Source organism: Vulpes vulpes, chromosome 13, assembly GCF_048418805.1.
Source record: "Vulpes vulpes isolate BD-2025 chromosome 13, VulVul3, whole genome shotgun sequence".
NCBI classification, from domain to species: domain Eukaryota; kingdom Metazoa; phylum Chordata; class Mammalia; order Carnivora; family Canidae; genus Vulpes; species Vulpes vulpes.
In genome coordinates this window covers 119728983-119800816 of record NC_132792.1, presented here as the reverse complement: position 1 = coordinate 119800816, position 71834 = coordinate 119728983, and the positions used below count along the sequence as shown (strand labels likewise).

At 44.5% G+C, this 71834-nt stretch overlaps 2 protein-coding genes across 9 annotated transcripts in view; both read left to right on the top strand.

Annotated features, from left to right (window-relative positions):
- Positions 1–19173, top strand: part of FCRL4 (Fc receptor like 4) — a 25958-nt gene extending 6785 nt beyond the window's left edge. For all 3 annotated transcript variants that reach the window (XM_072732637.1, XM_072732636.1, XM_072732638.1), the window contains 9 exons: positions 262–519; positions 807–1091; positions 1929–2216; positions 10106–10219; positions 11245–11272; positions 12267–12349; positions 12575–12643; positions 17120–17151; positions 17251–19173. In XM_072732637.1, the coding sequence (XP_072588738.1) occupies positions 262–519; positions 807–1091; positions 1929–2216; positions 10106–10219; positions 11245–11272; positions 12267–12349; positions 12575–12643; positions 17120–17151; positions 17251–17367 (1274 nt within the window). In that variant the 3' untranslated portion in view covers positions 17368–19173. The remainder of the gene's footprint in view (positions 1–261; positions 520–806; positions 1092–1928; positions 2217–10105; positions 10220–11244; positions 11273–12266; positions 12350–12574; positions 12644–17119; positions 17152–17250) is intronic.
- Positions 19174–33723: 14550 nt separating this feature from the next.
- LOC112923445 (Fc receptor-like protein 5) lies at positions 33724–67275 on the top strand. 6 transcript variants are annotated; one of them, XM_072732629.1, is made up of 15 exons: positions 33724–33908; positions 43735–43755; positions 44955–45209; positions 47126–47377; positions 47656–47943; positions 49465–49743; positions 54791–55069; positions 56890–57168; positions 58352–58630; positions 61455–61733; positions 62154–62270; positions 62863–62887; positions 63847–63929; positions 64135–64203; positions 66059–67275. In XM_072732629.1, the coding sequence occupies exons 1-15, from the start codon at positions 33878–33880 to the stop codon at positions 66253–66255; spliced, it is 2733 nt and encodes a 910-aa protein (XP_072588730.1). In that variant the 5' UTR covers positions 33724–33877; the 3' UTR covers positions 66256–67275. The 6 variants fall into 6 exon arrangements, with proteins under 6 accessions (XP_072588730.1, XP_072588736.1, XP_072588733.1 ...); XM_072732635.1 differs by lacking the exon at positions 62154–62270 and having other exon boundaries at positions 56890–57113; positions 58576–58630; XM_072732632.1 differs by lacking the exon at positions 58352–58630.
- Positions 67276–71834: the final 4559 nt, after the last annotated feature.

Genomic DNA, 71834 nt, shown 5'->3' with positions numbered 1-71834 from the left:
ATGCGCTCTTCGTCTCTGCGTTAGAATCCTTATACGGTGTACCTCTCCTGAGTGTCACATAGGTGTCGAGTTGGTGTGTTTGGGACTTATGATTTACGAATTGACTCTGAAGCAGGTCATAAGGAGTTGGAAGGAAAGAGTGAGCCTGGGGCAGGAGACTAAATCCTGTGGAAGACAAAAGAAAACCAGTCAAGCGTTGAGGCAAGCCGAGGGAGGAGGAGGGTGCCGTCAGTGACAGGCTCTGTTGTCTGTGTTTTCCAGACTGGCTCATCCTTCAGGCTCCACACACCGTGTTTGAAGGTGACACGCTGGTGCTGAGATGCCAGGTTAAGGGGAGACAGAAACTGATCACTGTGAAATACAGCTGGAATGGGAAAGTTATCTCTGTCTCTAATGAAGGCCAGGATCTTCTGATACCACAAGCAAGTTTGAACAACAGTGGCCACTACCAGTGCATTGGATTTCTGGAGAGAGAACATTACGTATATAAGTCAAGTACCAGAATTATTAAAATTCAAGGTAAACCCTTTCATATAGATTTGCTTAGTGATGTCAGGGTGGGAAACTGGGTGTGACAGAGGATCCATACGTTCATGTCCCAACTCTGGACAACGGGAAGCGTGGGTAGTCCAGCAGAGATGGCAGGGTTGTCCCACTTGGACCCAGGGGAGGGTAATGGGATGGCAGAGCCAATGGGGCTCTGTCTTACTGGGGGTCTGTCCGAAGCTCTCTAGGACGGAGAAGCCAAGCCTGCCTGTCCCAGGGCCCTACATGTTCTGAGAACTCGGTTTACCATTTCTCTCCAGAACTATTTCCATATCCAAAGCTGCGAGTCACACCCTCCCAGCCTACAGAAGGCAGCTCTGTAAACCTGAGCTGTCAAACACAGCTGCCTCTCGAGCGGTCAGACACTCTGCTGTACTTCACCTTCTTCAGAGACCGTGGGGTCATGCTGTCAGACTGGAGCAGGTCCCCAGAACTGCAGATCACAACCATCTGGAGAGAAGACTCGGGATCGTATTGGTGCACGGCTGCTACAGCAATCCCCAGCATCCAAAAACACAGCCTCCCACTGCAGGTTCACGTGCAGGGTGAGTGGGTCCCCAGCATCCACAAATGCAGCCTCCCCGGCAGGTCCACGTGCAAGGTGAGTAGTGGGGAGCCGGCGGAGAGCCGAGGCCGTGACACCCTCCCTGATGGCTCCCTGTGGCTCTGTGCAGGGTTTTGTCATCCTGATGGAGGCAGGCTGGCCCTGAGAAGTCAGGTACTATAATAAAAGAAATGCAGGGCTTGTTTCCACCACTATTTTTCTAAAAACTCAAAATTCCTTTGGAACTCTAGTACCTTGAAATGAGAGAGATCATTCGTGAAGTTAGATATGAGAGTTAGGGGAAACAAATAAAAATAAGAAAACAAGGTGCCCTGAGCTGACACATTCTAGATGGCCAGATCGTGGGATAAACCACTAAGGAAATAAGCACGACGTCTTCCTAATCAATAGCTACAAATAATGGGAGTGCCGGCCACGTGCAAAGCACCAGAGAAGGACACATACATAAAGATAAATGTGGTAAATATCATCTTGTCTCGTACCAAAGCAGGACTCCTGGAAATGGGTGTGGTCCAGCCCAGCATCCTGGTGGCCACTCTCGCTGCCACCTATCCCTGTGGATAATTCAGACTGCCGCTTAGGACATCAGACAAAACTCAAAGGCTTCTTCAGGGATAGGCAATTTTTCTCTCCCAGGGCCTCATGTGTCAGGATGGAGCTATTATTACATCTGGTGATGTTCCAGTCCATGGGCTACAATGTTAGCACCTGCTGGAGTGTACCTTAGTCACATAGAAAGTGAGCCCGTCCAACATGCCAGCCCTGCCCTCCCCACACATGCCCTCACCTGCCCTCACATGCCCTACTGTCCATGCAGGGGTCCCAGTATCCGGAGTGCTCCTGGAGACCCAGCCCCAGGGGGGCCAGGTGCTTGCAGGGGAGCCTCTGGTCCTCGTGTGTTCCGTGGCTGAAGGCACAGGGGACATCGCATTCTCCTGGCACAGAGAGGACACGGGGGAGCATCTGGGGAGGAAGCAGCAGCGTTCCCAGAGAGCAGAGCTGGAGATCCCTGCTGTCGGGGGGAGCCACATGGGGCGCTACTACTGCACGGCTGACAACGGCCACGGCCTCGCCCGCAGTGGAGCCCTGAACGTCACTGTCACAGGTGAGATTTAGTCTCCGTTGACCTTATTCATGCTCAGTTTTATCAGGTTAGGGGTGAGCATGGCCAGGACTCCTGGTGATTCTCTTGTCTCTGGCTCCATTTTGCTGCCTTCCCTTGCAACATGTAGTTTCTTCACACAAATATTAATACTCAGGCTACAGTGAGGTTCTCCAAAGAAGTGATGCTGGGCAGGAGGCTTTTCACACCCTGGAGATGATTGTACGCCTCTGTACTCCGATCCATTGTGTGTTGATGTCAAAGAGCAGTGTTAGCCCTTTAGCCATGGGCAGGGTCCTGGGACCAGGTGCACTTGCCTCTCTGGGAGCCGTCACAGCCCACCCCCCTCACACGGCGAGCCACAGGCCCTGTAGGTCTGAGAACCTCAGGGCCCAAACTGCCCACAGGCCAGGAAGCTTACGGGGGCACCGGGAGCCAACGCAGAGCCCAGTCACCTTCTGCTGGGTCCCATGGCTCTGGCCTATGTCTTTCCCTCCCTCTGTCCTCAGGAAGCCACACAGCCGGGCTCCCAATGCAGCCCTCCTGGCTCTGCCGAGCTTCAGTCCCATCTCTGGCAGGCGTGGCTGCACCCCTGTCATCCGATAATGCTAGCTCTTACGAGGGGGGCTGCTGGGAAGCAGGTTGCCGGCTCTCCATTGCAGTGGACTCCTCAGGAGAGTTAACCCTGCTCACTCCCTCCGCTTCTAGTCTCTCTCAACCCCATCAGTACCTGGCTTGCTTCCTGCCACCAATGTCACTCTGGTGAAGATCTACTGCCCTCCTTGTTGTTTAAGTCAGTGGTGATTCTTTCCCACACCACTTAACTCCTTGCAAGCTTTGGACACAACTGGCCCTCCCCTTCCTTCTTGGACCGCATTCCTCCCTGACTTCTCAGACACGGCTCACTCTTGGTCCTCTGCGCATTCACCAGACACTCCTTCTAGGCTTCCCTGACTGGGTTCCACCCGAATCTCCAGCTCTGAGTGTGGGGCACATGGCTGTGTGTCCTCAGACCCCCCCATCTGTGCCCACTGTCTGCATCGTGTCATCCTGTCTTGTGATTTTAGATGCACCTTTGACATCTATAAACTGACAACCCCCAACATCAACCTGCAGCCCAGGCCTCTTGTCCGAACTCAACACCCATATATCCAAGTGCTTAAATAAACTGCTCCACCGAAATAGCTGTCATCTCAAACTTAATTCATCCAAAACCAAAGTCTTGATTTTCACTCCAAATCCATTCCTGCTTGGCGCATCCCCTGGCTAAATGTAAAACCCCACTCTCCTAGTTGCTTAGGCCAAAACTTGGGACATCATTTGTGACTCTTCTTTTTATTTTGTCTTCCACATTGAATCCACCTGCCAGTCCTGCTGGCTCTACCTTCAGGATATAGCCAGGATGGGACCCATTCCCACCATTTCCACTGCCACCCCCTGACCCAAGCCACCTCTGTTCCTTCCCTGGATTACTGCAGTGACAACCTCACTGGCCCTCTGCTTCACCCACTGCTGTCCACAGTCTATTCTCAGCATATCATCAGAAGGAACCTCTAAATTGTGTTGCTCTCCTGCACAAAATCTTCCTTTGGCTTTTCATCAACTTCAGAGTAACAGCCATCATCCTCAGTGGCCTGCTCTGGCCTGATTGCCCTCCTCCTTCCCCTTACTCCTCCACTCTAACCACCATGGCCCCTGTCTCTTCCTCAAACTTCCAGTCATGCTCCTACCCACCTCAGGGCCTTTGCACTGCTCTTCCGTGATATTCTCATGCTCACCACTTACTTCCCCCAGGAGTTTACTCACCTTTTTAGGGAGACCTTTTCCTAAACCACCTGTTTAACCCAGTAGCCCTTCACCGTGGCACTTTCTGCAGACCCCCTGTATTCTCCCTCAAAGCACTTACCCCTGGCCGCCATGCAAGGTCCTTTTGTCCCTCTCACTTTTCCCATACTTGCCTCTTGAGGGCAGGTTGTTATTTGTGTCCCAGGTGCCTGGACGAGGACTTAGCCCATATTAGGCTTTCAATAAATATCTACTGAATAAGTGATTTTCACACACATAATTTTATTGACCATAGTAACAATCCCAAAAGATAAAGACATTGGTATCTCCATTCTACAGAAAAGGAGTATGAAGCTCAGAAAGGCTTAGTGATTTGCATAAAGTCAGAAATTGTAGACCTGCACACAATCATTCAGCTCAGAGGGACTGAGGGCATTGCCAAAGTCCTCCGAAGACATAGCACACAGTCAAGTTCCCGCTGCCCACCATGCTACACAGATGGAGAACCGTGCCATCTCTGTGAGCAGTGAGCCCTGACAGGACCGTGACCTGAACAGTCGGGACAGTAGCTGTGGGAAGGGGTGCAACAAGGCGGCCCAGCTGCTATGCTGTTTCCCCCTCAGCTCCCTGGAGGCAAGTCCTGTGACCAAGGGGCCCTCCCCGGGCGGGTCTTCCCACCAGCAGATGCCACAGGACTGTCTGCCTCTCAGTCTGGAAATGTCTCAGTGAACTGTAAGAGTGGGTGTGATCCCCAGCACTGAGGGCCAGAGACCTAGCCTGGTGTCGTGTTGATGGCACTTCAAGAGGGAGAAAAGTTTAGCAGAGCTATAAGCTGTCGTGGGGCACCCTCTGAAGACCAGCCAGCCTGGAAACCCAGAGGGGCTCTGGAGGCAGGAGAGCTGCTTCTCCAGGAAGGCTCTTGTCCTGAAAAGGTGTCCTTGGGGAGCCCAAAGGCTGCACTCCCTGAAGAGGGCAGTAAGGAATCTCTGGGAAATGACACCTCAGTGTGAAGGCGTTCATCTTCCCTTTGGAGTCAAGGTCAGTAGAATCAACGCACCTCTGTGGCCAGCTGGCTGCCTCATGCATGTCATCGGGCTGGCTTGCACGACTTCACAAGGCAGATGTCGTCCTCCGTTAAGGAAACAAATGCTCTCAGAGATTGAGCAGATGTCAAGGATTCAGATGACATATGGCAGAGCAGGAATTTCTTATTAAATCTTTTTTATTCATGGACCTTATGGAAAATCTCTGTGCTCAGAAATAGGAGAATTTCTATCAGCAGAGAAACTCTGGAGTAGCCTAGAGTACCAGGCTGTCGTAGCTCATGTGTTTTTTTTTTTTTTTTGTATATTTTTTTATTGGAGTTCTATTTGCCAACATATAGTATAACAAACACCCAGTGCTCATCCCATCAAGTGCCCCTCTCAGTGCCTGTCACCCAGTCACCCCATCTCCCCGCCCACCTCCCCCCCTTCCACCACCCCTTGTTTGTTTCCCAGAGTTAGGTGTCTCTCATATCTTGTCACCCTCACTGATATTTCCCACTCATTTCCTCTCCTTTCCCCTTTATTCCATTTCACTATTATTTATATTCCCCAAATGAATGAGACCATATAATGTTTGACCTTCTCCAATTGACTTCACTCAGCATAATACCCTCCAGTTCCATCCATGTTGAAGCAAATAGTGGGTATTTGTTCTTTCTAATGGCTGAGTGATATTCCATTGTATACATAGACCACATCTTCTTTATCCATTCATCTTTCGATGGACACCGAGGCTCCTTCCACAGTTTGGCTATTGTGGACATTGCTGCTATGAACATTGGGGTGCAGGTGTCCTGGTGTTTCACTGCATCTGTATCTTTGGGGTAAATCCCCAGCAGTGCAATTGCTGGGTCGTAGGGCAGGTCTATTTTTAACTCTTTGAGGAACCTCCACACAGTTTTCCAGAGTGGCTGCACCAGTTCACATTCCCATGAACAGGCAAAAGGGCTCCCCTTTCTCCACATTCTCTCCAACATTTGTTGTTTCCTGTCTTGTTAATTTTCCCCATCCTCAGTGGTGTGAGGCGGTATCTCATTGTGATTTTGATTTGTATTTCCCTGATGGCAAGTGATCCAGAAATGGGTCCTCAGCTCTATGGTCAACTAATATTTGACAAAGAAGGAAAGACTATCCACTGGGAAAAGCACAGTCTCTTCAATAAATGGTGCTGGGAAAATTGGACAGCCACGTGCAGAAGAATGGAACCAGGCCATTCTCTTACACCATACACAAAGATAAACTCAAAATGGATGAAAGATCTAAATGTGAGACAAGAATCCATCAAAATTCTAGAAAAGAACACAGGCAACACCCTTTTTGAACTTGGCCACAGCAACTTTATGCAAGATACATCCATGAAGGCAAGGAAAACAAAAGCAAAAATGAATTATTGGGACTTCATCAAGGTAAAAAGCCTCTGCACAGCATAGAAACAGTCAACAAAACTAAAAGACAACCTACAGAATGGGAGAAGATATTTGCAAATGACGTATCAGATAAAGGGCTAGTTTCCAAGATCTATAAAGAACTTATTAAACTCAACAGCAAAGAAACAAATGATAGAATCATGAAATGGGCAAAAGACATGAACAGAAATTTCACCAAAAAAAGACATATACATGGCCAGCAAGCACATGAGAAAATGCTTATGTGGTTTTAACAGAAATTCATTTCTCATAGCCCTGGAGGCCGGAAGTCTGAGATTAGGGTACCAGTGTGGTCAGGGTCTGGGCAGAGCCCTCTTCCTGGCTTGCAGACAGCCACCTTCCTGGAGCAGATGTGTCCTCACATGGCAAAGAGCGGGGAGAGAGAGGACTCTGGTGTCTTTTCTTATAAGGACACTAATCCCATCATGAGGGCCTACCCCCCAGGCCTCACCTAAACCTGATCACCTCCCAAAGGCACCATTTCCAAAACTGGCACAGTAGGGGTTAGGGCTGCTTCAGCACATGAGTTTGAGGATAGACACAATTCGATCCATGGAATGGTCCAAAGTTGGCTGGGGTGGTGCCGTGTGGGAACAGGCCTATCCCCTGTATGGGGGTGCCCCCTGAACTGATAAGAGGGTAGCATGAAGTTCCTGGGGGAATAGGATGCAGTGTGAGGGCCCCAGGGGAGAACTAGTGTTGACGTAGAGACAGTAGGCACCATGAGTCGGGAATGGTTCAAAGCACTTCACACATATTAACTCATTTACTCCACCAACAACCTTGGTTAGCACCATCCCTGTGTTACAGATGAAGAAACTGAGGCACAAAGGTATTACATTCTTTTCCCTGGCCACACAGTGAGGATATGAAGGAGCTGGAACTTTAACCCAACAATCTAATTATAGAGTCCACACTATTCTCTTTTTTGTCTCCTACTTTCGTTGGGATATAATTGACATAGAACCTTGTATAAATTCAAGGTATACAACTTAATGATTTGCTCTCTATACATTGTGAGGCATGATTACCACAATAGTGTTAGTTAACATCTCTGTCACCTCAGATAATTATCATGTGTGGGTGTGGGTATGTGCATGTGCATGTGCTTGTGTGGGGAGGACTCTCGGCATCTTTCAGGTGTATGATACCGTGTTGTTAGCTATAGCCACCATGCTGCGCACCACATCCCCAGAATGTACTCCTCTTATAACCGGAAGTTTGAGACTTTTGACCAACATCCCTCCACTTCCCTCACTCCCCAGAGCCACCACCAGTCGTTCCATTTCTATGACTTTGGTGTTTTCAGATTCTACATCTTAAGGGGGCTCGTAAAGCATTTGTCTTTCTGTTTGACTGACTTCACTGAGCACGATGTTCTCAAGTTTCACCCATGTTATTGCAAATGGCAGGCTATCCTTTTCGTGGCCAAGTAATATTCCACCGTATATGTGCATGATGAAGTGTATGTATTTTCTTGATCCATTTGTCTGTTAATGGATGCTTAGGTTTGTTCCTGTGTCTTGGCTGCAGTGAACATGGGGAGGCGAATGTCTCGTCCAGACAGTAATTTCATTTTCATCAAACGCATCTTCAGAAGTGAGATTGCTAGATCATATAGAAGTTCTGTTTTCAACTCCTTGAGGAATCTAACCCCCAGCCTGTTTCCCACAGTGACTGCACCAGCTGACATTGCCACCAAACAGGGCATGAGGATTATCTTTCCTCCACCTCTTTATCAACACTTGTTACTTCTTGTCATTTTGATAATGGTCATTCTAACAGGTGTGAGCTGATATCTCATTGTGGTTTTGATTTGTATTTCCCAGGTGATTGGTGACGTTGAGCCCCTGATCACGTGCTCATTGACCACTCATATATCTTCTTTGGAAATGTTTGCATCTATGTTCATCAGCAACATTGATCTGTATATTTCTCATGGTGTTCTTATTTGCTTTGGTGCCAGGGTAGGGTGATGCCAGCCTCATAAAATGAATTTGGAAATATTCACTCCTCTTCAAGTTTGTGAAAGACTTTGAAGGGATTGGAGTTAATTCTTCTTTACATGTTTGGTAGAACCCACTGGTGGTACCATCTGGCCCTGGACTTTCTTTGATGGGAGAGTGTATTACTGAGTCAATCTCCTACTCATCACTGATCTTCATGATTCAGTCCTGATAGGTTGTATGTTTTTAGGGATTTACCCATTTTGTCTCAACTCCCTTACTTATTGGTGCATAATTGTACTGAGCCTTTCAGACTAAGAGAAATTTCAACTCCTTCCTCTAGAGTAGCCATGTCTTCTAGGAGTACAGGGTTACCAGGAAGGGGAGAGATTTGCCCTCTGCTCATTGAATCTGGAACCCTGGGTTCCCTGGCTATGGCTCACTCTGATTCTGCATAGGCAGATGCCCTGGCATGCAATGGGGAAAGATTCACTACAGGACACAGCTGAGCTGCTCTGTCCCTGGATTTCTCCCCAGCACTCCACTCCTCTGGTTTAGCTTTCATGGTGGGGAGGCTGGGCTGGTGACCCCCACTGTCTGCAAGTGGAACCACTCATTGGTCAGATATTAGCTTTGTTGATTTTGTCAGGAAGAGAAAGCACAGAGACAGCAATGTCACCAATGGCCAGTGGCTATGTGTACTGAGTACCTGCTTTGTGGCAGGAATCATGGATGCAGAACACCATGCAATAAACGGGAATTGTTATCAGTGGTGCTATTGTTGGGAAACATGAGTGTTTTCCTTGTAAACTGTGGCCCTGGCATCTGAAGTCTGAATTCGGGACCAAGGACCTGCATGTGAAGCACCTCCACCCCCACCCTGCTCTTTGCCCCTCTCTTCTGCATTTGCTTTTTCACAAATGTATTTATTTGTTTATCTGCCTCCTCTCCCCCCACTGTGAACTCTTAGAGGCACGGACGTCACTGTCTTGTTCATTGCTCTGTCCTCAAGGCCTGACATATGGCAGGACTCAGTAAATGTCTGCTGAATGAATGAATGGATCTGCCAAATGAAGTCTCTTGAATGATAAGATAGGAGAACAGACCCAGTAGAAAAATCAGAACCCCCGACAGCTGAGTTTGTTGCTCCCACCACTTTCTCTTCTCCCCTACAGAGCTTCTATGAGGAAGGAGGTGGTGCTTTTTCCTCGTGGTCTCCCAGTATGTTTTTGTCATGGCGAGCAATGTCACTTCTCATGCCCAGTGGGTAGTGTCGGCCCTACGTTATGGGCTGACAAATTAGCATCATGTCACATTTCCCCAGGTGGCCTGGGGAAATCCCCAAGAGGTCAGATTACTAGAATATGGGACATACAGAAAAAGAGATGCCCCTCAAATGCTAATTTTTAAACCAATGTCAGTGGGTTGGTGGAGGTTGCTGGCTGTGTTCTTCCCCTCTGCCACGGCCCCCAGACCCTCAGCCTGCACCTCTTTCCAGAGCACAGAGTCCCATCCTGCCATGTAAGCTCAGGGCTGGGTGGCCCAGAGCAGAAGGCTGCCTCCTGTGTGCATCAGCATCGTCCATTAGATTTCTCCCTCCCCAGGGCTCATGACTCCAGCAGCATTGAGGAAAGGAACCAGGGCCCCATGGCCCTCTCCTGGGGCTCACTCAAGCTCTTCCCTGTTAGGCACTCCTGGGAACAGAAGTGGCCTCATTGCTGCAGGAGCCACTGGGGGGCTGCTCAGCATTCTTCTCCTGGCTGTGGCCCTGTGGATGTACCACCAGCACCAGCGGAAGTCAGGTTTGTGTTCTCTCACCCTCTGCTAGAGGTCATGCCCTGTCCCTGGCAAGCACCTTGGCCATGAGCTCCCCACCACCCTCCCCCTCACCACCTCCAACACCCACAGACGTATACCATCAGAGGTGTGCCGAATAGATTCTGTGGTTGAGGGTTGCTTGTACTAGCTGGTTTCACTAAGAAAGTAAGTAAAATTTTTCAAATAAAATTTCAAAAACTTAATCCAATGGTTTCCCTGGGCAGTTTTTTGGCTCATAGACTGGTCAACTACTCCCTGCAGCCCATCCTAAATCCCCCATAAACGGGCAGTCACTACAGGTCAAAGGCTTTGAGAATAGGAGCTGGTTAATCTCAATCCTTCCTCCCCTGAGACTTCCCCATATCAAAGCCTGAACCTGCCATCCTATGCTCCAAGGGAGGGCTTCCCACAAGCCAGCCTGCCAGCTCCTCCCCTACCTGGGGGAGAGCCTTGCTTCCAGAGGCTTCTTGCCTTGGACCCGCTCAGGCTAGTCGCAGGTGCAAGACCTAGTGTAGAAGACAGGCACAGAAGCTGTTCCGGTTCTAGAGCAACTACCCATACCCTCCAACTCTTGTCTCTTGGTTTAAATCAGCTCAGTTCAACCCACACACTGTTCTCAGTGCCATGTGCCCTGCATGGGCTGCTTTGGACCTCAGACAACGAGTCATCTGGGCATGACCATGGACTCCTCAAACTCCGCTGGCAGCCCATACTGCTCTGCAAAACAGACTATTTGGTCCTGTTTAGTATTTCTTGAGGTGTATCATCACAGCCTCGAACTTTAATCAAGTCTCAAATAATTGCATGTTTAACCCAGGAATGGGTGGCCCTGTCCCCAGTGAGTTATACACTTTGTTCCGTTCTTTTCCAGATCATTTTCCCAAAAACCCAGGACAGAGTGCATGTTTGAGTTGACTTTTTCTGTTGACCTAAGGCAGTTCCCGTGCATGAACTTTTTGAGAACGAGCTCCCTCTGCTGACACAAACATGCCTTTGCTTTGTTTTGCAGGAGGTCGTTTTCTGGGAAACACAGCCAGGTGAGGTCTCAGCATTCTCGGTCTTCCAAAAATAGAATATGCAGAACTGTGGGTTTACAAAATTAGGTCAAGTCGTGTCTCTATGTCCCTGTGGCTAGGTGCCCACATTTTCACACCCCCTGATATGACCAAAATCACAATTTCTAGGGCCCTCTAATAGTCCATATCATGGATTTTACAGGTATTTAGACCCATTTCTTATTTGAAATTTATCCATTCGTCCAAATGGGTGGTACCAAGGATTATAGGTTTTCTAGGTGGTCAAAGAATATTTCTGGTTCATATGGGGCTCTAGTCAGACAATGTGTTGCTGTGATTATGTACATGATGACTATGCCAGATTTTCCAGGAAAATCTTGGTTTCTAATCATTTTCTTTTGCCCCACACATGCACATATACTTATCAGACTTCAGAAGACATGGTCCTGTACCATCTACATGCCTAGGTCCTTATATAGCCAGTGACTTGGAGCACAGATTGTGTCCAATTCCTTCTTGAATTTTCCAGGCAGGATGCTGTGAAGACACGTAATCACCACCTCCTGGTGATGAGGCCAGGTTTTTTAATCAGTTGAGAGCTGCCCTTCTGTCTCTGAGATGGTTGTTACTAACATGTCAGAGACTGGCTGGCCTTGTTCTCTGGCAGCCAGCCCATTCTGTGGTCCTAGGGTTGCTCTCAGAAGAAAAATCTGGCTCTACATGGGCCCACTGTAGGTCCAGTTAAATCATTCCCAGTCCCCAGTCCCCTGCCATCAACTGCCACCCTCCTCTGCTTCCCCACCCCACCATGCCCCTTCCTCTCTAGGTTCTTCATCTTCTGCCATCAGCTGACCACCCCCTTTACGCTTTGCCTACCCCACCATGCCCCTTCTTTGGGTCCCTGGTCTCCTACTCTCTACTGACTTCTTCTCCCGTGCCTCTTCCTCTCTGGCCATGCCACTGCCCTGCATCGTATGCCATTTCAGGGATGATCATGCATTTCTGTGTCTTACAGGAGCACTCCTACCATAGGCCCTGGAGAGGCCCCCCATTCTGGGTGCCCTGCCCTGGTGGAGCTGCAGCAATTGTATGGCAATGGTGAGAACTCCCCATAGGGAAGCCATTCCTTCTGGAGCCAGGGAGAAATAATGTGCTTGAGGCCTGGTGAAAGCCTGGTCTCCTTACGGTATCCCAAACCCAGACCTACAGGAAACCACTGCCATATCCTTTGTCTCAGAAGCGTGGGGAAGAGATTTAAGAAGAGGCCTCTGTAACACATACCTCTAATGGGGGTGGCCTAGAAAGTGCTGTTTCTCCCTTCAGAGTACCTCGAAGAGGAAAACTTGGCATATTCTGAGATCCGTATTATTCAGCTGAGACAAGAAGAGGCAGGTAAGTCCCTGGAAAAGACCTTGGCTTCAAAATATATTCCTTCATTAAATGCATGTTTTTACTGAGTACCTCCTATGTGCCAGGTACTGTGGAACGTACATGGGGTCAATCACCGAACAAGACAGATAGAAACTAGAGTGGTGCTTAGATTCTAAAGAAAGAAAAAAGACACTAAAAAATGCATCATTTATCTTTGCTGATGATTAAAACAAAAGTTGAGCAACCTTCTGATCAGTATTGTGATCGTGAATGTTTATGTATGAGCATTTCTTTTAAGTAATGAATTAAGTAATCAAGTGATGAGGTTTACAAGCCACCTACTATGTGGTAAGAACATTTATAGATACATGTTCACATAAAGTGTATATATACATAGACATATGTTCAGTTAGTCCATATAAACAGCCCTGTGTAACCAATATACTGAACAAGCAAGACTTGTGACTTCATTACAAAAATTGTGTTTCCCACTGTTTCTTGAAACTTTGTGGGAGATCTTCCCAGGCACTTAGGATGAAAATTTGGCAGCCTAGGCTTTAGGCTTTTCAACACGTTCTCTAATTTCTTAGGTAATGAACAGCAGGTGAACACCATTTGTCACAGTCTCAATTCAGCAACTAGAATACCCAGTTCAAGATGTTAATCAAAATTAGCCCTCCACTACTTCAGACAGATTTGAAAATGCGAGCTGGCGGGGGCAAGAGAACAGCATGGAATTGGCTTTTCTATTTCTGTGGCTGGCCTCCCCTCACAAGCCTGGATGGTGCAGGGGACCTGAGGGGGAAGGGTTCCATCAGCTGCTGCCCGGAAGCTGGTATCCACCTGTCTGGCTGGCACATGCAGATGTGGGCCCTACCCGGGGTGCCCTCAGTGGCTCAGTCAGTTAAGCATCTGCCTTGGGCTCAGGGCTTGATCCTGGGATAGTGACATGGAGCCTTGTGTCGGGATCCTGCTCAGCAGGGAGTCTGCTTCTCCCTCTCCCTCTGTGCTCACACACAGTCTTTCTCTCTCAAATAAATAGTCTTAAAAAAATAGAAGTGGACCCTCCCAAGAGGTGCATGCATGCTCTCTTCTGCAGTTCCTGCCAGATGCTTCTTCCTGCAACTTTTTTGGCACAGTTGGCCATCTCTAATCCCCACAGGTGTTTGTGACCCTCCAATGGACTCATCCCCATCACTCACATCTAGCTTCTGCTACTGGAGTCCCCTGGTACCTGTGGGCCCTACCGGACAGCGTCCCCTCAGCCACACCCTTGTCCTTGGTCCAAGCTGGATCATGTCTGTCTGTGGGGACACTTGGGGGTTCAGGTTCATGCTACCTCAAAAATGTCCTGATCCCATCACTAGTTGTGAGTCAACACTCTCAACCCTCTAGACTGGAGGCTCTCAAATATTTTTTATTGTCATCCACAATGAAAAATACAGATTGTGTTGTCAGCCAGTGTGAATCTGCACACATACACAAATAGTAATGAATAACTGAAATGCAAGTATTTTATAATACTTAGTGTGATGCACTTGAGTTTCTATTCTACTCAAATTTATTGTTTTAATCAGATTCATTGAGGTATAACCCACATACAGTATAATTAACTAATTTTATTTTACTTTTTAAAAAGATTTTATTTATTTATTCATGAGAGACACACAGAGAGAGGCAGAGACACAGGCAAGGGGAGAAGCAGGCTCCTGTGGGGACCCCAATGCAGGACTCAATCCCGGGACCCTGGGATCACTCCCTGAGCTGAAGGCAGGCGCTCAGCCACTGAGCCACGCAGGCATCTCACAGTTCACTAATTTTAAATGCACAATTCAACTAATGTTAACAAATATAACCAGTCCCAGACTCACCACCACCTTCAAGACACGGAAGGTTTCCAACACCCAGGGAAGTCCTTTCCTGCCTCTCTGCAGATGACTTTTCCAGCTCTGCCCAAGCCACCACTGACCCACTTTCTGTTTCTAGCATTTTGCTTTTCTACAATTTCATGAAAATGGAGTCATACGTAATGTAGTCTCTTTGGCTTCTTTCCCTTAATGTAACGTTTTGCAACTCATCCATGCTCTAGCATATTGTAAGTAACTTACTACTTTTTTTTTGGCATGGAATAACGGCATATATATTTCATATACACAACTGGATGATTTGAGGATAAGTATATGCCAGTGAAACCATCAGCATATGTATCATCTCCTAAAGCTTTCCTCCACTCCCATTATTACTATTATTATCTGTGTGCATGGTTAGAACACCTAACCTAAGATCTACCCTCTTAGCAAATTTTAAGTATCCAATACAGTATTATTAGCTATAGGCATGATGCTCTCTAGTGGATCTATAGAACTTATTCATCCCACATAACTCAAACTTTGTACCCTTTGACAATTACTTCCATTCCCCTGGTTACCACTGTTCTGTTGTCTATTTCTATGAGCTTGACTATTTTAGATTCAACATATAAAGTGAAAACATACACTATTTTTCTTTCTGTGTCTGGCTTATTTTACTTAGCATAGCATCTTCCAGGTCCATCTATGTGGTCAAATGTTAGGATTTCCTTCTTTTTTAAGGCTGAATAATACTTCACTGTGTGTGTGTGTGTGTGTGTGTGTGTGTGTGTATCAAATATATATATATCAAATATTCTTTATCAATTCATCTTTTAATGGACACTTAGGCTGCTCCTATCTTGGCTACTGTGAAAAATAATGCAGCAAACATGGGGTGCAGGTATCTCTTCAAGATCCTGACTTCCATTCCTTTAGATATATACCTAGAAGTGAGATTGCTGGAGCATGCAGTAGTTCTATTTTTAATTTTCTGAGGAACTTCCATAGGCTTTTCCACAGCGACTGCCTTACACTCTCACCAGCAGTGCACAAGAGCTCCCTTTTCTCCATATCCTCACCAACTCTTGTCATCTCTTGTCTTTTTAATGGTAGCCATTTTAACAGGTGTGAGGTAACATCTCATGATAGTTTTTATTTGTATTTCCCTAATGATTAGTGATGTCAAATATCTTTTCAATATCTGTTGGCCATCTCTATGTCTTTGGAGAAATGTCTATTCAGATCCTTTGTCCATATTTAATTAAGTTAGTAGTAGTACTTTGGCTATCAAGTTGCATGAGTTCCTTATATATTTTGAATATTAACCTGAATAGTCTGCAAATAAATATATTCTCCCATTTCATAGGTTGCTTTTCCAAATATGGTGCCTCATTAGGGAATTTAAAATCCCCAATATTTTTGTGCATTGTAGAAATTTCAATTGCAACCTGGTCTTGAACTTGTTTTACAAGTGATGTAAACCACTACTGCCCCCAATGATCACAAAACCTGCAAAAGACAAAGCTAAGACCAAGTCTTCTGTCTTGCTGTATTTGCTGCTTATAGAACCTATCACTATATTTGACCAACATGGATCACCTGCTTTGTTTATCACTTTGCTTTCTCTGCCATCCCCACTAATTAGGATCCTTTGAATGGTAGAATTAGAATTGCCTCCAAGTTGTTTGGGTTAGTTGAATGCATCTTATAGAGTTAGCTTGATCATTTACTATTCTTTGCACTCTTTCTTTGATGTATTTTGTGAAAACACCGTTGAAGTTGAGCACTCTGTTGGTGGACTAGTTCTATTTCAGATACTTTATGTATTAATTGATCTGTAGCAAGATTTCTTCCACAGTTTCTTGAGGTTTGCATGAAGCCCCTAAAATTGTATGCAACATTCCACATACATGACTATTCTTCTGGGAAGAGACTACATAGCTTTCATCACATCATTAAAAAGATCTGTAACCCTGAAAGTTCAATGGTAAGAATATAGTGACAAAGAGAGGAACTTCAATTGTCCCAGAGGCATCTCTATTTCTCTTTTTTAGGCTCTTTCTCTATAAATCACTATGTGGCTCTGATGCTTCCATCCTTTTCTGAAACTCTCAATTTCTCATATGTAGGATCTGGCAAATCCCACCTGCTAAACTTCCCTCTCACTGAAGCTCCATCTCTAGAAAACTGTGGAAATAAACTTAAGAGCTAGAACACATTAATGTGAAAGAGTTTTCTCATAGGCACGCATGTGAAGCTCTCTCGTGGGAGCTTACTGAGCAATCACGGGGTGTTCTGAGGTTGGAGTGAGACAGAGAAGCTGTAGGTTAGGAGAGGCAAAAGTTAAAGCAGAGAGACATTCTCTATCAACATCTGACAAAAGAAGGGAGCAAGATTTCTTGGTGTGGTAGTGAGGAAGGACCTTACAGATCAATGGAGCTTGTAAAGAACTTGCAGAGGGCAGGACTAAGAAATGGTAAAACAGAAAGTCATATGTGTCATAGGACATTTTGGGGGTTGGGCGGGGGGAAACATAACCACAGGTGGAAAAGTTTCAATGGCTCCCAGCCTCTGGGGAAAAACTTGAAGCCTGTGCTCTGAATGGATTGTGATGCCCATAGTTCAGTGAGTCCTTTTCCCTCCACAGCCAGTACTTCCAGAACATCTCTAGAGAACAAGGTGAGTGCCAGTCCCTGACTTTTTTCTCTCCCACTGCTACCTCCAGCCCCCGCCCCCCTCTATCTTTCCAGTTCTTCTTCTATCTCCTTTCCACCCCAGCATACTTCAGTTGTCTACTCTGCGGTGAAGACACAGCTCCCAGAGGACTCAGCTGGAGAGGTCAGGTCTCAGGATGAAGATGCCATAGAAAATTATGAGAATGTCCCATTTGCATGACTTGTCCCTGATGCAAAGCTCCCAGCCCAGTGCCATCTTCAGGGTTTCTGGAGTGGCCAACTAGTTCCAATGTACCAGTTCTTCCTGCCCAAATGCATTCATATCTGACTCCTAATTCACCTGCTCTGAAGTGGTGATGGGGCAGCCACAGAAAGACTTGCTCAAGTGACCAGGGTCCATGGATAGACAAGACCCTGAGCACCTGCTCTGAGCCTAACCCAATGCGTTCCCCAGGGTCTGATTAAAGGGAAAGGAGGAAGGGGAGAGAAGTACACCTGCTGAAAAGCAGAAATACAAATTTTGGTGAATAGGAATTTGCACATAGACGCAACTGAGTGACTCAGATATCTGCTCAACGTGTCTTCCACCACTATCCCATTGGGGATCATCTGCAGCAGCTGGCTTAACTATGAGTGGTGCCCACGTGCTTCCTAAACAATGCCCAGAGCCACCCCTCCTGCATACCCTGTTTCCACTGTCAGGATTCAGTTGCAGACCAAAGAATCTACTCCAGTGGTTTACAGAGAAGAGAATTTAAGTAGGATGTTAGGTACTTTACATCTGAAGAGCTAGAGAAATGGGATCTAGGCTGAGCTTCCAAAAGCAAAAGGCAACAATGTTAATGTTACTTAAGACAAAGATTTTTAGCATTAGAGAAGAGAAATAAAAAAATAAAATTGGGGCGCCTGGGTGGCTCAGCAGTTGAGTGTCTGCCTTGGGTTCAGGTTGTGATCCTGCAGTCTGGGATCGAGTCCCACGTCGGGTTACCTGCATGGAGCCTGCTTCTCCCTCTGCCTGTGTCTCTGCCTCCCTCTGTGTCTCTCATGAATAAATAAATAAAATCTTTTTAAAAATTAAATTAAATTAAAAAGTTAACTAATAGCCATACAGATCTAAATTTGAGTTGGAAGTACCAGTATAAGCTGATGTCAAACTCTGCTTTTTAAAAAAGATATTTATTTCCTAGGTCTGTACACTGAAAATGCCTAGAAATAATTATAAACCTGACAGCAGTGAGCACACCTTCCATGGGTTGTATTCTACAAATACTATTTCCCACCCAAAGGGTATTGGACTGTCTTTCTTGAAAGAGACATGTCCTTAGTTACCAAATAGTTGCTGTGGAAAATAAATAATTCTTCCAATAATGAAGAGGGAATGAAAGAAGCAGAAAAGCATTCTTTTGATTGGATATTTCATGGGATGCCTACTGATTAGGTTAACATGAAAAATCAATCAGGCTAATATTATGTGCCTCCCAATGGAAGTATTTAATGTCACCTACAAAGTATTCATGCCCAAAATATCAAAATTGAATCCAACCAAGTTTCTAGATCTAACCATCAGCTTACAGGAACTACATGGAGCTACAGCATAGTGCCATGAGACCTACAAACTAAATGAGACTTGGCATACACCAACCAAAGGCACAGCCAGCCTTGTTTGGATCCTGACTCAAACTGAGTTAAGAAAAATACCACTTGGGAAATTCTAAAGGAAATTTGTACAATAATATTAAATTATTTTATGTTTGGATAAAAGTGATAGTGCTAGAGTCATGTTTTATTTTTAAAATAAAGTATCTTTAAGAAGTCATACTGAGGTATTTGTAAATGAAATGATACAGCCTTGTTTGAAATAATCTAGTAAGAGCAGAGTGAGTGGGATGGTATGGAGCTGGCCATGTGTGCAAAGTTTCTGAAGCTGGGTGACAAGTACATTGTGGGAGGAAAGGGGGCTTACACTAGTCTCTACCTTTGTATGTTTTTAATTTTCCACAATAAAATACTCAAATATCCATGCCCAGACACTGTCTCATTCCATGACCATTGGTACCTCCACCCTGGTGGAGACTCCCTCATCCATCAGGCGGTGGGCTCACTGTCCCCTTGCTGATGTCTTTCCTGGTACCACCTATTCCTAGTCCTGTGGTCTCTTGCTCAAATTCTCACAGTGAGTTCTTACCTCCCTGACAACGGACGCAGAGTCCTTGCATGCCCACAACACCCCACCAACCTCCCTCCCTTAGCCTCCAGGCCTTGTTTCCTGCTTCTTTACCCCTCATCACTCAGCTGCAGATACAGCTCGCACCAGGCAAATGCCCCCACTCCCCACCCCTAAAGCTTGCATGGAGAGCTCTTCCCCTAGATGCCCAACAAGGCCTTGAGGCTTACCCTGAATCACATGTTTTTTGTGAACTATTATCCCCCATCTTCAGCACTGCTAATTATTACCTCCGCTTTACTTTTCTCCCCATAGCACATCACTTTAAAACATAATACAAAATTCACTTACTTATTACCCTTCCTATAATAGGAGGTTTCAGAGGGACAATACCTTCTGTCTTTTTGCTCATATCCCAAACACCTACAACTGACCTGGCACATAGTAGGTGCTTAATAAATACTTTTAGTGAGTTGATTATCTATTTTCATTGGAGAAAATCCTGCCCTCCCTGTGATGGAAGAGATCCATGTAAACAATCTACTACCACGTAGCAACCTGACCCCAAAGGGTCTCCAGCTCTATCACAAGCTGAGGTTTGACCCCTGTGTCTGCCAGTGGCTAGACTGGCCCTGGAGAGCAGGTGTTGATATAACTGAGCCCGAATGTAACCTCTGCATCCCCCATCAACGCCACTTTATACATGCACCCCTTGAGTAAGCACAGGGGTCAGGGTGGAAAAGGTGGACTGACACTCACCTATGGCAGGTTATCAAGTCACCCAGTTTAGAGACCCTTGTCTGCGCAAGGCCTGGGGAACACTTGCACTGGGCACAAATGGTGTCTCTGGACCCATTCCCACAAGTTGTACAGCCTACCTGTACAACTTGTCCCTAATCATCCAGTTTTGTTCTTTCCAAATGTCTGACCACATGGCCCCAGCTCATGGGTTAGGGCAGGCCTGGGCTCTGGATAACTCCTCTGGCAGGCGAGTGGGCTGACGGATGTGCCACCACCTGCTCTACTGTCAGCAGGGCTCTTTTTCACACTCCTTCGGGGACTCCGCAAAGTGGGGCCGCAGTAGCCCCCTCAGCCGATGCTGGTGTATTTAAACCATGATAGACTTTTTTTTCCCTTGTTGACTAGTCACAGGGAACTCCAGTTGGCCACAGTTGCTGGCTGAGGGCTGGGCAGGACAGCAGCAGAATGGAAGCTGGTCCCCCTTCCAGTGTCTTCAGGTGCCAGACCTCCTGTAAACCACTTTTACCTGGTCCTGGAATCATCCTGGATGTAGGAGCTCTTGGTTAGTGGGTCAGACTACCTCCAGCTCAGGTTTCTTTCTTTTTTTTTTTTTTTTCATGATAATTTTTTTTTTTTAAGATTTTATCCATTTATTCATGAGAGACACAGAGAGAAAGGTAGAGACACAGGCAGAGGGAGAAGCAGGCTCCATGCAGGGAGCCCAATGTGGGACTGGATCCCTGGTCTCCAGGATCACGCCCTGGGCTGAAAGCAGGCACCAAACCACTGAGCCACCCAGGCTGCCCCAGCTCAGGTGTCTATTGTGCCACATTCAGGTAGTCAGTGACCATCCGACCTGGTGCTGCCCACAATTTTCTCAAAATAAACCGTAGTTACTTGCAAAGATCATACGTTTGCTTCAAAATCCTCAGCTCATCGACTGCTCTTCCCATCAAGGCTTGCTGCAGACTTCACAGAGCATCCTGATCAGCACAGCACTTCTGCACCCTTTGGGTACCCTGGGCCTTAAAATCCCACACATTGGTTGTGCTATAGCCTGAACAAGCGAAAGGCATCTTGCTTGCCCAGGGGCCCACTCAGAGATGAAGCTTTATGAGTTATTCAGTTACAGAGCCAGAGCAGGGCAGCCAAATGTGATATGCATTGCTTCCAAAATCCAGTGCCCTGTCAAGTGCAGGGCTTCTCTCTAATAGAAGGGAGCAGCAACTAGTCTGTGTTTGAAAGGACTGTCTCAACATGTCCCGATGGGCCAATTACACTGTGAAACCCAGAAGAGGAGTGATTACATGTCACAAGAATTAAAAGAATTCACTAATTTGTAACAACCTAAACCTGGGTATTTTGCCAAGAATAGGAAACCAGGAAGAAAGAGGATAATTTAGTCTGGGGCTCAGTTAATGGGATTTGGTGCACTTGCCAGGGTCTGGGTTCCACACAGCAGCACAGTGGTCCTAATCAGCGGCCCTCCTGGTGGTGTAGAACTTTCACCATTACTCTGTGGTGGCCTGGGCTCAGTGAAGTTAGGGTAACGGCAATCCCATGGTGTAATGTCATGCGAGGATTCAGGGTTTATACAGATGAGGTTGTAGAAGTGGGTTTATCAGGTCTGACCCACTCACATACACCTTGATTACATTTCCTGAGAGGACCCAGAGGATAATGCTTTCCATACACAGCACTGAAAAGTAAAAATATATGTGAGAAAAGTCCGAGCCTCTCTTAAAAGCATAATAGAAATAGGCCTGGGAGGAAGGTGAAGATGCTGCTTCTGAAGTGGGCTCCCTGAGTATGGACAGATCTGGGGAGGCAGAACTCCGGGAAGGCTTGGCTCCTATCACAGCAAGACCAGAATGGTCATCAGAATACAGCTGCTGACCAGGACTTCTGATCATGGGACCAGAAGAGATAAGCCGGCCATACCCGTATCCCTGAAATGACTTCAAGCCTGAAATGACTTCAAGCCTGGCTTGAATCAACCCAGTGAGTCATCGCCACTCCATTTGTTTGTGCTGATTGCTACAGCAGTCAAAGTTCATGGGCAGAAAAGAGAATCCACTGCAGTCGATTCAGGAAGAGAGGAATTCAATATCGGCATTGAGGGGAAGGCTGGAGAGTGAGCCTCGAGGGCTGAGCTTCCAGGAGCATCTCCCAGAGGCAAACTGGCCACAGGGGGGCAAGAGAATAGCCCTCCACAGATGCCACAGCTGACCCAAGGTCAAGGGGCCTCTGTAGCTACCAGGAGAGCTGCTGTAACCAGGGGATCCAAGGGGTGACAGTGCCAGGGCTGGGGACAGCCAGCTCTGCACACAATGTTGCATTTCATGGGCCAGGATTTAATTGTCTACATTTGCTCCCCCCAAAACTGCTAGAAACATTGAGATTCACATGAGCTTTCTCTCCCCCTGGCCTAAACGTTTTTGTTTTTTGTTTTTTTTCTTTTTAAGAATGTCGAGTGCTTTTGACAATTCCTTGCCTTTCCACTTGAGTCTCTGTAGAAAGTTGACCTAGAGGATGTCTCTGCCCCTTCCAGTTATGATCTGATGACCCTATGATGCCCACCATCTGCCTTCAGCTCACAGGAGCTCCATCCCCACCTCTTGCTTATTACATTTAATAAAATCTATTAAGACTGAGCATGAACTGGAGATAAAATATAAAGCCAGCCAAATGTCAGCTCAAGAGTTTCAGAAAGAGGAACCCCAAGATAAATATAACACTTATATTTATGCAAAAGTGTGTTGGGTCTTCGGACTTCCCAGATGTATGGAAAAATAACACCCCCAAAATTTACATAAGCTGGAGGGTGGGGGACGGCCTCGAACCACTTGGCTTCTGTTATTGTCTGTCTAAAAAAAAGAGAGAGAGAGAGTTTTCATTAGGAAAGGAAGTCAGCTCACCTGCACAAGGCCCACCTTCCCCAAGAGCACAGAAGGCAGAGCTCACCACTCCCCTCCTGGGGGCTGCTCAGTACCACAGACAAGAGAATAGGGTGCAGGGCAGGGCCCAGTGAAAAAGGGAAATGCAAGACCCCTTGTTCAAAAGGCAAGGGGAAAAAGTGTTGCTCACCACACAGAAATATAAAGCTGCTTTCTTTTTCCCATGGTCTCTGCCATGACCTGTGATGATGCTTTTTGCTACCTAATTCTTAGTCATTCTAAGAAGAGAAAAAATAAAATTTTAAATCATTAGCATGAATCTTATTGTTCATCTTTATATTTTAACTATGAATATAAGAACATTTCCTGCATCCATGGTTAGACAATTTCCATCTCATAGCTCAGGCATGCATATGCATTCTGTTCTTAGGAGAAGGATGGAAATGGCAAAATCAATCTCTCAGCATTCTGCATTCATTTCTTCCTCTGTGCACCTCTTGCCCACACGCTTTGCCCTGAGGCAGCTGGTAAGAAAGGAGGTCTGCGAGGTAAAGGATTACACATGGGCTGCCCTGCCTTCTTCTCTCTCCTTCATGCTGGTTCCTATCCCAGTGATGAGCTAATGCAGGGAGGCTACAGAAGGAGGGATAAGCAGGTTTCCTTGTTGCTCAGGTTCTTAGAACACAGCTGCCTTCTTACAACATTCGAAGCAAGTTCTGGATCAAATGGAAAGCATGGCTTCTCAGGGCTGCTAGTCATCAATGCAATAACACGCTTGCTTTTCACTCACTGTGAGCACTGCTGACTCGCATGCCCTGTAGGCCCACCTGGGGTTCTGTGTTCATGGGCTGGGGCATGCGTGGGGAAGGCGGGCACACACGTGGCAGGTATTTCCTCTGCCCAAGTGTTGACTCCATGGACCCATTAGACTTCATTTACAAAATATAGGTTCAGGGCACCTGGGTGGGAAGGTTGGTTAAGTGTCCAACTCTTGATCTCAGCTCAGTTCATGATCTTAGGGTCATGAGATCGAGCCCCGCATTGGGCTCCACACTCAGCATGGGGTCTACCTGAGATTACCTCTTTCCCTCTGCCCTTCCCCACCCTTTTCCTTCTCTTAAAAAAAAAAAAAACTAAAAAAGAAGAAAAAACCCACAACACAAGTTCAAAGAGAAAATTATCAGGAATTTCAAGATTGTAACCAAGCTTAGGACCTTCCTGAGCACAGCACCCTGGGTGGTAGTACAGCTCCTTCCCCTCCAGGCCAGCTGCAGTTTGAGGCTTCACATCGTGAGGCATTGGTCAGCAACCATTTCCAACTGGGAACCAACATTCTAGGATCAAATAGGCCCCCAAAAAATTCTAGCTCTATTTCTCTAAATTCTTCACAACTATTTGAATGACTGTTGGCTTTATAATTGTGTTAGTCCTGGGGTTAGAAGGCAATTGCACCTGCAGGCCCTGGACTGAGAGCAGCCTGGTGACACAACTACTGTGTAAAGAGAAAGGTCAGAGGTCAGAGGTCAGGGTGGCAGGCTCTTGAGCCTCCTAACTGTCTTTTGTGCAGGATCTTCTTGGTGCTGGTGGCACAGACTGTGCAAACATCTGATTCAGTCCTGATGGCTAGGCCTCAAGTATAAGTAACAGCTACTTTATAAATAAGGTCATTGGGGATCAAACCTGTGTATTTTGTCCAAAGTGACCCAGAAGGTAACTGGCAGAGCTAAGATTCAGCTTTGTATCTGCCCAACTCGAGCATCCACAGGCCTCCTACACAGCAGGCTTCCTCCCTGGCCAGTGACCAGAGTCTGAACAGACAAGACAGATGGAGTGTTGAGATGGCTAAGCTCGAAAAGAAGCATGCAGAGAAGAAGGGTCTCTGTACAGAGGTTTTGGGTGAAGTTCACCTTGGCACGTCTCCAAGGCCAGGGGTGAGTGCCTGCCTCAATTATTTTTTCTCCATGTAAATAAAAATCCATGTAAACAGATTAATAGAGGGCATTCAGAGGTTGAATTAGGTGGGAAATGAGGGCATGACTAGAGGACCAGCAACAAGCTGGAAGTCTGGGGAGTGTCTGTCCCTGGAGCGCTGTGCAAGGTGTGGAAGCCACCACACACAAAAGAAATGGGCAGCGTTTAAGGATGAGGTTGAGGGCCAGTCTAACCCGACCTAATATCCCCTCTGAACATGGTGAGGAACAGCAAGTATGGAAAGTGACCTAAAGGCATGGGTGGTTTGTCTCCAGAGCCCAGAAGTTCTGACAGCAGATGGCAAACATGTTCTTTCTTCATTATTTCTGGCTCTCACTCTTCTTTATCAAACTTAAGTTGCTGTAGGTGACCACTCTAAAGGAAATTGTGAAAAACTACAGGAGATTCATAATAAATCTTGTTATCCTAGCCAAGAAGATTCACACTACAAAATATCCATTCTCAGAATACGGAGGGTGACACAAGAATGAGCCTCAGAAACTTATACTACCTGAGAGAAGCCAGACCCAGAAGAGCACCTATCATAAAAATCCATGTCTATGGTCGGAATGGGCAAACCTACAGAGAAAGAAAGTAAATTAGTAATCTGTCGCCTGGGGTTGTGGGTGGGAATGGAAAGTGCAGATGGGTGCCCAGTTTCTATTTGGGGCAGTGGAAATTTTTAAAGTTTACATTGTGGTGATAAAACAAGTGAATTTTATCATTGAAAATTATACTTCAATGGAGTTATTCAATATATGTGCATTCACTCTGTGTTTTTAAATAAGCATTGATGACCACAAGTGAAGGCAGTTTGGTAGAATCACGGAAGTGTAGGAAGCTTGAAAGAGCAGCAGGCGTTGTCGCAAGCAGGTTGGGTTTTGAACTTGCTGAGTATAAGGTTTTCACACCAATCCAATGACATGGATGTCATTGCCTCTGTTTTTAAAGACAAAGCAACTTGGGATCAAGTTCAATAATATGTTTAAGGTCATGCAGCTGGTAAGTGGCAGAGCCCTGAGTCTCTCTGATGACAGAGCCTGTGCCTTGTCACCTGTCTCGACAGAACACTGCTCGTTAGATTTTCTCTCAGCAAAATGACTTAATAGTACCATTTAAGAAATTAAATTCTCCTCTGTCCTCCTCCCCTGTATGTGCCCTCTCTCCCCACTATGTTCCATGAGAACTTTCCCTGTGGTTTCCTTGACCAGGAGCATCTGGGGGTGCAGTGCCTTTCCCAGATGGACTGAGAGCTTTGAAAGGATCAGATGACTATAGTTAAGCACCCTTCCAACTAATTGTGTTTTCGTGTCCCCCATAAAGCTTTGGCACAAGCTTTTGGCTTTGTTCTGCGCATACATAGTGCAGTGGTAAGTATATATATATATTTAAATAGTCCAGCATTTATTTATAACTTTCAGAACCTGGGGTTTCCGGGTTTCCATTTCCTGCCACCAGGGACTCAGAATAGGCCCTTAATTGCTTTTGAGAATCATTTAACCATAGAAACTGTTGCTTTAGCAGTGTTGTATCTAGATCTCTGTTCAAATGTCAAGGACCATTGAATCTCTTTACTTTGCTAGGCTCCTGCCCAGATAGATGTAGTTTCCAGCCCTGGCTCCCCAACCTATGAGCTGTGAGTCTCTGGGTTCACAAGGTATCTGAAATTATGGTTCTTTATGTCTTTGAGTCCTTTAATCTTAAGATTAAGATAATAATACCTGTCTTATTCACTGTCCAATGTGCTTCAGTGTTGCTGCATAGATTAAATAGGGGGATATAGACAAAGTACCTGGTGTGATGCATATTACAGTAAGTGCCCAGCATATACTAACTCTTAGAATAAGGATATTGTTCAGTTCACAATAAAAGCATATTTACCACGTTTTACTTTCTAAGACCAACCACAAATGACAAAAAGGATGTAAACTTCCATATTTAATGAAACTTTTGAAAAGTCACATTCCCTACTCACATACTAGGAAGAACGGCTTTTAACCACAGTGAAATTCAAATTTAAAATCAAATTAAGGGAAGAAAGGTGACCGTGAACACGGAACCCTACACAAACCTCTAGAAAGAACTCCAACTTCTCCAAAAGTTGGTTGACAAAACTCTCAAGGTCCAAAACTTCAGTAAGTGACCACTTACTCAAAGGGCAAGATGTGGGGAGTTTGGAGGCTGCAGAAACACCGGAGTCCCCCTGAGCCCCTCTGGGGCCGGGTTGTTAGGGCTGAACAAAGCACCACACAGACACGGGAGGATATGGTGGGCAGTACTGGCTCTACAGATGTAAATGCTGTCAGCTGGAGAGAGTATATGCTAACCCTGTCATGCAAAAATGCCTTGAAAGAAAGGGCTCCGCTTCAAGCCAAGAAGACCTCCTCTTTGCCCCCAAGACAGAGACCATGGCAGAAATAGTAAGGAAATGTTCTGAAGCAACTTGGCTAGGTAGGAGCTGTCTGCTGCCAGCTCACACTCCTGATCTTTCCCCACGCTGTTCTTCAGCTGACACACAGCTAGGAGAGCTTGAGCTTCATTCAGAGATAAACTGTACTGGAATCTTACTAGCATGAGGTTCACTGTATGGATGAGTAATTTCAACAAAGAGCATGGCCAGAGGTAGAGCCATACCACTAAGTCAAAGGGGTGAAATCAGATATTATCTTCTCCACAATATCAAGGGAGTTCTTTTAAAAGTTCTCCTTTTTATGTCACAGATATATGTAATAGATGTAGTGAAAAACAAAAGGAAAAAAACAAGTTTGGAGGTGAAAGAATAAATGGAAGCAGAAAATCAGCCATATTTAATTCGGAAAGCAGAAAAAGAATAAAAGCTGCTACAGTGTACCCAGTGATGAAAGATAGATTTGAGAAAAGTAAGCAAACTAAAATAGGAAAAAATCAGAAGGTTAAAATTATTAAAGGAAAATAACTTAAATGAGTGACAGAACCAATATACCCATTCATGGCACACTGAGCAAAACCAACAGAATAAATGAAAATGGAAAATATCTAAATATGTGATAGAAGAGAACATCTGGAACACTGAGACAGAATTGCCAATGAGACATTCTGAAGAAAAAGATTCCAGCTGGGTGAACAGGAAGGAGTCAAGTGGTGGGAAAGCTGGGAGAGGCAGTGTTCAAACCCACTCTCACCACCGCATTCTACCCACAAGACGACAGGCCAATGCTGCAAGAAAAGCATGTTTAACCCAAGAATTTTAAACCCAGATATCTTAAGAATAAAGACAAAGACCAACTCTTTCTAACATGCAAGAGCTCAGTGACTGTGGCACCTGAGCCCTCAGGGCAAAATATGACCTAGAATTGGAAGTGAGTCTTCAACTCATGTAAACATGGCACCAACACTATGCAATTATGAGAATTATGGTTGTAGCACTTGGCATAAAAGGTATAACTTTGGAAAATGTGGAAATTATATTATTACTAACCAGGAAGTGAAAGAGAGGAAAACATGGGGAGAAGTAAAGTGGGCTGATTTTTTTTTAAATCAGGAAAGAGTCAAATTTAAGGAAAAGAACTTTAAGAACACTAGAGTCATAGAGTTAAACCACTAACGAAACTGAAAAGAAGCTATAGCCTCTTTGAAGTATGAGCAATGTAATACAACCTTAAAGGAAAATACAGACCAGTGACTGAAAGAAAATAAAACAAGTAGAAGAGAAAGTTTGATAACACAAAATTAATGACAGAATGAAGACCAACATAGATGTCATATGAATATATATGTGATAAATAAATGTTACAAAAGCAATAGTCACATTTGGGGTCTAAAAATAAAACCCAGTGGGTTTTTGCATATACTGTATGCAAGAAATAATTCTAAAAGTGACCTAAAACATAGAGTAAATTGATACTAAAAGCATACCCAGCAGACACACAAACAGGAACAAGAATCCTGACATTAATAACAAACAAATCTAATTCAAGCAAAAAATAAATAAATAACAAGTATTAAATTGTACCAAAAGAAAGGTACTATGTAATAATAAAGAGAATACAAGATTGATTACGAATTTCCATCTATCAGATCACATAATTTTACAATTTATAAATCAACCAAAAGTAAGTATTACATGAGAATACTAAAGATCTACTTAACACATTTAATCAGCTGGCTATATTAAACACATGTAGAACTTTCTGTCCTGAAGATAAAGAGTACACATTCTTTTTAATGCAGTGCTTATCAACAACAACAATAAAGACCAAATTAGGGCACAGAAACCCTCAATAAATTCCAGAAAGTAGAACATGTATACACCATGTTCTTGGATTAAAATGGAATGATTAACAAAATGTCATTATTAATAACAAAAATAGAAAAAGAAAAATCGGTCAGCCCCGGTGGCTCAGCGGTTTAGCGTCGCCTACAGCCGGGGACATGATCCTGGAGACCCGGGATCGAGTCCCACATCGGATCCCTGCATGGAGCCTGCTTCTCCCTCTGCCGGTGTCTCTGCCTCTCTCTCTCTCTCTCCTCTCTGTGTATTCTCTTGAATAAATAAATAAAATCTTTAAAAAAAAAAAAAAAGAAAAGAAAAAGAAAAATCTACCATCTAGATATTTGAAAACTCTAAAAATTCCTGTTTCAAAGAGAAAATCAAAACTGAAATTGTAAACTGCCTAGAACATGCTGTAATAAAAAGACCATATCAGAACTCACAAAATATGACTAAAGCACAGAAAGTTCATAGCCTTGAATATCGCTAAAAAGGAAAAAAGTTAAAATAGATAAACATTTTATTGACTAATTTGAGGAAAACCAAAATACATCTAAGAAAAGCAGAAATGTGTTCATCACAAAAATAGGAAAAAGAATTGTAATAAAATTCAAGAGCTGGTGATTTGGAAATAAAGAAATAAATACCAGGAAATAAAACCCAGGAAAAATAAATAAAATAAAAATAAAAATTGTCCTGAGATAAGGAAAAAAGTTTGAACAGATAAATTATCCTGGTAGAAGTTGAGAACGTTGCTAAGCAACAGCCTTATAAAAAACATCAGTTCAAGATAGTTTCACAGTTAGACTCTTGTAACACCATTGACTATATTCCCTACTGTACCCTAAAATTTAATTTTTTTCAAGCTACACATCTACTATCAGTCAGGAGCTCCCCTGATGGGAAGGGAAGATGACTCGGGCTTCACCACTTTGTACCTGCACTCCCTGGAACACATGGGCTGTTGGGACATGGATACAGCACACTTGCTCTGGTCTGTTTCAGCCTGGGAGTAGCTGGGACTGCCTTCATTCACAGCCCATCAGACATATCTACTCACATGGTCCTCTACTATTTGGGAGCTGGGAAATGTGGAGCATATGGCTATTCAGTGACCAGACTAAAATTAGTAAGGGTGCAGATTTTAATGACATGATTAATAACTGCTTGATCTAATTAGAAAAATAAACCTGAAGACAAAGGCATTATCAGGGGTAAATGGATTATTACTTAATGATAAAAATAACATTCCTAAAGAGGCTATATAGTAAGACAATCTCAGTTACCTATTGTTGCATAGAAAACCATCCCAAAACCTTCTAGCTTAAAACCGCAATGATTCTGTGGGCTGTCCATGCACCTGGATCAGCGAGGGTCCCTCAGGTAGCTGCATTCATTTGGGAATGCAGCCAAGTGGGAACACGCAAGATGGCTTAATTTACATGTTTGGCGCCTTGTCTGGGGAGGCTGGAGTAGCTGAAGTTGGTTAAGACTCTCCAGTAGGGCAATCAGACTTCATACACAGTTCACGGCTCCAAGATAATAAAAACAAACACTGCCCAGACTCTGAAGGGCCAGGCTCGAAATGTGCTCAGCTTTTCTTCTGCCATGTTCTATTGGCAAGTCACAGGTCAGCTAGATTCAAGCGTAAAGAATATATAATGAACTTTTTGATGGGAAGAGCAGAATGCACATACAGTTGTAAGAATTGTCTCTTAGGAGACGGTCCACCCTCTAGCCACAAATATTCACATCCTTCATATATGAAAAATAAGCTCACCACCTCCAGAGACTCCCAAGACTTACCCAATCATAGTATCAGATTCAGATTCAATCTTCTAAATCAGGTCCAAATGTAGATGAGCCCCCTCTAATGTGGTTCTCAGGTAATAGAGAAACTGAGGGTCACTGGAGGGGAGGAGGGTAAGGAGATGGGATAATTGGATGATGGGCATTAAGGTGGGAACTTGAAGCGATGAGCGCTGGATGTTGTGTGTAACTGATGAATGGCTAAACTCTACCTCTGAAACTAATAATATAGTATATGTTAATTAAATTGGATTTAAATTTTTTAAAAATTTTAAAATAAATATATAGAGATTAAGACAGACATTTGATACTGGTACATATGTCAAACCACCAGGAAGAAATACTAATTCTAAATGTATATGCACCCCATAAGACAGCTTCAAAATATGAAATGAAAACGCAGACAGAAATGAAAGAAGTAGACAAATTCACAACTATAGTGGGAAGTTTTAACATAATTCTTTCAGTAATTGACAGAAAATCAGAAAAAATGCAGCTATATACCAACAATAAATATTTAGAAAAAAAACTTGTAATGATGTCACTTACAATGGCATCAAAATATATATCAAATATTTAGGAATAAGCCTAACAAAAGACATAACTTCTACAAGAAAGTTATAGAAAATTATTGAGAGAAGTTCAAGCTGTCCTATATAAATGGAGTGATATTCCATGCTTATGGATTGGAAGATTCACTCCATGTTAATTTATATTAAATTGACTTGCCAAGTCAGCACAATTCCAAGTATTAGAAATCCAGCAGGTTTTTGGTTTTGTTCTGTTTTCTGAGAAGATAGGAGTAGGAATTCACAAGTTGATTTACAAATGCACAGAAAAATATAAAGAGCCAAAAACAGCCACAGATTTTTTTGAGGATGAACAATATTGCATGATAAACTATTAGATAATAAGACTTAATAAAAGGCAACATTAATTAGGACAGTACAGTGTTGACATGAGAACGGATAGCTGACTGGAAGAGAACAGAATTTCCACAAGCAGACACACATGGTTGTTGGTTTTATGACAAAGGTGAAATTGCCCAGTGCTGTGGAAAGCCTAGATTTTCCATAAATTATGAGAACTGGGCAAAGTGGACATCTGTAAGTAAATATAAACCCTTACTTATACACAAAAGTCAATTCCAGTGATACTATAGGTATAAAATAAAAGTAAAATAAAGTATAAAGTTTATAGGAAATAACAGAAGAATAGATTCAAGAGTTTGGAGTAGATAAAATTTCCTGAAAGGGACAGAAATAGCTCTAACCATAAAGGAAAGGATTGATAAAGGGCACATCAGACTTATAGTGGTGGTTTGTCAGAGGCTCTTATCACAGAGTGAACAGGCAGGCCACAGACCAGGAAAGATATCGCAATATGTATCCGAAAAAGGATCCATATCCAGCTTTAAAAGCCCCACAATACGAAATGAGAAAGACTGAAAAACAAGAGAAAAATGGGAAAGGATTTAAATGCATTTCACACACACAAAAAGAATATCTACATTGCCAATTAAAATACGAAAGATGCTCAGTTCCAAAGTTCACCAGGCACACATTTGAAACCACACTGGGATTATCCCATCAGAAGGGCCAGAATTTACAAGACTACATGTTTTATCAATGTCAGCAAGGATTTTAGAGCAACGAGAAATCGCACACACACTGGTTGATGGGGTGTGCTGTGCATTAGCACAACCGCTTTGGAAAATAATTTAGTGGAAAATAATTTAATTTTAAATTATTAAAAAAAATTTTTTTATCTTCTAAAAATATATATAAGCTTTATGGGCCACTGATTCCACTCTCAGGTAAGTACCCAGTAGAAATGTGTCTACACACGCAGCAGAAGAACCATCCAAGAATATTCATAGCAGCGCTGTTTGTATCCAATAACATGTAAAGGCTCTTCACTCGCATCTTCTGCTGGACTAAGATGGATTCGTTTCTATTTACCCATATATGCTTTTCTTGTCTCTGAGTACTGCAAGTGGGAGGTAGCATAATATATGTAAAGTGATGTGCATTTGTAGACATGAGATGTCCCCTTAGGAGGACCAAGGTATGGATCTAAAAAAGAAGGGGTAAGAAACATTATTTGAAAGGAAGAAACTGACGTTCCTCATGGTACTAATATCTTAAGGATCTTTGTTGACCAGGATGGAAACTTGACTTAAAAAGTTATAAAAGCAATACACTAATATTAATTTTAAAAAAATCAGACATAGAAAGACATATGTTTCATAATGTTTCCTTCCCATCCACAAGTTCACTGTAACTACTATTTTAGGTATACTTTCCAGGAAAAAAGTATATTTCTATCGGTTTATGCACACATGAATTCCATTTTTCACATGTTCCCCATTGGGACAATACTACATGTACCGATCTATTCATGTTTTCCTCTCCTCACTAACTAGAGTGGTGTTGCCTGCTTATCCATGTGGGTTTACCTCATTCTTAATGGCTGTATTGTGTGTTGTCGTAGAGCTGTGTCAGAATATTTGTAAACAGTCCCCTATTCATGATCTTTCATGTGTTCTTAGCATTTTGGCAATTATGAATGACGCTACCATAACATTCTTTTAGACTATCTACACATACTTTCCTTAAGGTAATTTCCTAGCATTAGAACTTGTGGGGACAAGGATATGTGCTTTTTTAAAACCCTAGCATTATGTTCTCACTTCGATCATAAGGCAGGAAATTTTGATTAGTAGTTAAAATGGGTACTTCCACTTCCTTTTTTCTAATTCACTAATGCATTCTGCTCTTTGAAAAAGAAATTTCTCAGATGTGCTCCTTGGGGCCGCTGTGACAGCGTACTACTCTAAGATCAAAACCAACGCTGTTACTCTTGAGAAAACCTCTCTTTTGGTCTCAGCCAGGTCTTCATGCTGCTGTGGGTGTCAGTGCTGGTCCTGGGTGAGTAGAACTGCCCGACAGGGGCCCCAGGAGGGCAGGGATAGCCTCTCTTTCCACCCTAGCCCCAGCCCTTCTTGGGGCTCAGATACTCTTTCCTGTGTGGGGAGATGATATTCTTAGGATTCACCCTACATCTCAGGGGCTTCGCCCTTGAAGTTGAAGGAGTGGTCAGAGCTGAGATAAACCCTCAGTCTTACGAGAAGGAAACTCAATGACCACAACAGTTAAGAATCTCTTCATTGTTTTTCTACAATAAATATTATTTCATGAAGTCCAGAAGGTATACGATGCTTGCTTGTTCAGTATTGCCTTCCTCACAGAAGACCTTCCTTTTCTCTCTGCAAAGGACATTTATTTATTGCTTGTATGACAAGCCCAGGTCCTGGTCCTGAGCAGGGGAGGCATGGTCTCTAGCACAAAGGATGTTTCCCTTTCCCGACACTTGAATACAAACCATAACAGTGATGCGCAGATAAAGAACACGGGAAGGGAGAGACCCAGAGGGGAGGTGAGTAAGGCATGGGGAAAACCTAAAGCAAACAACATTCTTTTTCCCCATGTCTTTTGAAGCATAAGTGACAAAAATTGTGCATATTTAAGATGCAAAAGATGATATTTTCATATACATGTATTATTACAATAAGTACTGTGATTGAGCTAATTAACATTTCTATCTTTTCACTTTACCTTTTGTGCGAGTGTTTGTAAGACCTCTCAGGATCTACTCTCCTAGCAAATTTCAAGTATATATTACCATTAACTCTAGTGACCATGTTATGCATTTATTTATTCTCTGCTTCTGCAAGTTCAGCTTTTTTAGATTCCACATAAAATTGAGGTCATGCAGTATTCACCTGGGTCTGGCGCATTTCATTGAGTGTAGTGTCCTCGGGGCTCATCCATGTTGTCACAACGGCAGGATTTCCTTCTTTTTCGAGGCTGATTGATACTCCATTGTGTATCTATGCCATGTTGTCTTTATCCTTTCATTGATCAGTAGAGATTTAGATTGTTTCCATATCCCCACTATTGTAAAGGATGCGGCAGGTGTCTCTTCAAGAAATAAGTATCATTTCCCTTGGATAGATATCCAGAAGTGGGATTGGTGGATCATATGGTAGTTTAATTTTTAATTGTTTAAGGAAACTTCATACTGTTTTGCATAATGGCTACTCTAAGTGCATTCGCACCAGCAGTGCACAGGGTTTCTTTTCTCTGCTTCCTAGCCAATGCTTGTTATCTTTTATCTTTATGATAATAGTCAATCTGGCAGATGTGAGATGATGTCTCATTGTGGTTTTTGATTTGCATTTCCTTGATGATGAGTGATGTTGAGCATCTTTTCATGTACTATTGGCCTTCTTCTATTAAGAATATCAATATCAATTCTGGTCCCTACCTATTTTTTAATGAGGCTATTTGTCTTCTTATTGTTGATTTGTTAGAGTTCCTTATATATATTAGATATTAACCTTCCTTATCAGATATGTGGCTTACAAATATTTTCTTCCATTCTGTAAGTTATCTCTTCATGCTTATTTCCTTTGCTGTGCAAAAGCTTTTTATTTTGATGCAATTCTATTGGTCTATTTTTCTTTTTTTCCTTGTGCTTCATCCAAAAAATCATGTCCCAGACCAATGACAAGCTTTCTCCCTATATTTTCTTCTGGAAATTTTATAGTTTTGGGTCTTATACGTAACTCATTAATATACTTTAAGTTTATTCTTGTACATGGTGAGATATAAGGGCCCAATTCTTTTTCATGTGGGTATTCAGTTTTACCAGCACATTATACAGAAGGCTATTCTTTCCCCACTGTGTGTTCTTAACACTCTTGTTAAACACTAGTCAATTGTAAGTGTGTGGATTTATTTCTGGGTCCTTGATTCTGTTTCATTGCTCTATATGTACTTTTATGCCAGTTTTGGATTACTATAGCTTTGTAATATAGTGTGAAATCAAGCAGTATGATTTCGCCAGTTTTGTTTTTGTTCAGTATTGCTTTGACTCTCAGGTTTTTTTTTCAACTCCATATGAATTTTATGATTCTTTTTTCTGTTTCTGTGAAAAATGCCATTGGAATTTTGATAGAGATTACAATGAATCTGTAGATTTCTTTGTATAATATGGACATTTTAACATATTAATGTTCCAAGCCATAAACACCGAATGTCTTTATTTTTATTTGTGTTTTTTTTTAATTTCTTTCAATGTTTTGTAGTTTTCAGTATCCAGATTGTTCACTTCCTCGGTTAAATTTATTACTAAATATTTTATTCTTGTTGATGCTATGATAAGTAGGATTGTTTTCCTGTTTTCTTTTTCAAATAGTTTCTTGCGAGTGTATGGAAATGTAACTCATTTTTGTACATTGACTGTGTGTCTTTTGACTCTACTGAATATGTTTATTAGTTCCAACAGTTTTTTGGCAGACTCTTTTTTTTTAAGATTTTATTTATTTATTCATGAGAGACACAGAGAGAGAAAGAGAGGCAGAGACATTGGCAGAGGGAGAACCAGGCTCCATGCAGGGAGCTCGATGTGGGACTCCATCCCAGGATTCCAGGATCATGCCCTGAGCCAAAGGCAGACGCTTAACTGCTGAGCCACCCAGGCGTTCCTTTTTGGCGAATCTTTAGGGTTTTCTATCTATTATATACTACCATGTGCAAACAGAGACAATTTTACTTCTTCCTTTCTGATTTGGATGTCTTTTATTTCCTTCTTGCCTAGTTACTCTGGCTAAGACTTCCAGCACTGTATTGAATAGAAGTGACGAGAGTAAGCATTCTTGCCTTGTTCCTGATCTGAAAGGAAAAACTTTTAGCTTTTCACTATTGACTGTGATGCTATTTGTGGGTTTGTCGTATATGAGAGATAATTCCCTTCTATACATAATTTGTTGAGACTTTTTTTTTATCATGAAATTATGTTTAATTTTGTGAAATGCTTTTTATGCATCTATTGAGATGATCCTTAGATTTTTATCCTTCATTTTGTTAATGTAGTGTATCACATTTATTGCCTTGCACAAGTTGGGTCATCCCAGGGGTAAATTACACATGATCCTTTTAATACTCTGTTGAATTGAGTTGGCTAACATTTCATTTCATTTTAGGGCTTTTAAAATCTATGCTTATCAGAGATATTGGCCTGTAATTTTGTTTTCTTGTAGTGTACTTGTTTGGCTGACCTAAACATAAAAGTATGTTTAGAAGTGTTCTCTCCTCTTTGTTTCTTTGGAAGAGTTTGAGAGGGTTGGAGTTAATTCTTTAAGTGCTTGGTAGTATTCACCAATGAAGTCATTTGGTTCTGGGCTTTTCTTTGTTGTTGTTTAAAATCCATTTGAGATAGATAGATAGATAGATAGATAGATAGATAGATAGATAGATGATAGATAGAGTATGAGTGAGGGGAAAGGCAGGGGGAGAGGGAGAGAATCTCAAGCAGACTCCCTGTTAAGCAAGGAGCCTGGCTTGAGGTTAAGTCTCATGACCCTAAGCTCGTGACCTGAGCAGAAATCAAGAGTCAGATGCTTAACTGACTGAACCATGCAGGCACCCCTTTGTTGGGGGCAGGGGAGAGTTGGATTAACAATTAAATCTCCTTACTTGTTACCAGTCTGTTCAGATTTTCTATTTATTCATAATCCAGTCTTGGTAGGCTGTATGTTTCTAGAAATGTATTGATTTCTTTTGAATTATTCAATTTGTTGGTGTATATTGTTCATGGTAATATTTGTTTATATTTCTGTGGTTTTGGTTTTAATGCCTCCTCTTTGATTTCTGATTTTTTCTGATTTTATTTGAGTCTTCTCTCGTTTTTCTTGGTCCATCTAAGAGTTTGTCAATTTAGTTTATCCCTTTTTAAAAATAGCTCTTAGTTTTGTTGCTCTTTTCTATTATTTTTTATTTTTTATTTGATTTATTTCTCCCCTAATTTTTATTATTTTCTTTCCTCTGCCAACTTTGGGCTTCTTGAGGTGTAAATTTAGGTTTTTTACTTGAGAGCTTTCTTTTTATTAAAGTAGGAATTAATCACTACTAACTTTTAGAATTGCTTTGCTATGGGATCCCTGGGTGGTGCAGCGGTTTGGCGCCTGCCTTTGGCCCAGGGCGCGATCTTGGAGACCCGCGATCGAATCCCACATCAGGCTCCCGGTGCATGGAGCCTGCTTCTCCCTCCGCCTGTGTCTCTGCCTCTCTCTCTCTCTGTGACTATCATAAATAAATAAATAATTAAAAAAAATATTAGAATTGCTTTACTATATTCCATAATTTTTACTATGTTGTGTTTCTATTTTTGTTTCTCTCAAGATATTTTCTTGAAATATTTTATTTATTTATTCATGAGAGACACAGAGAGAGAGGCAGAGAAACAGGCAGAGGGAGAAGCAGGCTTCCCACAAGGGGTCCAAAGTGGGATTCAATCCTGAACCTCTGGGATCATACCCTGAGCCAAAGACAAATGTTCAACCACTGAGCCAACACAGGCAGCCCTCTCAAGATATTTTCTGATTTTCCTTTCAGTTTCTTCTTTCATTCATTGATTGTTCTGGAGTGTGTTGCTTCATTTCCATTATTTGTGAACTGTCCCATTTCATCCTGTTAATGATTTCTAATTTTATAAAATTATGGTCAGAAAACTCAATCTCCTTAAATTTGAGACTTGTTTTGTGACCCATACATAATTTATGCTGGAGAATGTTTCATGTTCACTTGAGAAAAATGTGTATTCTGCTACTGTAGGATAGAATGTTCTGTATATGTCCATTAGGTTTACATATTAGATACATAGACTCTTTGTTCTACAGTGTTGTACAAGTCTGCCATTCCTTTATTGATTTTCTGTCTGAATGATCTACCCTCTGTTGAAAGTAGGTTATTAAAGTTCCCTACTATTTTGGATTATTACCTATTTCTTATTTCAGTTCTGTTATTTGTTTTATATATTTAGGCACTTTTTATGGGGTATATATATATTTATCATTGCATATCCTCTTGATGAATTTCCCACTTTATCATTCTATAATAACTTTCTTTGTCTTTTGTTACAATTTTTGACTTAAAATCAGTTTTGTCTGACAAAAGTGTAGTCACTCTTGCTCTCTTTTGGCTACCATTTGCATGGAATATATTTTCCATCATTTTACATTGAGTCTACTTGTGCCTAAAATGAATCATTTATAGACAGCATACAGCTTTATTATTTTTATTCATTCAGCTCTTCTGTGTTTTTTATTGGAAAATTTAATACTTTTACATTAAAAGTAGTTATTGAGAGGTAAGGACTACTATTGCCATTTTTTTCATTGTTTTCTGGTGACTTTGCAGTTCCTTTTTTTGTTCTTCCTCTCTTATTGTCTTCCTTTGTGATTTGATTTCTTTTTTTGTAGTGGTGTGTTTTGATTACTCTCTTTATCTTTTGTGTACTTACTATAGTTTTTTTCTCTCTTTGTGATTACCATGAGGCTTATATAAAACATCTTATATAACAGTCGATTTGAGCTAGGAAATTTATTTCAATCACATAAAAACTCTATACTTTTACTTCTCCCTCCCCACATTTTGTTATTAATGTCACAATCTGTATATTTTATATTGTTTATACATTAACAAATTATTGTAGCTATAGTTATTTTACACTTTTGTCTTTTAAAACTTCTACAATAGTTAAAAGTGATTCTATATCACCATAAAGTATGCTATGGTCTGAGTCCCCCCAAATTTATATGCTAAAATTCTGACCCATCAGGTGGTCAGTATTAGGAGATGGTGGGGCCTTGGGAAGTGATTAAGTCTTCAGAGCAGAGCCATCATAAATGAGATTAGTACACTTATAAAAGAGGCCAGAGGAAGCTCTCACACCCTTCTGCCTTGTTACATGAGAAGATGGATGTCTATGATGAAGCGGGCCCTCACCAGAAATGAATCTACTGATGCCTTAGCATTGTACTTTCCCATCACCAAAACTGTGAGAAATAATTTTCTGTTGTTTATAAGCCACTCACTATGGTATTTTTGTCATAGAAGATTGAAGGACTAAGAAACTGTGTTTAGAGTATTCTGAATTTGACAATACATTTACCTTTACCAGGGAGTTTTATACTTCTGTGTGTTTTTACGTTCCTAATTAGTGTCCTTTCATTGGTGTCCTTAAAGAACTCCTTTTTGCTTTTCTTGTAAGGCAGGTCTAGTGGTGGTTAACTGCTCCCGCTTTTGTTTGTCTTGGAAAGTCTTTATCTCTTCTTTATTTTTGAAGGACAGCTTTGGTAAGTATAGTATTTTGATTGGCAGGGGTTTTTTTTTTCCTTTCACTTTTTTGAATATATCATCCCATTCTACCCTGGTCTACAGTATTGCTAAAGAAATCCACTGTAAGCTTTATGGGGATTTCTTTGTATGAGATTCCTTAATGAGTCATTTTTCTCTTACTGATTTCAAAATTCTCTTTATCTTTGACTTTTGAGAATTTAAATATGACGTGTCTTGGTTTAGACTTTTGATGTTCAGCCTCTTGGAGGTTCTTTGGGCATCATGAATCTGGATATACATTTCCCTCCCCAGATTTGGGAAGTTTTCAGTCATTATTTTTTAAAATAATCTTTCTGCCTTTAGTCTCTGCTTCTTCTGGGACTTCAATAATATGTGTATTGATTCACTTGTTGTTCCATCAGTCATTCGAGTGTTTTTTACTTTTTGTAGTTCTTTCTTCTTTTTGTTCTTTTAACTGGATAATTTCAAATGCCCTGTCTTCAAGTTTGCTTATTCTTTCTCCTGAATGATCAATTATGTTGTTGAAGGTCTTTATAGAATTTTTCATTTCAATCATTTTATTCTTTAGTCCCAAGATTTCTGTTTCTTCTTTATGTTTTCTATTTCTTTGTTAAAGTTCTCATTTTGTTTATGTATTATTTTCCTGATTTCACTTAGTTGTGTTCATTTATAGCTCACTGAGCTTCTTTAGGACTATTATTTTGAATTCTTTGTCAAGCAGTTAATGGATTCCTTTTCTTTAAGGTCAGATGCTGGAGCTTTATTAATTTCCATTGATGTTCTCATAATTGCCTGACTCTTCATGATCTGTGTAACTTTGCATTGATGTCTGTATATTTAAAAGATCAGATACCTTCACAGATTGCTTTTGGCAGGTAAATACCATCTACTGATTCCCTGGACTTATAAGACTACCTCCAGGATCATAGCTGAGCATGGCTGTTGCTGGATCTGCAGTTGAGTCCACAATTAGCAAGCCTGTTATCAGGGGCATTAATGTGTGTGATTTTTGCTGAGTCCCTGAGTTTTCTCCCACTGCGTTTTTAGGCTGATTCCTGGATGGCCAAGTCTACCTCTAGACTGCAGTAAAGTGCCACTGGAACTGGGTCACAGGACTGCTTCATCAACAGCAGTCAGGTCTGAGATCAGTGGGCCAGCTACTGGAACATGGACAGAAGTTGTTCCTCTTGGACCCCTTGGCAATAGGATCTAGAGGCAAGACCATGGACAAATAGGACTAGAGTTGAGTCCACAGAAAGATGAGGCAGGTATGGGTCTGCAGGTGGGCTTATAGTCAGTGAGTCTTCTACCAGGGCAAGTACTTGCCTTCTCAAAGTGATCCTCCTTGGTCTTGGGCTGCAGTGGGATTTTGCAATATCCTACCTGGGTCTCAGAGTGTCCCACTTTTATCTGTGGGTGTCTGCCAAATATGTATTTTTGTGGGAGATACAGGCTGGGGAACTCTTATTCCATCACCTTCTCATGTCATTTATGGTACTTAACAATCTAATTGCAATTCTGGGTGTGTTTCAGTCACTATCAATTCATATATAAAAATCGTTTGTTTTTACCAAAGCTGAAATTATTAGAATAAAATGTATTCATTCATTCATTCATTCATTCATTCATTTAACAAAAATTGTGGTAACATTTATACCCAGCACTGTACTGGGTGCTGAGAATGATGGGAGAGCATGGGAGGCAGCATTTCTGTGCTTAGGAAGCTCATGGTATAAAAGGGCCTCTAGCCAGTCCAGTAGTGTACAATAAACATCCACCTAACAGGATCTCAGTTAAATAATTGTCCAAGTTACCAATGATGGTGCAAGCAAATAATACTATATGACAAGTAGCTGGTAATGACTCCATGAAACAGAGGTAGACTAGGAAGTGGAGGGTGCAGGAGTGGGGCATAATATAAGAAAAAAAGACCCCATAGTTGGAAGCTGCATGAAATACTCCATAAATAGGAAATACATCCCAATGTGGTACCAACACAAAAGGGCAGGATAGGGTAATGGTGAGGAGCACATGCTTTGGGGTCAAACAGGACGTGTTCAAACAAATGGTTCAAAATTCCATTCTGCTGCCTACCAGCTACTTAAACCAGCTTATGGCCTGTAAAATGGGTATAGTCATAGAACTTACTTCATATGGATGTTGACAAGATTACATAAAATAATATATGTGAAAATCTACCACATAGGAAACAGAAACAATTTAGCTACATTAAAACAGCACAAATTCCATGGTAACCAAGATATTTTGATAATGGCAAATGATCCACTGTTCTCTAGAACATTTAGGTTTAGATTACTTCTCCATCAGCCTCATGTGGAGAGAAACAATATCTCTCTTGCTTACTGATGGATTTCCTTTGCCCTATCCAGTCCCTGACATATAGTTGACATTTCAAAAATTTCTGCTGAATAAACCAAATCTGTCCCTCACCTGAAATATCTAAGCAATTTATAAACATGCCAATTTTGCCTTCTCTGTCTTCCCATTACCCATTTCTCAAGCCTGTGTCCTCCTATCCCTATTTACTGACCTAGTTACTTAATTTGTTACCCAATAAATATTTATGGAATATATCTTATATTCCAGGCACTGTTACAGATCGGGGGGGGGGGGGCGGGGAGAGGGGACATATGATGAATATAACAAGTTTTTGCTCTCATAGAGCTTGTATTCTAGAGAAGGGAGAGTAAACAAAGTGAAGAAGCAAATAATTTTTGTTAAACACTCTGAAGAAAATTAAACATCATATTCTATTTCCCTTCCTTCTAATCAGTCTCTCTGCTTCACATCTGGTCTCACTGATGTCTACCCACTGTCATAACACCCCATCTAAGTTTCAAATTCTAACCTTGTCACTCTCTACTTGAAGATTTTCCATGCCTCCCAGCTATAATAAAACTGTAGCTTTTATAATAAAATCATTGCTACTTACCAACCATGATGTGAGCCCTGCATGCCTCTGTCACCAGATTCCCCCACATTTCCTACCTTCCAGAACTCCAGCTTAACCTCTGAACACCAATATTCTTCCTTCACTCTGTGTCCTTTCTGCCTTTATTACCCTCCCCATCATCTCTTGCCCTGTACAGAAGTCTTTGCCTGGTTGACTCCTATCTGTTCATTCCGTTTTCTCAAACATCACTCTTTCAGGACCTGTCATAGCCCACCCCCCTCACCACACACTCACACTCACCCCACACACTGGCAGGAGTGGTTCTTCTGCCTGCAAGATGCCCTATGTGTACTTCTATTGCACATACATTCTGTATTATAATTATATTATTTTGCTTCATGTTTCTGCTTCCACTTCCTGTCAACTTCTACCGGCAGGTACCATTTTTTGTTCATTTTAGAAGTCCAAGCACAATGACTAGTATATAGAGAGATACTTGACAAATGTGTATTAAATTTTTTAAAAATGAATTTCCAATTAAAGAAATGATAATGGATAGAAAAAAGTAGACATAACTTTTGAAAACCCAAGGAATCCTTACTCTGTGTTCATCTCTGGCTCTTTCTGTTTTTGCAGCTCCTGTCAGTGGACAATTTGGTGAGTTCTCCTTCCTTTTGCTCTTCAGTGTCCTTGGATAAGAGTGTCTCCTTAATAAATATGAGGAATTTGCAATAGCTGTCTGAAGATCTCTAATATATCCTATTCTTGCTGAAGGGATGTGAAAGTGTTATGTGCTCTATTGGCATCACTCAATGGTCAGGATAGCCATGTAGCTACCTTCACTGTCCCTGGAAGAACTGACAAATGCACAAGCAGCTCCTGGTCTTGGGAAGGCCCTGTGCTTACCCTAGTTGCTGATGGACCCCACCCGACCACACAGAACATGTTCAACTCCGTGGTAAACGTGTAGGATTTGAAATATAGTTTTCTCCAATCAGCAAGCTAGAAAAACTCTGAAAACATCACACTGTGAAGATAGTGGCAAGAATATTACATTCTCTATAGTTTTAGTAGTGTGTGGAAAACAGAAGAACATCCAAAAGACTGGTCCCTTAAAAGGAAGAAATGCACAAAAGAAAAAGGGATTGGGAGAGAAGAAATATTATCTGTATCACACATGTTCTTAGTTCTGACTCTTACTGCCACTCTTTGGTCAGAGAGTGTCTTGAATGTTTGAGGACCCATTAATAGCAAGGATGACCTACAACCTCTGCTCTTGTCCAAAATCAGCTGGTCTGGGATTTCATTCTTGTCTGGGTCACCTCTGGATTCCAGTGGTTGATGTGTACATTCCTTGCTCTGCTACAATTAGCTATGATGAGAGTTTCTGGGCATCTGAATCGTTATCTGTGAAATGAAGGTGTTAAACAAATCAATCTCTCAAGCTTTACTCAGTGCCAAAATCCTCAGAAAATATGACTTATTCTTTTAGGGAAAGTGTAAACCTGTGATTTACACAATTCTTTGGGAGGTTCTTATGAATTTGTGACCATGATGCCGTGTTGGGGCAGGGGTGGCTTTCTGTAGGATGCTTACCAGAAATTAGCCATTTCTCCCACTGACATTTGGCAGTGAATCCTGCTGGTGTTGCCTTCTTGAAATAATTTTGTTCATTGCCATCCCTGAGCAACCATCCTTCCCTGGGGGCTCTGGTCAATAGCTTTGATCAATCCCTGACTTTCCCAGGCAGCTTCCTTGGGGATTCTCCAAAGCCTGATTCTTAGGTCTGACCCACAGACAACTGCAGTGGGAACCATACGGGTCTCCATCTTAGATGCTGTCTCTTTCTTCCTCAGAAGCTGTACCCAAAGCAGTGATTTCCCTCCATCCTCCATGGACGGTGTTCTTCAAAGGAGAGGCAGTGACTCTGACTTGCCATGTATCTCACATCTACACAGCAAAGAACAGAGAATTGTACCAGTGGTACCTTGGGACAGAAATACTACGTGAAATCCCAGGAAACACCCTCAAGGTCCAGGATTCTGGAGAGTACAAATGCCAGACCCAGAACTCGCTTCTAAGTGACGGTGTGACATTGATTTTTTCTACAGGTGAGAAAAAAGTGAAAGAAATAAAAATTTTAGAAACCATACAATTATGCAGGATCTGCCTTATAGTTACTGAATTAAAATCTATACAGATAGGACCCAGGTAAAAGGAAAGTTTTTAAATTTTGTATTTAAATTAAATTTAGTTAGCATATATAATATTATTGGTTTCAGTAGAATTTAGTGATTGATCAATGCATATAACACCCTGTGCTCATTATATCAAATGCCCTCCTTAATGCCCATCACCCAGTTACCTTGTCTCCCACCCACCACCCCTCCAACAGCCCTTAGTTTGTTTCCTACAGTTAACAATCTCTTATGGTTTACCTCCTTCTATGTTTTTATCTTATTTTATTTTTTCATCCCTTACCCTATGTTCATTTGTCTTGTTTCTTAACTTCCACATAGGAGTGAAATCAGATGGTATTTGTCTTTCTCTGACTGACTTATTTCACTTAGCATAATACCCTATAGTTCCATACATGTCATGGAAAATGGCAAGATTTCATTCTTTTACATGGCTGAGTAATATTCCATTGTGTATATACACCATATCTTCTGTCAGTGGATATCTGGGCTCTTTCCATAGTTTGGCTGTTGTGGGCATTGCTACTATAAACATTGGTGTGTATGTGATTCAGGCAAAAGAGAAAAAGAGAAAAAAGAGAAAAGAGAGTAATTTATTTGAATGGTTTCTGAATCTATATATAGTTTTAAGCTTATAAAATTTTCTTGGAATAATAAGCAACATGAGGATTTTTCATATAGATAGACTGAGGTACAGCTGACCCATGAACAACATGGATGTGAACTACACAGATCCACTTACATGCGTTTTTTTTTTTATGGGACAGATCTATAAACGTATTTTCCCTTCCTTATGATTTTCTTAGTAATAATTCCTTCTAGTGTACTTTGAAGAATATAGAGTATGGACACCTTACTGGCTCAGTGGCTGAGTATCTGCCTTCAGCTCAGGTCGTGATCCTGGGGTCCTGTGATGGAGTTCCACATTGGGGTCCCTACAGGGAGACTGCTTCTCCCTCTGCCTATGTGTCTCTCATAAATAAATAAGATCTTTTTTTAAAAGAATATAGCCTATAATACAGAAAACATACAAAATATGTGTTAATTAACCATTCATGTTATCAGTAAGGCTTCTAGTACAGCTGGCTATTAGTAGTTAGGTTTTGGGGCAGTCAAAAGTTATACTCTGACTTTCCGCTGCATTGTGCAAAGATCAACTGTATACAGAAAGCAAGAGAGAAGGAAGAAAGATTTTTATTTTTTCCTGTGTCCTAAAGCCACCTGTTTTGAATGTGAAGCAGTTATACTGCTGTTTGATTTCATGAACAAGGAAGCAATATAGTAGCAAAGAACAAATAAGATGCCTACCCTCTTTGAACTGGTCATACCCCTCTTTTAAGAATTTACCTACTGAAATCATAGATATGCTCCCCCCAAATTGAATAAATGTGAATAGTCAAGAAACAGAAAAGTATTAAGTAAATTACATCACATCACATTGAGAGAAAACTCAGAGGCCATTAGAAGCCAGGTTCAGTGACAATATCAATGGCAAGGAAAAGTGTTCATAGCACAGTAAGTGAAAGAGCAAGTTGTCAAATATGTAAATACTATTCTAATTTCATAAAGAGAACAGAGTACATACAGACACTCATGGATGTACACATGGAAAAGAGTATGCCCAACTGAGAAGAAGTTTTTACTTACATTTCTGCTTTTCAAGTTTTCTCAGGGCATATGTGTTCATTTTTAAATCAGAAAAAAAAGAATTATAATTATTTTATAAATATCCCCCCATCCCCAATCCTACAAAATCTGTTTGAAATATTAATGACGAGAAGGGAGAATCAGTGAAGGGGACCAAGTGACTGGCCTTGTGTTTCTTGCAGCTAAACTGATCCTGCAGGCTCCCCCTTCCGTGTTTGAAGGTGACTCTGTGACTCTGAAATGTCAAGCAAATGTAGACCTAGCCCTGAAGAACAAGACCCTGTACAAGAATGGCAAGATGCTAAAGATCCTTGATGAAAGCTCCAGCTTCCATATTCAACAAGCAGGTCTGAAGGACAATGGAGAATATCACTGTGCTGGATCCGAGATCAATTGTTCTTTTTCTTCAAACAGAATAAAAATCCAAGTCCAAGGTAAATACCACATTACTTGTGAGAAGGGTTCATGGAAGGAAGGTCCCTGAGGTGGTAGAGGGTGAGAAGTGGGGCCTGGGACACCACCAAACCTCAGACCTCATGCCTGCAAGAATCAGAGAAAGCACAAGAGTGCTTCAAGCTGAAGAATGTTGGGCTCCGAAGTGGCACTCCATCTTTGCCTGCTCTGCTCACGGCTGTGGCAGACGAGCTGTGTCTCTCTCTGAAGCAGTTCCAGGCCTCACTTCTCTGGGGAATGTTGTGATCCTTCTCTCTAGAGCTGTTTCCACATCCTGTGCTGAGGTCCAGACCCTCCTGGACCACCTCTGGGAAACAACTGACCCTGATCTGTGAGACCCAGCTCCCGCCTCAGAAGTCAGATGCCCAGCTCCAGTTCCGCTTCTTCAGAGATGGCCAGATTGTGGAGGCGGGCTCAAAGAACTTTCTGAAAATCCAGAACCCCTCCAGTGGGATGAGCAAAGGCCCATCATATTACTGGTGTGAGGCTCACACAGTGACTTCCAATGTCTGCAAAAAGAGCCAGAAATCCCAGATACACGTGGAAGGTGGGTGCCTGTGGGGGCTGAGATTTACTAGGAAGAGTAGGGCAGAGTCACATGGCAGCCTTGATTTTCCTGTCAATCAAAAAAAGCGCCACCACTCCTGGTTCCAGTCCTCTTGCTGCTACCCAACCCATCCTTCCCCTTACCTGCTGCCTGCCTCTTCCCCAAGTCACCTGCCCATCTGCTCCGTTGCCTCACCCTAAACACCACAGGCTGCATGGCTTGAGAAACAGAACTGTGTTCTCTGACAGTTCTAGGGGCAACAAGTCCAAGACCAAGTGCCAGTAGACTGGTGTCTAAAGGGAGCTCATTCTGTCCTGCAGTTTGCCATCTTCTCGCTGGGTCCTTACCTGGTCTTGTTCCTCTCTCACTTCCTCCTCTCTGAAGATTCCAGCCTTATCTGATTAGGGCCCCACCCTAGGGCCTCCTTCAGCCTGAATTATCACCTCAAAGGCTTCATCACCAAATACAGCCACACTAGGAGTTAGGGCTTCAACACATGCATTTTCAAGGCATAGTGTTCAGCTGATAACACAACCTGATGCCTCCACGGGCTCCCAGATCTTTGAACATATGTCTGTCAATCTTGTGGGTCTCATGCTTTGTCCAGCTCAGGACCATGACACCCCTCATTGTGTCTGCAGGATCTCTCCCTCCCTCCCTCTCTTTTCTCTCTTTCCCTTTCCCTCTCTCCCTGCCTGTCTCCTTCTGTCTTCCCCAGGGATAAGGAAGTATCTATTTCCCAGATATCAGTTAGTTGTTGACAATACCCAACATGTCCCCCCTGGTGGGATACAGAGATGGGTAGTAAAATCATGGTTACTCCAAAGATGTGGCCAGGGTGAGGAGAATCACAGAGACCACCTCTCTGTCACCAGTGCACTCAAGGCCACTGGGGCCGTCATGGCTGTGGGAAGTCACAACTTCTACAGAGGTGTCCCTGCACTCAGGGCCAAGCACACCCCCAAGAAGACATGGGATTCAGTGCAGGGACTAGGACTCAAGAGACATGTCCAGGTCCTGGCTGGCTCTGGAAACAGCCTGCTGAGTGGCCACAGACAGGCCTCTGAGCTTCTTCCAGACTCGGTTCACTCATCTGGAAACAGAGGGGCTCAGGCTGGTCTCAGGGACGGAGGAGGGGGTCCTGGAAGAGTGTGTTTGAATCTGAAAAGAAGGATGAAGGGTGGATCCCTGAGGTCAGCCCCAGCAAGCAGAGAAGCAGAGAACAGGGACAGAGAGGGAGACCCTGGGGCTTGGGCAGGTGCAGGGGCAGCACTGCCAGGGTCAGAGGCAGGAGGAAGGAACAGGTAAGGGCACGACCTGGCGGCACCAAAATAAAGGACTTCCTCCCCAAGAGCATCATTTACACTGGGAAATGGAAATGGGGTCGCCTCACAAGGAGGGCAGGGGGAGTAGGGGCAGAGGGTGACAGGAAAGGGAAGAGCCAGTGTCCAGGGCAGGGTGGAGACTGGCCATGGATGGAAATGCACAGGGGCACCTGCTGACCAACCTTTCTCCCCACAGTCCCCGTGTCTCATCCTGTCCTCACCCTCAGCCCTCCTAGGGCCCAGGCTCTTGAGGGGCTTAGGGTGACACTTCACTGTGAAGCCCGGAGGGGTTCACCCCCCATCCTGTACCAGTTTTATCACGGAGATGTCCTCCTGAGGGGCAGGTCAGCCCATACTGCAGGAGGAGCGTCCTTCAGCATCACTCTGACTGCAGAGAGCTCTGGGAAGTACTCCTGCACTGCCGACAATGGCTTCGGCCCCCAGCGCAGTGACACCAGGAGCCTCTCTGTCACAGGTAAACCCTGGAGTCATGCCAGTCACTCCTCTCTATTTTGTCCCTGTTTTACAGAAGAGAAAACCAAGGCCTCATGGGGTAAGTGGCGAGGCAATAGGTACACCAGGGGACTCCACTCTCGTTTTTTCGCATTTTGCATTCTGGCTGAGCTTCTGCTTTTGCATTCAGTGCTTTGTGGCTGAGCTCAGGGGAGGTGACTTAGTTCTCACCTCTCACACTGAGCCCTTCAGAAGTATCTATGTCTCTTCCACTCCCTACCCCCCACCCACCTGGTGTGCCTGGCAGCTCCCTTTCTATAGAACCAACTACCTGTGAGCTTCAGCCCTCCCCCAGCCCTGGCTCACCGGACCCCTAGATAGCTCAGCATACTCTCCAGCATTTGTCTGATGAATGTATTCCCTCAAAATATTTTCTCATAAGTTCAGTCCCCAAGGCAATTTTTCTTAACTCAGTGCACAGAAGCATTTCCTCCTCTCCCACTAACATGGGTACTCACATAGCTATAAGCACAGTCACATGGATAAGTAGCAGGCAAGCCCTCAATTTCTCGGGAGTTCCCAAGCACTTCAAATGCTAATAGAACGAGGGAAGGAGGAATGGCTTTCTGGAGTCCCCATGATCCTTCGTCTTAATCCATTAAAATAAGTTTCATTTTACCGTATTACGTTTTTAAAGTTTTTCTTGAAGTTTGTATGACATACATTCAGAAAAGTATACAAGCCAGGGTTGGACAACTCATGGTGACTCATGTAACCACAAAAATGGTGTCATGTTTGGAGTCATGTTGCTTCTATCTGCACTTGGATCTTCACTTATTAGAGAGTGAAAGTCCAACAGTTCGTTGGTTTGTTTGTTTTTACGAGAAGCAGAAGTATGACTGAAAAATCTTGAGTTGGGTTCATTAGACCATTCCACAACACAAGGAAACGGAGACTTCGGGTGTCCCCAGAGCGGAAGGGTTTGTTGTATGGACATCCAGGGAGTGAGAAAAACAAGAAAGATGACGCTTGCAGACCCATGGAAGAAGTGAGAGATGTCTCAGAATAGAATTTCTCAAATGCAGATTATATTGAAAGGTGATGGGCTAGAAGCTCTCATCACTCTACTCACAGGCCACCAGCTATTTTACTTCTGTCCCTGCTCATCATCCCTGCTGCTTCCAAGCATCCTCCACTCCATTCCCTGTCTGTCATGACTTTTCTTGACTCAGAGCTTCTGCAACACCAGCATCGACTGCTCAACTTTTGAGTGTGACCCCTTGGTCTATATTCCACCTTCTGCCCCCGTCTGCCAATGCTGAGTGGCTCACTGCCAAAGCAGTGACTAACGGGTCAAACTGGATGGGCGTCTTGGCCTCCAAGCCACCACCTAGGCCACGGCTAGTGCACTGCCCACTTCTAGCCCAACAAATATGGAGATGACATGCACATAATGAAGCATATTTCAGAAAATGCTTGTTTTAGGGAACTAGATGCACAGTACAGATCTGAGGTTTCCTAGAAAGCTCCAGGGTACCTGAAAAACACTTGGGCCATCGGATCTAACTATGAGTCAGAAAATCTGAGTTCTAGCTCTGGCTATGAAAACAACTAGTTCGTAATTTGGATAAAACATTCAAACTCTCTTTGTCTTACTGTTTTCACATTATATTGGAAGTTAGATAAGGCATCCAACCCCAGAGTTCTGTGATTTGAGTTGGAACAGGAACCCAAAGGCCAGGAATTCATGAAGCTCTGGAAGAAGTGAAGTGAGGAAGAATGAGTGTGAGAGGTACCAGTCAACGCCCCAGAGAAGACAGCCAGGGAAAACTGCACGCTGCCAAACTGGGTTCATTTACCTGGCCCAGCAAGCAAGAGTGCCACCCTGACAGAGCTTCATCTTGGCTCACGGGGAAGCTGGGGGAGGCACCTAGAGGGCTGGGGGATTGGGTGGTAGTCAGAACATGAGTACAGCTGGAGGCAGTGGCTGGTGAGGGTGGAAATTGGTGATGTGCCAGTCTTAGGGACACATGAATCTGGGTACAGATGGTCTTATCTTTAAGCATATGGATCTGAAGGATCTCTGGCTCGTTGATAACCCTTGTTTTAGATCATGAAAATCAAGAAAGACCAAAAGAAAGACATTCCCCCAATGTTAATTGTGGAGTAAAGAGATTATTCAAGAAGTTTAAGTGCTTTGAAATCCCAACTCCAAAGCCAGCCTGATCTATCTAGGAACACCCCCAGCCCTAAAGCATCCTCCATCCCATTATCAAGTTTCATTTTCTTCTCAAATTTATCAATACTGAAACCTCTTTATCTCCTGTTTCTTGCCTGCCTCCCTCCATACCACAATATAAGGGTCAGGAGAGTGGAGCCAGATCACTTTGGGTTTCCATGACATCTCCATGCCTGTTTAGTGTCTGGCACAGTGTAGGCCCTCCATCAGCATTTACAATTCAATGAACAAAAAGTCTTTGAACTAAGATAAGGAAGAGAACATTGATCTTTACTTCTGCTTATATAAGTAAGCAGAAATTAGTAAGCTCTAGATTAGCAAACAAGTTGTCAGGGAGCTGAGTAAGAAGCTTCACTGGGAGCCAGGCAGATATTCTGACAAAGCAATCTACTTTTTGAGGGAATATACCCCAAAGAAAAGGCAAAGAGATTTCATGGAATGTCCTCTGATCTATCACCAGCCTGGATCACTGAAACACACACACACACACACACACACACACACACACACATGCCCACGCCCAGACACACACAGCATTCTCAGGCAAATACAAGACAGTAAATATAACTTTATCCATTAAAGGATGAGTTAGAAGCAAAAAGAAGCACAATATGGAAGACTTTGTATTTATGCATTTAAATTCATACAAGGGAAAGAAAGAACACCTAATACATACTATTTTTAAAAAGAAGAATTGCTATAGGAAACAAACAAAACAAACCCTACAAATTCTTCTAAATATTCTCAAGACAATTAAAGAAAATATGGACTCTAATGGGAAAAAACTACAAAAAGGAATAAACAGGTTAAAGAAGAGACAATAAGACAACACAAGAGATTTTAAAAATTGTCTAGCAGAGCTCAGAAGAAAAACCAAAAAACCCCACAAAGCTATTTTAGAAATGAAATCAAAATTTGAAACAGTAAGGTTAGAATGTATACTTCTGAAACTGTTAATCAAATGAAGAATTGGTTTGAGAAAATGATATGGAATGTGAAGTAGAAAGAGATACCCAGAAATGAAGGCAACAAGAAAAAGATGTAAAATATGGAGATCAGACCATGAAGAGGAGAAATTGAGGAGAAAAACAAAACTTTCTTCCTGAAGTGAAGAAAACCCGAGTATAGATGAAAGGATTACCCTAATGAGGCTACTGAATGTTGAGGTTAAACATCTGTGTCCGTGTGCGTGTGTGTGTGAGTGTGTGCATGTGAACACGGCAATCAATCAATAGTTAATAAATACATAAATACATAAATACAGTCATCTCAGAAAGAAAAAAATATTGGACTGGTCTTAGACTTTCCACAGGAATCATTGTTAAGAGAGAGGAGTCACATCCAGATTTGTACTTTCAAGTGAGGAAAGAGAACTGAGAACAAATCCAAAAGTCATGCTCAGACATGCAGGGACTCAGAGAACTTAGTATCCATTAAACCTGCTTGGAAAATTACTTGATAAAATCCAGTGAGCCAAAACAGGAATCAATAAAAATAACTCATAATGAGTTCACTTAATATAAAAAGTATACACTGAATTCTCTCAACCAGTGGTGCTCACGACTGGCTGCTGTGAGACTCACTTAGGAACTCTGAAAGCAAGCTCCTTACTAAGCCTCTCTCCAGACCAATTGAATTTAGAATCTCTAAGATGTGAACTCAGAATCAATATTTTTAAAACACATCCTTAGGTGAAAATATTGTACAAATAGGGCTGAAAACCCCCGGTTTGGATATGAAAACAAAGGCTAATCAGCTGTGAGAGTTATGGTTACAGAAAGTGTCAAAAGTGTAAAAAATATATGTAACAAAGAAAAGTCAGTTGGTCTGAGAGAGAAGAAGAAATAAAAGAACAATTCTCTCATGATTATTATTCTTATTTCATAGTGGAGAACAAAAAGAATGACCAGATAAGTTTTGAAAAATTGACAATTAATTGTAAAAAAAAAAAAATAAAAATTCCCATTTTGTCAATAATGGGTGAATCCTTTCCAGGCAGTAACTTCTCATTAATGGATTGTGGCTCACCAGCAGCTCCTGAAAAATCCACTGGTAGACCACAGGGTCTCCCCTGTGGAAGCGAATTGCTCAGATGAAATAACTATCGAATTTTGGATTAAGAGCAGAGAAGAGATAATAAGTAAGCCTCTGCACTTCTACAACTATCACGGATGAGAGTGTGGGCACCAGAGTTCTTGTATTCCCTTAGTGCAAGTGCAAACGGGTCCAAAGTTGAAGAACAATCTAGCACGACATATGGTTCCTTACAATGTTCATATTCCTCATCCCAGAAATTCCACTTCTAAGACTTGATCCTAAGAAGTACGTACACAAATGTGCCATGATGGATATGCCACTGGATGTGGCATTATTTGGAGCGAGAGAAAAAGGACATTCCCAGTCACTGGCAATGATGAATCCATACACTAAGAATGTATTTGCACTTGTTAAAAAATCGTGCAGTAATCACCCCCAAATTATCAAACCGTGATTTAAAAGAGTTGCATTTTGTTGTGTATAAATTACAGATCAATGAAGTAGGTCTCTAAAGTGGATGAGATGGACCGTTAAGAATGATTTAGAAAGATGCTCATGATGTGTAGCTGAAGAAAAGAACCAAGCAGTAGAGCAGGAGGTGTACTGTGATCCCCTGCATGTGTGTGCATGTATGTTTTTACATGTTTATTTGTGTGTTGTGGGAATGGATGTTCTTATACATAGAAAAGATCTAGAATGTGTCACAAATACTATACAGAGGTAATCTCTGAAAATGAAAATAAAGGAAATGTGAAAGATACTGATGTCAAATAACTCATTTTACTTCCCTCAGTCCCAGCATCCCGTCCCATCCTCACCCTCAGGGTGCCTGGGACTCGGGCCGTGGTGGGGGACGTGATGGAGCTTCACTGTGAGGTCCACAAGGGCTCTCCCCCGATCCTGTACCGGTTTTATCACGACGATGTGTTACTGGGGAGCAGGTGGCCCCCCTCTGGAAGAGGAACATCCTTCAACCTCCCTCTGACCCCAGAACATTCTGGAAGCTATGCCTGTGAGGCTGACAATGGCCTGGGTGCCCAGCGCAGTGACACTGCCTCACTCAGGGTCACAGGTGAGTGGAGGGCTCCAACTGCACCCCACCTGGGGACCCACTTTCCCCAGTAGCTGAGATCGGAGGTCACGCAGGGCTGTTAGCATGGTGACATCACAGCAGGCCTGCTCCTGACAGCCTCCATCTGGCACCAACTCCTCTTGCAGACAAGCTCCATGTTGTACTCCAGAGCTCTGTCCTGCAAGGTCTGTCCTCTTCTCTGATCAATCTCCTTGCTCTGCATGGTCCTGAGGGTGTCATCTGTAAATGATTCCTAAACTTCTGGACACCTCTCACCTGAGCACCTGCAGATGCCACACCTCCACTCAAATGCCGCCAAAGCCCATAAGCCCAAGCATCTCTAAAAGCAATCTCATGGCATCCCCCCAGACTCCTCCAAGTGTCGCTACTTCTGTAAGAGACAGTCCTTCATCGAGACACACAAGGTAAAACCCAGGAGCCTCCCTTGACCTTTCTCTCCCTTGTTCTTCAGAACGAGTTGATTATTAGGTCCTGTTGGTTTTACTTGCTAAATATTTCATGGATCTTTTCTCTTGATCTGCACTGCCACTCTCCTTGTCAAACCTATGAGCATCTCCATTACGGCCCGCCTCTCCACTGCACTTCTGTCCCGGTTCAATCCGTTTTGCATGCTGGGATCAGCATGCAGTCTTTTTAGAAGAGAAATTGGATAATCTCGTGCCCCTGTACAGATGCACTTACAGAACTCCATGGCTGTGTGAGGGAGGGCAAAGCCCTCCCCACAGCTCTTCCCCCCCCCCCCCCCCACAGCTCTTAAAGCCGGGCCTCACTCTCCTATTCACACCACTTGTCAGACCCACCTGTCAGTGCTGCTGCCACTTTGTCTCAGTAATTTCAGGACTCCAGCCTTCTTCCTGATTCAGGGCCTTTGCACATGCTGCCTGCCTGCCTGGCATGCTCTTCATCTCCATCTCTCTCTCTCTCTTTTTTTTAAAGATTTTATTTATTTATTCATGAAAGACAGAGAGAGAGGCAGACATAGGCAGAGGAAGAAGCAGGTTCCTTGCAGGGAGCCCGATGTGGGACTTGATTCCGGACCCCAGGATCATGCCCTGAGCCAAAGGCAGATGCTTAACCACTGAGCCACCCAGGCGTCCCTTCATCTCCATCTCTTCCTGGTTGGTTTCAAATGTCTCTGTGAAGAAGCATTTCTTGATCAGCCTTTAATGGATCAGGTCCCAGTACTGCATTTCACAGTACCCTGGTCTCTACTTTATACCAGTTGTCACTGTGTCCTTCTACATCCAGGCTTATTGTAATTATGGCCTGTCCTCTCCTCTGGACTGAGGCCTCTGGACAGTGGGGACTGGGTCTTTCTAGCTCACAGTATACCTCCTGGGACTTATTCATTGCATCATTATCTTTGATAAGTGAATGAATATGCAAAAGAGCAAATAAGTTGATCAGTACTCATTCTCTTGTGGTCTTCATTTCTGATGTAGCCCAGGCTCACAGTGACACCCTGGCTGCATGAATAACCAGTCTCTCTCCTTCCTAGTTTCCATTGCACTGATTTCTCCTTCTCCCCGATTGTCTTTTGTGAAATCAAAAGACAGTTTAATCCTTGCTTTCAGATTCCCCACACACTTGAGACTGCACACCCACGCATTGAAAAGGACACATAGCACCACACCAATGTCATTGTTTCTTCAGATTAGAAGACATTACAGCTGGGTTCAGAGTAATGTCAGAAGGACACCAAAAACTAAGGAAAACAGATTCTGGTTTGAAAAGCCTTTGCTATGGAGGAACATATTTAAACAGTGGGAACTGATGGTTAACTATTTTTCCTCCCTTAGTCCCAGCATCCCGACCCGTCCTCACCTTCAGGGTACCCGGGACTCAGGCCGTGGTGGGGGACGTGATGGAGCTTCACTGTGAGGCCCACAGAGGCTCTCCCCCGATCCTGTACCGGTTTTATCATGACGATGTGTTCCTGGGAAGCAGCTCAGCCCCCTCTGGAGGAAGAGCATCCTTCAACCTCTCTTTGACCCCAGAACATTCCGGAAGCTATGCCTGTGAGGCTGACAATGGCCTGGGTGCCCAACGCAGCGACACCGCCTCACTCAGGGTCACAGGTGAGTGGAAGGCTCCAACTGCGGCCCACCTGGGAACCCACCTTCCCCAGTAGCCGAGATCAGAGGTCCCTCAGGGCCATTAGCACGGTGACATCACAGCAGGCCTGCTCCCAGCAGCCTCCATCTAGCAGCCCTGGATCTGCATTTCCAGGAACTTGCACCTTCCCTTTGCCTGCTATGCATTCCCTGGAAGCAACACTGTAGCCACTCTGACCAAAGGGTCCCTAACATAGAAGTCAAGGCTCTCAGTACATGAACTACATGATCAACCGACAATGATCAGCAAGGAGAGAAATGATCCGAGCAGCCCTCGTCACCTCAGAAGAATTTCGGTGGGCGTTCCTCTGTCTGATAACCCGTAAGAAGGCCAGCTCACTCTCTCACTGGCCCTTCGGTTTCTCTCTGGCTTCTCCTGGCCCATCCGGAGCAGCGCGGCCTCCCACCAGGAGCTCTGACTAGATTTCCTGCCGCCCTTCTCCTGACTTTTCACCTGTCCCTGTTGTGTTCAGCTCCAGCAGGTTCTCCCAGCTGGCCCTGTCATGGGCTGACCTCCCCCTCATGCCCCTCTCAGTGCAGCCTTGGCACCTCGCCCACCGTCTCCTCTCCACTCTGCATCCTGCTATCAGTCCACGACTGTACGGTCCACACGGCTGATCCCCTCAACACTGTGGCTTGTCATCAACCACATCAGCCATCACTGCCATGTACACCCGCTGCTCCGATAACCTGACCATAGCCCGCTGTCCTACTTGCTCCTTCAATTCTTCCCATGCCCCTGTTCTCAGACTCCAGCAGAGCCCCAGCTCACCAACACCTCTGCTCTCTCCCAGATACTCGGTGACACCCCCAGCTGCGTGAATAACCAGTCTCTCTCGTTCCTACTTTCCATTGCACTGATTTCTCCTTCTCCCCGATTGTCTTTTGAGAAATCAAAAGACAGTTTAATCCTTGCTTTCAGATTCCCCACACACTTGAGACTGCACACCCACGCATTGAAAAGGATACATAGCACCACACCAATGTCATTGTTTCTTCAGATTAGAAGACATTACAGCTGGGTTCAGAGTAATGTCAGAAGGACACCAAAAACTAAGGAAAACAGATTCTGGTTTGAAAAGCCTTTGCTATGGAGGAACATATTTAAACAGTGGGAACTGATGGTTAACTATTTTTCCTCCCTTAGTCCCAGCATCCCGACCCGTCCTCACCCTCAGGGTGCCCGGGACTCAGGCCGTGGTGGGGGACGTGATGGAGCTTCACTGTGAGGCCCACAGGGGCTCTCCCCCGATCCTGTACCGGTTTTATCATGACGATGTGTTCCTGGGAAGCAGCTCAGCCCCCTCTGGAGGAAGAGCATCCTTCAACCTCTCTTTGACCCCAGAACATTCCGGAAGCTATGCCTGTGAGGCTGACAATGGCCTGGGGGCCCAGCGCAGTGAGGTGGTACCACTCAATGTCACAGGTGAGTTGGTCCTGCCCACAAGCAGCACAACCAAACATTGCAGGCCTTCTCTCCCCAGCAGGCAAAGTGGAGCTTCGGCATCCCCACTGCTAGTTTGATAGTCCAGCTCCAAGGACTTCCTGCCAGCAGAAACCCCATCTGCTGTGGTTATAGCTGCAGGAACCTGGACTTCCTGGCAGGACAGCCTTCCTGAATGGGATTAAAACTCCTCACTAAAAATGCAAAGCCCTTTTACAACATAGACTATATTCTGATCTGTAATTATGATTAAAAAGGGAAAGTGATGGATTTTGAGTAGAAGTTTTTCTATTCCAAAAAAAGATTTGGCCATTCCTTGTCTGAGTTTTTCTGTCTTTGAGCCCTGCAAGCCTCTAATACTGTGCTTCTTTAATTACCAGGAATATAAATATTCCTCAAACTTCCATATTAAAAACTCTATATTAACATTAGCTCTGTGCATAGTATTTTAGGAGACACAACCAATCCAAGCCCATTTACAAAGTGATTCTTAAAGCCATGGGGACACAGGAGAACAGCACAGAGAGGTGAGAGCAGGGTGGCATGGATGACATCAGCCACCTCTCCATCAAATTCCTTCATTCTCTATGTTGCCCTCTGACCTTTTGCCATTAAGTGTTACATCCAAGGAAAGCTGCTCTTCTTGTGAGCTCTGAACCTGTTGTGGTAGCCCATACTGGCTGGCCCCACTACCAAATTCCTGTCTAGGGAGCACTGGGGTATAGGAAAATTATGCTAAGGGCAATTGAGATGAATTTTCTGGTCATCACCATTACCATCACCATCAGCACCACCAGCACCACCACCATCATTACCACCATCACCACCGTCACCATTATCATCATCACCTTTAACACCATCATCACCACCAGATCATCATCATCACCACAACCATTATCATCATCATCAGTATCGTCACCATCACCGTCAACACCATTATCACCACCACCATCATCACCACCATCATCATCACACCACCATCAACATCAGCATCACCATCATCACCATCACCATCATCATCATCACCACCACCATCATCATCACCACCACGGTCATCACCATCATCAGCAACACCAGCATCACCATTATCACTGTCACTGAGCCCTTGCATGTGTTAAGTCATGTGCTTAGTACTTGGCATGTAATATCTCATTTCATCTTTAAGGTAAACCAATGAAAGTACTTTTAGCCAAAATTTGCAGGAGAGGAAGGTGAGGCTCAAAGGTGGAAAGTAGCCAGTTTATACACATCTGGCAATGGGAGCTACCATGGGTACCATGTTGAGGCATAGACCTACCCAATTCTCCATCTACATCTACATTGTCACATTCCTTCATCCTTTGTGGCCATGTTTTAACACAGATTTTGAGTTTTTAGTAATTCATTACTCTGAAGGAATACATAAATCTTCATGACAAGAAAAAATGAACGGTACAAAAAGGACACTATGAAAGGTGAAGGCCTCATTCTACCTGCAGCCACATACTTTCATGTCTACATACTTCCAAGATACAACCACTGTTAATAGTTTCATGGAGAAGAGAAAAGAAAGGAAATAATTTCATGGGCATTTTTCTCTATTTTAAAGATTTTATTTAAGTTTAATTTAGTTAAAATATATAGTATTAATTTCAGGGGTATAATTTAGTGGTTCATCAGTTGCACTCAACACCCAGTGTTTATCACCTCAAGGCCCCTCTTTAATGCCCATCACCCAGTTACCCCATCCCTTCACCTTGCTCTCCCCTCCAGTGACCCTCAATTTGTTTTTTAGAGTTGATTCTCTTATGGTTTGTCTCCTTCTCTGTTTTAATCTTATTTTTTCATCCCTTCCCCTATGTTCATCTGGTTTTTTTCTTAAATTCCACATATAAGTGAGATCGTATGGTATTTGTCTTCCTCTGACAGACTTATGTGACTTAGCATAATTCCCTCTAGAAGTCCTAGCCTCAGCAGTCAGACAAGAAGAAGAAATAAAAGGCATCCAAATCAGCAAGGAAGTCAAACTCTCACTCTTTGCAGACAACATAATAACTCAATGTAGAAAACCCAAAAGACTCCACACAAAATTTGCTAGAAATCATGGGTATTTTTCCAGAAACATTCAAATATATTATAAACATAAGGGTATACTTTTTTCCCAGAGGTAGAATCAGGTTATACATAATCATACAACTTGCATTTTCACTTAAAAGAATCATCTTGGATATCTTCTTTTTCATTAGTTAATTAAATAGGTTGCCTGTAGTTTTTAGCTATTGTAAAAATTCTGGCACAGAAATCCTTGCACAAATGCCTTTGCATAGCTCATGTCAGTATCTCCAAAGGAAGCAGTCTTAGAGGTAGAATTGTGGGGTCAAGTTTGATGTGCATTTTAAATTTGGCAGTTATTGCCATACGAGAACCAGGGTCTCAGATCTGCGTTCCTTCCCAGAGATCATTGACTGTCCACAAGTCCATGAGTATTATCTGTTTTTTTAAGGTTTGCCCATCTGATGGGTGTTTTTATGTATTTATATTCTATTTCTATTTCTATGTATTTCATTAGTAAATAAATACTAATTAATAATCTATTTATCTATTTATTGGCTACTTGAAGTTTATAGTGATTCATACCCTTTCCACACTTTTCTGTTGGATATTTTTCCTTTTGCATTTGTAGATTAGGTCATTAGCTTTGTCTGTCATATGAGTTTCAATCTATTTTCCAAGACTGAGACCTGACCTCTGCCATTTGTTTATAATTTCTGCTCCTTTATGAATATGTTAGAAGTAGGAACTTCTATTAACTTTTTATCTCCCTTAGTTCCTGCATCACGCCCCATCCTCACCCTCAGGGCTCCTGGGGACCAGGCCTTCCCTGGGGATGTGATGGAGCTTCACTGTGAGGCCCATAGGGGCTCTCCCCCGATCCTGTACCGGTTTTATCATGACAATGTCATCTTGGGGAGTAGCTCAGTCCCCTCTGGAGGAGGAGCATCCTTCAACCTCTCTCTGACCGCGGAACATACTGGAAACTACTCATGTGAGGCCGATAACGGCCTGGGGGCCCAGTGCAGCGAGACGGTGACACTCTCCATCTCAGGTAAGTTTCCTGTGCCCAGGCCACAGGTGTGGACAAATATCTCCTCCAAGGGTATTCTGATGATCCCAATGACATTTGACCAGGGCCATGCACCTTATGGATGAGGGCACAAAGCTGAGAGTTCTCTACCTGGTTCTCTTCTCAAGTGTTTCTGAAGTGATGGTACTTGAGTGGGAGCAGGGGGTCAAGGAGGATCCCTGACTCTGGAGCTCACTGGTGGGCACCGTCCATCCCGACCCTGTGGCCTTGCCTCAACTGCACACATGTCTCCCAGAGATAAGAGCCTCTTCCTGGGCTGCCTCAGGAGTCCTGGTCCCCCGGATTCCTCCTCTCTCTAGGCCCTGGCATCAGCTCCAGGGGCAGAGTAGTTCAAGACCATGAGCCTCTCCCTGTGGCTCATGCATGGGGTCTCCTCTCCAGGGCTGACAGGGAGCAGACTCGGCCCTGTTGCCACAGGCGTTGCTGGGGGGCTGCTCGGCATGGGGGGCCTCGCAGTTGTGGCACTGCTGTTGTATTGCCGGCTTCCCAGGAAAGCAGGTGGGTAACCTCTGCTTCAGTCCCTGCCCTCCCTGCCCTAGCCCTCAGGCTCACACTGCCTCTGTAAGCTCCCCTGAGCTCTCAACAGCCCCTCCTCCTGCCACAGTTCCTAGTCCCCACCTTTCCTGCCCAGTCCCCCAGAATTCGTCTTTACAAACAGAGTTCTCAAAACAGCCCGAGTGCAGGGAAGATGCCTCAATGAGACAGTTTATCCAACATCATAAACCTCAGTGTGTCTCCCTCTCTGCCCTTACGAGGCCCCCAAGGAAAGGGGAGGAAGACAAGAGAGACTGAGAAATAGAAGTGGGAACAGAAACCCAGTGTGATGACTTCCTGATGTGCAGTATTTCCCCAGCTGATCAGGTCTGTTCTCCCCCTGCAGCTTCGGAGCATCGCTCTTCCTGGTATAGCTATGCCCCTGTGGAAGCGGGGGGTCAGGAGATTTGCCTCCTCTGCCGCTTCCCTTGGGCATAGCAGAGCAGGGTCCGCTCAATGTCTGCGACCCCTGGCGGGTCCGGGTGAGCCTCCCAGCAGCTCTGCCCCTCTTAAGGCCTCCTTCTCCTGCTCCAGTGACCTCTGCTTTCCTTTGCAGGAGGAAGGACCTCTGACCCCTCCAGGTAAGACCCGGGCTGTGTGTTCTGTGTGGTTCATGAGATGAACCACGGGGGGTAAAAGTGAACCAGGTCTGGTCACTGCTGGGGACACAGATAGGTTGTGCCAACTTCATGTTGCTGTCTCCTTTGGTGTACGTCAAGGCAATTGCCAGGACCTTCTCTCTGCCACCTTAGCTACATAGACCTTTTTGCATGGAGTGTAAAGTGCTTTTTATTTATTAACTTATAACTTATTTATTAACTTAACTTATATCCTTTACCACCATCACCTTGGTTGTCTGAGTGACGGCTATAAGACTGAATCCATCCAAGTCCTAAACTAGTCTCAGCTCAGCCAGGCTACAAAGCTCTGGACATGACCAACCTAATACCTGCTGTGGGGACAACTGAACAGATGGAGTCACATGACTCACCACCCAAAGAGACCGCTCTGCCAACCAGAGATGGTACCTGGGAAGAAGGGACTGCCATCGTGGATCCCAGAGGTTAACCTTGGGAGCCTCAGCACAGCTTGCAAACTGTCTCTGGACAAGCCTGTGGTGGCAGCATCCAAAACATGCAGAGTTCCTCTGAGCCTCATAGTGACTAATTTCTCTGAGATCCTGATCTCTCTAGGACTTCCAGTCCTGAGTCTTGCCCTGTGTAGTCACATGGTCTTGAGCAAGTCACTTCGCCTTTTGGAATCACCACCTTGTCCATATATAAAAGAGGGATAATAGTAGAATCACCTCCATATTACTGTAAGCAGTAGCACTGTGCCTGGTTGTGTCAGGTGCCCATGAAGCCCAGAAACATACATAATTTGTAATGTGATAGTTCATAATAGCACACTATCTGGTATGTGCTCATCTCTGTGTCCAGACTTAGTGGCCATCCTGTGCTTTAAACACCTGCCAACAGGGAGTGATGGGTACAGCTCTTTGTCAGGGCTACTGGGAGACATGGCTGTTTTTTTCTCATAGGAACCCTTCAAACTCGGACCCCCAAGAGCCCACCTACTACAATGTACCTGGCTGGATAGAGCTGCAACCAGTATACAGCAATGGTGAGGACCAGGGACCTCTCCCATTTGGGCAGGGACCTCAGGGTTGGTCCGGGCAGGGGTGAGGCAGGAGATGACCACAGGGCTGTGCAGAGGCTGGGAGCACACGTGTCCCTGCAGAGAATAAGCTCTAGCTGGGGGAGGAGGAAGCCACTCAGACAAGAGGTAAGGACTGTATAGTTCTCTCAAACTGCAACTTCTTCCCAAGTAAATCCTAAAGGAGGAGACGTGGTGTACTCGGAAGTCCGGAGGATTCAGGAGGGGAACAAACATGCAGGTAAGACCTGTGGACCATTGGCTTTGAAGGTGCCTACTGTGCATGGTTGGCCTCCATCCCTTCTGCAGATCTGGGCCAACCAGACACAGAGCCGCCCATCCGCAGGGGTTGCTGGTTTTCTTCACTTGCACCTGTCTACGCTGCTGGGGTCCCCAGCCCCACCAAGCAGGGGTGCATCTTCCATTCCCCACTGATGGCCTCAGGAGAGTCTGAGGCCCCTGTCAGGGCTTCTGCATTCCCAGCTGTCACAGGACACAGGGCTACCATTCACGTCCTATTGCTGCCATGACAAATGTCAATGACACATTGTCTTACCATGCTGGGGGTCAGAGGTCGGACACAGGTCTCCCTGGGCTAATGTCGTGGAGGTATTGCCCTGGCTGTGCTCCTTTCTGGGGGCTCAGGGGAGAAAGTACATCTTTGCCCTTGCCAGCTTCTCAAGGACACCCCTCCCCACAGCTCATGGCCCCTTCCTCCATCTTCAAAGCTGGCAGTGCCACAGCTCTCTGATCATTCGTCCAGCAATGAGTCTTCCTCTGAGCACAGCTGGGAAAAGTTCTCTGATTTAAAGCTCTTAAAATCTTACCTGCATAATCCAGGATAATCTCCAATTTCAAGGTCCTTAATCTTAATCATGCCTGCAAAGTCTTGTTTTTCAAGGTCATATACTCACAGATCCCAGGGATTGGGACATGAACATCTCGGGGGACATGCCTCTGCTTCCCACTCTAACCCATAGGGTTGAGGAGGCAGACATGGGAATGCTATCCCAGCAGCTTTGAGAGTGGCTTGATGCTGGGGGTCTGATTGTGCCAATCGTCCCGGGTGGGTGCTTGGCCACGAACAGCCCCAGCCCGGCTCCCTCCTGCACAAGGGAAACCTGCCTTTGGGGCAGACTCTCTCTCTCACCTGTGCTCTGTAGAGTGCTGTGTGATTTTAGCCATTCTGCTTCTCTGTCTGGTGTTCCGATCCTCTTGCATAAAGTCGAATGAACTGTGTTCGTGCCTATTCTTGGTTCAATGGCTCACCTGCGACACACATGAACACTCTCACACTTACAGCCTCCTTTGAGTGAGTATTGTTAGTATACCAATTTTACAAATGAGGAAACTAAGGCAGAGAAACTTAAGTGACCAGCCTGAAGTCACAAAGCCATGAATCACTGACCAGTCCAGGAAGCCGAGATGGTTACTCCAAGCCAAAAGGAGAGAGCCCTCCTGAAGGATGTCACATTCCGTTCCAGATTTAGGACAGTATAAAAGTAATAATAACATCTATCATCACATCCACATGTGTTGTTGTGCCAAGTAAAGTTCCAAGTGCTATAAGTAAATATACTATGTGTACTTATATATTTAGCACTTGTTTATTTTGTTTATAGTAGTCAAGACTGTACCTGGTAACTATGTAGGTGTGACAGACGCCAGAAAATACATACACACACATGCACACACACAAACTCTTATAAATTTACAATAACCCTAGAGGTGGATGATGTTATTATGCCCACTATACAGATGACACCATTGGGGCAAAAGAAGTGGCAGTGACTTGCCTGAGGCCACAGAGGGGCATGGCCGGGCTGTCCACAGTACATGCTGGGAGTTTGTGCTCAAAGTAATAGCAAGAGAAGAGGTGGATTCCTGGTCTTGGGGAGTCTGGGGAGCTTGGACTGATGCTGTGGAGGGGTTGGGCCCCGTTGGAGGTCCAGGTCTCAGGACAGGGCCCTGGCAGTACAGGGAAGGAGCCGTTTGGTGGAGAGAGGACCTGAGACCGGACAGGAACGGTGAGGATGTGGGGCCAGGCAAGAGCGTTGGCCGCCTTTGCCAGCTCAGTGCTGCTCTTCTTCCCACAGTGGCCTCAGACTCCGCATTAAGGCTCCTCTGGACCTACCTGCCCTCCCACGGCCCGATCGCCAGCCCCCAGCCTTACAGCGCCCAGGGCTCCTCTGTCATCTACTCCCAGGTAAAAGCGGAATCCTTCCTGACCTCCACGGCTGAGTCCGCACACACCCCCTGCACCCCAAGCAATCTTGGGGGCCAGAGACATTGAAGTGGGACGATCTGAATGGCTCCAGGCCTCCTCCTATGAGATAGAGCACAGGCCCTGCAGGACGCCGCTGTTTCCCAAGTGACAGCTTGGAGCTCGTGGATTTGTTGTCCGGGGATATGTTTCTCCCACCCAGGGCCATCTTGTCCCCTGGCTTCCCCACAGGCTTCAGTCACCGTCCATGTTCTGTCCCACTTCCACTTACACCCCAACCTCTCCCCATGGGACCTGCTCCTGGACCTTGCCATGGACATCTGCCCCGTCTACAGACACCAGTCCTTCCCACAGATCCCACAGACATCTGAGCTGCCATGGACATCTGCCCCCTTAGATACCTACCCCTCTGTGAATACGTGTCCCCCTATGGACACCTGCTCCCCCGCAGACACCTGTCCCCCATGGACTCCTGTCCCCTCATGACACCTGCCCTCCCCACAGACATTTGCCCCCCTGCTGACACCAGTGCCCCCACAGCTGCTTCCTCAATGGTTGTCATCCTGGCAGGGCTACCACTGCACTCTGCCATGTGGGACAGCATGGGGCCCAGGGGACAAGCGCAGTTAGACCACAGACCTCCTCATCATGGGGCTGCATTTCGTGCCCCATCTGCCTCAGACGCTAAGGCAGCCTCTGACACCAGGCTAGCTTCTCCCCTGCAGACGGGCCAACACCCCGTCCTGTGTGCCCTCCAATGCAGGCACAGGGACTCCCTCCCACCTGTCACCATGAGGAGACACACGTCCCAAATGTGGGCAGTTCTGACACAGACACTTCTGAATGTCATAAGCCAGAGAAGAGCAGTGAGAGCCAGGGGATAGAGGAGGCCTGATGACCTAGTAGGAACTGTGATCGGATTTGGATCAAGAAGAAGCCACAGGAGAAACTTTGGAGACAATTAGGGAAAAGGGAATATGAACTATATATTAGTGATACTATTGAATCAATAATCTGATACTACTTTTAGAATATTTTTGAAAATTTTTGAAATACTTTGAAGTGATTCAGTAAAAACTTTTAAATATATGTGTGTGTTAGTGTGTGTTTTGGTGTGTAATTGGGGGGGGTGGTTGTGTGTGTGTTAGTGTGTGTGTGTTTGCAGGGAAAAATCACAAATGTGGCAAAACCCCACATCTGGTGAATGCAGAGAAGGGCACTCAGCATTTTCTGTATTATTCTCTCCTTCAACTTTTCCCAGATTTCATTTTTTTTTAAATACAACATTGAGTGCAAGAGCGCAGAGCACCTCAGACCCTGGTGTTGAGTTGATAGGCGCCCTGGGTGCTGGCAGGGCGTCACGCAGTCCTGTGGTCCCTCCCACCACCACCGGCTCAGGGTCTGAGGAGCCCAGGCCAAGAGGAGAGCCAGACAAGACCTGGAGTTTGGGTCTTGTTTGGGTCTTGGCTGGGGTATGCAGCTGAAAATATCTCCTTTCCTTTCCTTGGGGGCTTCATCTCGGGCCCATTGTTCTTCCCCGAGGATTTCCCAGGGTGTCCACAGCATCGGAGCGTCTGCGGCACACTGGAGTTGGCATGCTAGCGGTGCCTTGGGTTCGTGCTGCCAACCCTGAAAGACTGCCTGTGAGCCCGGATGATGTAATCTGGGGAGGGTAACGGGGTGCACAGGGGCTCTCGGCTTGGTGCCACGTCACCTGGAGTGGCCTCTGACACGATCACCCTTCTGATCACTGCCCGGGAGTGCTCCAGGGGGTTGCGTAGAGGGCGAATACTGGTCTGGAGGAGCACCCTGCAGTGTGGGATTAGCAGGGATGTTCTTTCCGCTGACCACACCCCTGACCAGCAGCAGGCTTAGTGGCTGAGGGCGTGTAGGCCCTACACAAGGTTACGGGAACATTAGAGTTTTCAATAAACACTCCCTGACCCTTCCCTAGTTGAGGTGATGGCCATCGATGCACCATCTTCACCAGGGAAGATTTGCTACGGGGATTTGATCTCCCTCTCTTCCCCTCTCCCTGATCCCATGCAGGCTTGTAATCAGACATGTGTGTCTTCTCTGAGGACGCTTGTGTAGGCTTCTGTTTGTCTTTCTTGTCCCGATCCCGTCACTACAGTGAAGCAGCTGCGGGATTGCCAAAAAGAGATTCCAGAAGGGAATGATGGACAATAATTGGTATCCTTCTCAAGGTGAGGAGAGCAGGGTAACTAGGTAGGAGGTGTGGAAATACCTATGCTCACCATTTCAGGGACCTACTTTGGTGACTTGGGTGCTATTTAGTCATTTCCCAGAGAAATAAAAGCAAAGGAGTGCTTTCCCCAGATGCATTCTCTTGAGTCTCTTGTAGACAAAAGGACATGCTGTCCATGCGCAGAAGGGCCTCGAGTACGTGCCCAGTCCTTGGCCAGGGGCCTGGCACACTTGCCAGCTGGGGATTCACGGCATCAGGAAGCAGAAAAGGGAGGAGGTGCCAGGGCTGGGGCTGGTGAGCCTAGTGCACCCCTGCCCCCTTTCCCGCCACTGTCCCCGTTCTCTGGGATCACTCCTGCACTTGGTCACCTCTGAACCCACATGTCCACGCGTGCCTCCCAGGGGAGGCCACAGCGCCAGCCCAATGGCTGGGTCAGTGAGAACAGAGAGGATGATGGGAGAAATGGAAGAAGAGCTGAAAGAGTATGGGGGACAGGTGCCCCTCACTTGCCTCCCTTCCTCCTGCCCAGGTCGTCCTCTCTTGGTCTAGGACATATGGGGCACCTGGCCAGGGAGACAAGTTCTGTTGGGGATGGAAAGGCTCTGTGGCTGTAACTGTACAATACTGGGGGTGTGGGGAGGTTCAGGGAATGTCTTGGCTGTGCCCAACCAGGCCCTGGATTCTGGGGCTGGGATGCAGGCTCTGAGGGGAGGGAGAGAGCAGATGAGTTCCAGTCATCTAATCATCAAATCTTATCAAAGGACAACTGGAAGGTATCACAGTTGAGACTTTTCTCATGCTTGAGGCTCTCCACATGATCCTTGCTCAGACATCCTCCAGCCAGTGCTGGAATACCTCCTAGGCCAGGGAGCTCAGTGCCCCCACATCACAGAAGGTGGCAGCTGGAGAGATCCTTGGGACCAGCTAGCCCAGTGAAGGCCGGGGGTGGCAAATCCTCATGCTTCCTGTTACCCCGCCTGCACTCTGGGAGCCACCTCCCTGTAACTCTCCCATGCCAAGACTTTGCTCACTAGACTTCCTAGCCCAGTTGACTCTTCTGGGCATTACCTTCAGAAAGCTGGATGAGGGGAGCAAGCTTGGGTGGGAGACCACGGCTCTCCTCATTGCCATTCTCTCTTCATTCACCAGATATTTACTCAATGCCAATGACCGAGCCAGTCATTGTGCAAGGCACTTAGAATGCATTGGTGGACAAAACTGATGAAAATTCTGTCTTCAGGGAGTGGGCATTATAGCAGGGGAAGCAGCCACTTAGCGGCAAATGTGATAGGTCATTCGGGTAGTAATCGAGAGGGTGGTACATGTCACAGAAGTAAAGCAGCATGAGGGGGGCAGGCTACAGTTATCAATAGGCAGTCATGGAGGTCCTCCCTGGGGAGGCGGCATCTGAGCAAAGGCATGAAGCACTCTCTGGTCCTCTGGCCAGCCGAGGGCACTGAGGGGAGAGTCCCAGGAAGAGGGCACACCAAACACTTTGAACAGGAGCAGCAGTGGAGGCAGGGAGACCAGTCGTGAGGCCATGGTCGGTCCAGTGGAGGACATGACAGGCTCAGACCAGTGAGGAGACAGGGGCAAGGTCAGAAGTGGTGGGATGCTAGGTACATTTGGGACCTAGGGCACACAGGTCCTGATGTTTCCTGATGGATTAGGTGTGGAGAAGGAGAGAAAAAACAATTAATAAGGCTCTGAAATAGGGCAGCCCCGGTGGCTCAGCGGTTCAGTGCCTGCCTTCGGCTCAGGGCATGATCCTGGAGACCTGGGATCGAGTCCCGCGTTGGGCTCCCTGCATGGAGCCTGCTTCTCCCTCTGCCTGTGTCTTTGCCTCTCTCTCTCTCTCTCGCTCTCTCTCTCTATCCGTGTCATGAATAAATAAATAAAATCTTTTTTAAAAAAAAAGACTCTGAAATGTCTTCCTTGAGCAGCTAGAAGGACAGCAAGCCCATCCTGAGTAGGAGAGAGCAGTGTGAGGTGGTGGGAGGCAAGCGCAGGGAGTGAGGAGTGTCATCTTGAACACGTTACATCTGACATGTGGATGGACACAGAAGGGTGGATGTCAATGGGACAGTCTGGAATGGAAGTCTGAGCTGGGGAGGGAGTTCCAGAGACCCACATGAGGGAGTATTGGCATCCAAGAGCGCAGGAGATCCCAAGGGACTACAAAATGGCAGAGTGGTCCTTGTGACTCCTTCAGAAATGCACTTTGGCTGCCACACTCGGGATGGCCAGGTGGTCGTAGGAGCACACCAGTTGCCTCCTCTTCCTCTCAAATCCACCAAAATAGTAATTATTACGGTTTCTTGGTCACTCTCCTAACAGTTGTGCATGTATTACCGCAACCCTGGAGTTACCCATAACCAATGTCATCCCCCTTTCACAGAGGAAGAAGCCAATGCCCTGTACACAGACTTGTTCAAGACCAGAGGATTATAAAATGGTGATGCCAGCTTTCAAACTCAGTGGGCCAAGTCTTCCTGTTAGGCTATGCAGGTGGAGGATATGCTCCAGCAAGTCTAAACTTTAGCAATAAAAACAAATCCAGGAAAGAAAATGACCCAAGATCCAAGAAACTGTAGGGGTTGGGTACACACCAGGAAAAGCCCATGCTGCCAGCCAGGAAGCTGATTAGAAGGCCTTCTGAAGACAGGAGGGGTCTCTGCGAAGATTGTGTGCAGAGAACAAATTACTTGGACAATACACAAATTAGAACTCAAAGACTCTAAGCTGGTCCTAGTCTATCCCAGATGATGCGGTGGAGACATCTGATCCCCTGGTAGCAGTGGCAATAAATACAACAGCAGCGAGGAAGCTAGGGAGAAACGAGAGAGACAGGGGAGTGGTGGTTCCATCGTGCCGCAGGCTCAGTGGGGGTCGCCATGGGCAGATGACAGAGTGGAAGGGAGAGACCGTCAGCCATGGACCCTTGCCCTTTGAGTGCCCAAGGTTTACCTACACAGCCTTTCATTTCCTTTCCCTGAGGCCTCATCCCAGCGCTGGCTTCTGCACGAGCAACATTCACAGCATCGTCATGCCTTACTCACTGTGCAAATGCATTTTCAGAATCAACCCAGAGCACGAGACACTTCACGATGGTTGCTTCCGTCTTTATATATGATAAACGCTAGCGTGACAGTGACAGCGCTGCTGGCAGCAGTCGGAGGCCCGTCTACGTGCACTCTCTCCTCATTTCCTGCAGTTGAGAACCAGCAGATTTTGTTTTGAGGTGATACATTGAGAAATAGATTAGAGTCACTCTTTTTGAGCATAAATCGAACCAGTGGAAAAACCTGGTAATATTACAAGTCAAAAACAGGAAGTGGAGGGGCAGAAGAAAGGAAGGTCACAAAGCATTTCTTTGAGTTCCCTACAGTGGAGCTAATGGACACTCTCTCAAGTCAATAAATCAAGAATTTACGTGTGT

Coding starts and splice junctions, on each gene's coding strand:
- LOC112923445 (XM_072732629.1), top strand. CDS start 33,878: ATGCTGCTGTGGGTGTCAGTGCTGGTCCTGG. Junction 33,909..43,734: donor GGTGTCAGTGCTGGTCCTGG/GTGAGTAGAACT, acceptor CTGTTTTTGCAG/CTCCTGTCAGTGGACAATTT. Junction 61,734..62,153: donor GGTGACACTCTCCATCTCAG/GTAAGTTTCCTG, acceptor TCTCCTCTCCAG/GGCTGACAGGGAGCAGACTC.